Source organism: Leptosomus discolor, chromosome 5 (assembly GCF_034619465.1).
Source record: "Leptosomus discolor isolate bLepDis1 chromosome 5, bLepDis1.hap2, whole genome shotgun sequence".
Classification (NCBI taxonomy): domain Eukaryota; kingdom Metazoa; phylum Chordata; class Aves; order Leptosomiformes; family Leptosomidae; genus Leptosomus; species Leptosomus discolor.
Genome location: NC_141395.1, coordinates 59,950,732 through 60,022,035, shown reverse-complemented (window position 1 = coordinate 60,022,035; position 71,304 = coordinate 59,950,732). Strand labels below are relative to the sequence as shown.

General features: G+C 45.4%; 1 protein-coding gene across 2 annotated transcripts; it reads left to right on the top strand.

Annotated features, from left to right (window-relative positions):
* Positions 1–27,367: 27,367 nt before the first annotated feature.
* Positions 27,368–54,398, top strand: AZIN1 (antizyme inhibitor 1). 2 transcript variants are annotated; one of them, XM_086464972.1, is made up of 12 exons: positions 27,368–27,480; positions 33,277–33,414; positions 41,325–41,522; positions 43,588–43,761; positions 44,046–44,218; positions 48,033–48,167; positions 49,946–50,027; positions 51,151–51,225; positions 52,280–52,445; positions 53,002–53,120; positions 53,297–53,511; positions 54,131–54,398. In XM_086464972.1, the coding sequence occupies exons 3-12, from the start codon at positions 41,421–41,423 to the stop codon at positions 54,240–54,242; spliced, it is 1,353 nt and encodes a 450-aa protein (XP_086321098.1). In that variant the 5' UTR covers positions 27,368–27,480; positions 33,277–33,414; positions 41,325–41,420; the 3' UTR covers positions 54,243–54,398. The 2 variants fall into 2 exon arrangements, with proteins under 2 accessions (XP_086321098.1, XP_086321099.1); XM_086464973.1 differs by having other exon boundaries at positions 27,380–27,400.
* The last annotated feature ends 16,906 nt before the right edge of the window (positions 54,399–71,304 follow it).

Below are 71,304 nucleotides of genomic sequence, written 5' to 3'. Positions count from 1 at the left end.
CAATGTTAGTACATCTCATCTTCTGCTTCCTGGTTCTGCCCTCGTTTCTCACAGTCTACTAACGATGGTATGTCTAGCTCTCCACAGACGTGCAGCAAAGCTAATTATTTCACTGAAAGTTCCGGGGAGCTGAAGTCTCATTTTTCCCAGCATACCTCCAAGGCAACCACATGGACTGTGTGACACATATCACTGCCTGTTTATTTTTAATTTGGCAAAAGGGCAGTGATTTACCTGCTGGTAAATTTACATCTTTAAGTATATTCCCCAAGTGACAGTGGAAATGCTTCCCTCTCTTCTCACAGTGTTTTTTTTTACCAGTGGGCACATGGACTAAAGAAGTGCTAAAATACAAGCAGTATATTGGAAATTCTCGATATGGACAACACAGGGAGAATGAGCAAGTTGAAACTAGCCAAGCTTCTGTCCAAAGCACAACTAAATTTTCATTAGATTTGATGACCTGTGGCTTCTTTTGCTCATCTTTGCATTATTCGGGATTTCTTAATCCTGTTTAGTAAAAGAAGCAATCTACAGGAAAAAACTCAGGGAAGACTGGCCTCTGGGTAATGTGTGGGTGCAGGTAGGGTCTTTGGTAAAAGATTAACAAAAACTGCTTTTGTCTAGTCTTTCTTGAGCTTGGAACTGATATTTCCAGCCCTGGAAAAAGCAGGAATCATCAAAACTTTGAAGAGTTTTGTAGCAGTGTTATGGTCTCCAAAGATGCAGCTAAGTCCTCCATCTCACACTTGCTTTCTCATGGGATGCTTTTTCTGACTTCACTGTCACTGGGAAGGAGAGTTCAGGGGATTTATTCACAAAAACAGAAACACAAGCCTCCATGTTTTCCAATCTTACATAAGCTGCAGGTGAACATAGCAGTTGTTAGGTTGCTCATTAATGAAAGTGCCCTTGCATAATAGGTATGAGGCTCTGCATGAGGAACTGAACAATGACAAGGTTCATCTAGGTTGGAGGAGACACCAAGGTTAAATCAGCCTATGCCCTACGTCAAAAGTGCTTCCATAAAGAAAAAAAGATGGTTCATTGTCATAGGAGACTCCCTCCTGAGGGGAACAGAAGGCACAACATGCAGACCAGACCCACTTCTTAGGGAAGTCTGCTGCCTCCCTGGGGCCCGGGTTAAAGGTATGAAGAGAAAGCTTCCTACCCTGCTACGGCCCTTAGATTATTCTCTGTTATTGATTTTTCAGGTAGGTAGCGATAAAGTGGCAACAAGAAGTCAGAGCAACCAAGAGAGACTTCAGGGCCTTGGGACGACTGGGGAAGGAATCAGGAGCACAAGTCAAGACAATAGTCTCCTCTATTCTTCCAGTTGCAGGGAATGATGAGGGAAGAAACAGCAAGAGCCAGCAGATCAATACCTGGCTCCAAGCCTGGTGTCACCAGCAGAATTTTTTGGTTTTTGATAATGGGTTGGTTTACACAACCCCAGGCCTACTGGTGACAGATGGGGTACACCTGTTGCAAAGGGGGAAGGAGACCTTTGCACAGGAGTTAGCAGAGCTCATTGAAAGAGCTTTAAACTAGATTTGAAAGGGACAAAAACCAGGTTCACTAGAGGTAAGCCTGGGAGCAGCACACCAATGTTTGAGGGATGGTGTGCTAAGGAGATAATGGTTGGACCTGATGATCTTAAAGGTCTTTTTCAACCAAAATGATTCTATGATTCCATCTCAGTGGAGGTAGGGGATGGAGATCCATACAGCAGCAAAGACGCAAGATTTATTGAGATGTTAGAAGCCATGGAAGCACCTGAGTGCGGGAGCTGCGTGAGGACACTGGCACGATCAATGTCATCTAACAAGTGAACCCTTATTTCCGTGTTTCCAGTGCAATTTATAGCCCTCGACCACACCCAATAAATACTGATTGGCTTCATCACAAATAACAGCCCATAGTCCAACCTGATGGGCCACATTGCGAGTCATGTTCAAGTCACGTTCACAAATGTTCACACCCATCTTCTTCAAGAAATTAAAACTGCGTCATTAATGGCGGCTGTCTCTTCTCCTGCACCTGTAAGATGTTCATGCCCCCTGCACCAGAAGTTGTTTATGCTTTCACCAGTTCCGGTACGTCCCAGCTCAGATTCTCTGGAAAGGCTGGATTGTTCACATGTCCCTTATTTCATAAATGTCCTCCCACACCTGAGAATGGTTGTGTAGGTATTAGGGCTTCTACCCCTGCAAAAAGGTGGCAGGATCAATAGCCCAACTGAAGTGCATCTACACCAGTGCATACAGCATGGACAACAAACAGGAGCAGCTGGAAGCCATTGTGCAGCCAGAAAACTATGACATAGTTGCCATCACAGAAACATGGCGGGATGACTTGCACAACTGGAGTGCTGCAATGGATGGCTCTAAACTCTTCAGAAGGGATAGGCAAGGAAGGAGAGGTGGAGGGGTAGCCCTGTATGTTAGGGGGTGTTTGGACTGTCTAAAGCATAATAATGGTGATGACAGGGTTAAGTGTCTATGGGTAAGAATCGGGGGGAAGGCCAACAAGGCAGCTCATGGTGAGAGTCTGTTATAGACCACACAACCAGGATGAAGAAGCAGATGAAATATTCTATAAGGAGCTGGGAGAAGTCTCACTATCCCTAGCCCTTGTTCTCCTGGGGGCCTTCAACTTACCAGGTGTCTGCTGGAAATACAATACAGTGGACAGGAAACAGTCCAGGAGGTTCCTGGAGTGTCAGGACAACTTCCTGACATAGTTGGTGAGTAAGCCAACTAGGGAAGGTGTCCTACTGGACCTGTTCTTTGCAAACAGAGAAGGACTTGTGGGTGGTGTGATGGTTGGAGGCCATCTTGGGCAGAATGATCATGAAATGACAGAGTTTTCAACTCTTGGAGAAGTAAGGAGGGGGGTCAGCAGAACTGTTACCTTGAACTTCTGGAGGGCAGACTTTGGCCTGTTTCAGAGAACGATTGACAGAGTCCCTTGGGAGGCAGTCCTGAAGGGCAAAGGAGTCCAGGAAGGCTGGGCATTCTTCAAGAAGGAAATCTTCAAGGCACAGGAGTAGGTTGTCCCCATGTGCCAAAAGACGAGGGGAAGAAGACTGGCCTGGCTGAACAGAGAGCTGGAACTCAAGGGAAAAAAAGAGAGTTTATGGCCTTTGGAAGAAGGGGAAGGCCGTTCAGGAGAACTACAAGGATGTCATGAGGTTATGCGGGGAGAAAATTAGAAGGGCCAAAGTCCAACTAGAACTTAATCTGGCTACTGCCATAAAAGAGAAAAAAAGTTTCTATAAATACATTAGCAACAAAGGGAGGGCCAAGGAGAATCTCCACCCTTTATTGGATGCAGGGGGAAACACAGTCACAAAGGATGAGGAAAAGGCTGAGGTACTTAACGCCTTCTTTGCCTCAGTCCTTAATAGTAAGACCAGTTGTTCTCTGGGTACTCAGCCCTGAGCTGGCAGACAGGGACAGGGAGCAGAATGAAGCCCCCATAATCCAAGGGGAAGTGGTTAGTGACCTGCTACACCACTTAGACACACACAAGTCTATGGGGCTGGATGGGATCCACCCAAGGGTACTGAAGGAGCTGATAGAAGTGCTCACTAAGCCACTTTCCATCATTTACCAGCAGTTCTGGCTAACTGGGGAGGTTCCAGTTGACTGGAAGTTAGCAAATGTGATGCCTGTCTACAAGAAGGGCCAGAAGAAGGATCCATGGTACTATAGACCTGTCAGTCTGACCTCAGTGCCAGAGAAGGTTATGGAGCAGATTATCTTGAGTGTCATCACACAGCACGTACAGGACAACCAGGTGACCAGGCCCAGTCAGCATAGGTTTATGAAACACAGGTCCTGCTTGACTAACCTGATCTCCTTCACAAGATGATCTGCTTAGTGGATGAGAGGAAGGCTGTAGATGTTGTTTATCTGGACTTTAGTAAAGCCTTTGACACTGTTGCCCACAGCATTCTCCTGGAGAAACTGGCTGCTCATGGCTTGAACACGTGTACTCTTCACTGGGTAAAAAACTGGCTTGATGGCTGGGCCCAAAGAGTGGTGATGGATGGAGTTCAATCCAGTTGGTGGCAGGCCACAAGGGGTGTTCCCCAGGGCTCAGTATTGAGGCCAGTTCTGTTTAATATCCCAATCAGTGATCTGGATGAGGGGATCAAGTGCACCCTCAGTAAGTCTGTAGACAACACCAAGTTGGGTGGGAGTGTTGATCTGCTTGAGGGTAGGAAGGCTCTGCAGAGGGGTCTGAACAGGCTGGATTGATGGGCTGAGGCCGGTTGTATGAGGTGCAACAAGGCCAAGTGCTCGGTCCTTGCCTTGGGTCACAAAAACCCCATGCAGCGCTAGAGGCTTGGGGAAGAGTAGCTGGAAAGCTGCCTGGTGGAAAAAGGTCTGGGGGTGTTTGTTCATCAACCGCCAGCTGAATGCGAGCCAGCAGTGTGTCCAGGTGGCCAAGAGAGCCAACAGTGTCCTGGCTTGCATCAGAAATAGCATGGCCAGCAGGACGAGGGGAGTGATTATTCCCCTGTACTTGGCACTGGTGAGGCCGCACCTCAAATACTGTGTTCATTTTTAGGCCACTCACTACAAGAAGGACATTGAGGTGTTGGAGCGAGTCCAAAGAAGGTCAATGAAGCTGGTGAAGGGTCTAGAGCACAAATCTTATGAGGAGTGGCTGAGGGAACTGAAGAAAAGGAGGCTGAGGGGAGACCTTATCTCTCTCTACAACTACCTGAAAGGAGGTTGTAGTGAGGTGGGGGTCGGTCTGTTCTCCTAAGTAACAAGTGACAGGACAAGAGGAAATGGCCTTATGTTGCACCAGGGGAGGTTTAGATTGGACATTAGGAAACCCTTCACAGAAAGTATTATCAAGTATTGGAAGAGGCTGCCCAGGGAAGTGGTGGAGTCACCATCCCTGGAGGTATTTAAAAGACATGTAGATGTGGTGCTTAGGTTTAGTGGGACTTGGCAATGTTAGGTTTATGGTTGGATTAAATGATCATAAGGGTCTTTTCCAACATAAATAATGCTGTTAAAATGCCTTGGTTTTAAGGTGATGTTCAAATGAAAAGGCTGCTTGGTCTAATGACTTTTCTTAAGTACTTGTATGGTCTTCATCAGTATAACACTCGAATCCTGGGAGTTTTCTCATGGCTGTTGAGGTTTCTCTAACTTAGGGTTAAGGTTAAGGCGATAAGTGTACTCTGAAAAGAGCAGTAGTTAAGTCTTAGACATGGAAACAAAGCCTGGCTTTGAAAATGGTGGTTGAGTCTAGGAGAAGCCTGTTGGCTTTGCTGTGTTTGAAGAAATATAAAATTAAATCTTGCCAGACTAACTCAGCTGCAGAGTTTCCATTGAATGTATAGAATAGGATTACACCCTGGGGATAGAATTTAAGCATATTAAAATTGCAATCTGTGTATGTGCAGGAGGTGAATCTTAACAGCAAGGTCCAGATAAACATTCTTACATCCAACCTGCTCACAGTCACAAGCCATGTCATCTCAGACCTGACTTTTTACTCATTGTGCAGCTACTTGTTGTGTAGCTACTTATTGTGTAGCACTATATTAATTTTTACTATGAAAAGAAGACCTGAAACACAGCCAGGTTAGTGGTTTAGCATTGTGTATTAGCCAAAGTGAGGTAAAAAGGTTGTTTTAAGGGTGAGTTATTGTGTGTTCATAGAGTTTGGAAGTCCGGACAGGCCGTTTGCTCCCAGTAAAACATTGCAGTGAAATTACCTCACAGGAGGCACCGGAGTTTGTTGTAGCACTTATTTACAAGGATAAGTGAACACCCAGCAGTGGCATTTTGGATATTTTATCTTTGAGTCTATTCTACAAGTGTATTCCAAAGTTTAGACAAGGAGTATGGTTTATTCTCTCTCATACCTGCAACACAGAAACACAATAAACATCTTTCAGTTAATTCCATCACCATCCTTTGTATCATTTTGGCCTTTGTTTATTCTGCAGCTGAAAATATTCAAGGTCTCTCTTTTTACTGGGCTCTTCTGGACTTGGGTTAAATAACATATTAGATTCTTACTAAGTCAGACTCCTTTGAATCACATTTATTCTGCTTAGGTGAATTAATAACTGGATCGACTATGTTTCAATTAAGCAATGAAGATAGATAAGAACTTGCACCGAATTCCCTGGATTTGGAGAATACAATATGAAACATGACCTTCTTAAGATAAGGCATGCATCAAGAACAAGAGAGAGAGCTGGAAGAACTGTTGACACTTGTTAAATGAATTTGAGGCAGCCATAAGATAAGGAGGCACCTTTTCTTGCCTAAAACACAACACGCACGGCAAAAAACCAAATTTGGTAGATGCAGTTCCAAGTTTTATGTGAGGTAATGCCTAACAAATTGCAGGTGAGAAAGGAGATATAAAAGTGTGAATAATAATAAATAATAATAGCAGCAGCAACAATATTTCTTTAATACCACTTTCACTCAGAAGTCTCAAAGTGATATATGTCACTCATATATCTTTGTTTTACGGATGAGGAGAATTAAGCATTAGGAAGGGACCTGACTTGCTCCAGTTAAGCAGTGTTAGAGCAAAGATTGAACCCTGGGCTTCAGCCCCTAGCCGAGGGTGAGAATGGCCCCACTGTGGGAATGGCTACCTTCTCCAGGCTGTCTTTTCTCGTCGTCATCAGAAATCTAAATTTGCATTTGAAATGCAGCTCTACTAGTAGGACTGCTGGTTCCTACCCTGCAAAGGCTGGGTGAAAGGATGCACTTCCCAGTCAAGATAGGAAGAAAGTGAGCACAGGAGAGCTTCAAAAAGGACAGTAATTTTACGGTTCAACTTGGCATCATTATATTTTAAACCAACCGTCTAAATGCTCTTACTACCTGTGTTTCAGGTAAAAATGTGCTCAGGAAGTGCATAATTGCCAGTGGGAAAGAAATGGCCTTCTCTTTGGCCGTGTTGGAGGGGAAAGTCATCTAGACCTAGCTGGACTGTAACTTTATGGAAATCTTTGGTTCTTGACATCTTAAAAAAAAAAAGAAAAAAAAAAAGAGATGTTTTGGCAGACAGTGCTTCTGGCAATGCAGAGCCTGTATTGCTCACAAAAGTGCTCCCTTCCTCTGCAACTGAACAAGGTCCCTATGCTAACTGCAGCAATTGCTTATAAAGCAAACTACTATTAGGAAAGCAACTATTTTTTCCTTTCTTTAATGGTGTTTTGTGTGTTTTATTTCTTCTTTGAGCAAGTTAATTGCTCATGACTTCTTTCCTCTGCTTTTCTTCTTCTCAATATGTTTTTCCTATTTATAGATTCTTCCTCACACGTTGCACATCGATCTGCTTCTCTCCTCCATGAGCTGTCCAGGGCAATGCTGTCCTATGAGTGAGGGACCACTGTTTGCTGTGCTGTGGTAGCCCTGATTTGGAGATGGTCTTTGAGTTTCTTTCACCCATCCTCTTAAATAACAACAGTTCCTGCGAGCTTTTGGCCCAGAGGCTCACAGGTTTCCAGGGTACCAGGAGCAAGAGTTCAGCTTATCCTGATCTGACCCTCTAGTTGCATCACTGGGTTTGGAGGAGTTACAAACATCTGGAATTATATTTATACAGCAGCTTCACCTATACCGAGGGAGGGAACTGGAGCCCTGTGGCCCTCCAGCTTTCTGCGAACAGCGCAGATCAGTTGCAAAGTGCCACCGTAACAAACACAGCAAGAGTGCTTGGGGCTCAGTGCCTTTCATCCAGGGGCCTCACACACAAATAAGCCTGTTTAATAGAAACAGTCTTTTTATAGACATGGTAGAGATAGGGAACATGAGGCCTTGTCTGAACTACTGAAGTTGCAAAAATCTCACTCTTAAAATCTCACATTTTAAAATTGATCTAGTTAAAGTAGGGCAGTTTTTCCATTATAGGCATGCCCTAGGGCATGGAGGGATTAACATCACACTTCTCAATGTCTGGAGCATTCACGGCTTGCATTAATTTCATTTAGGAATGTGAATGCTTAACATTCATGAAAACCTGGCCTACAGCAATGGGCCTGAGGAGACTTATTTTTTGCAGTGAGACAGTGACAGGAATGAGAGCAGAAATTTGGAGTTCATAGCAGGGAAGGTGCCAAGGAAAACCATCAAGTGGCTCTGTAGGATGGCTCTGCTCTCCTATCTTCCTTTCCTCCACAGCCAGCCACCACTGGTCACATATAAAGCTATATCTATACCTCCCTGGGGTGATCCAGCACTGCAGTGCCCTGCTCAGAGTCATATCAGCATCAGGAAGTGTCCAGGGAGCCAGGATTGGTGCCTGGGGTACACACAGGGTATCAGCTTGCTTTGCCATGTTAGCTTATTTCTGATAAAATTAAATTATTTACATCTCCGTGGTGAGGAGGATCTCGTGTCTGTGTGAAGAACACATGGCTGAGCAAGGGCTGGCCAGGCGGAAGGAGTAGGGTGCGTTTCTGTGCTTCATCACTCCGAACCGAAATACTGATAGTAATGTGCAAACTGCAGTGTTATCAGCTCCAAAACCATCAAAATAAGTAGTTAAAAAAAACACCTTATGATTGCATTTTAGTGATATTTGCTCCTTTCTGATGCCACTAACGATCCTCACCTTTGAGTTTTTCTACACAGCCCATGATTTTTGTTCCTTTAATGAATATGCAGATCCCTTCACTGCGGCAACTGGGCAGAAAACCCATGTAGCATCACAGGCTCTCGCAATCCCCTAGCAAGCATTGTGACACTGCGGCTGGCTTGCTACATTTGTGGAGAGACCTTTTGCCTCAGTGGCTTGCACATCCCGTTGGTCTTAATGTCATGCTGCTGGCCTGATGGATTAATCCAGACTTTGTGATCTGATAGGAGCTGGTGCTTGCAGGGAAACAGAGGTATCAGAGTGAGATCTAATACTTGATATGTCCTTTGCCGAGTTGGTGATGTGCACAGACTGATGGATATTTCTGCTTGTTTGATTATTTTTTAAATTTGACTTCTTAATACTCAGAGTAGGCTATTTTTACAGAGAGTTCATATATATAAAAATAGATTTCTTAGAAGTGTCCCTTTGTGGAAAGGAAGTGTGCAGTGCTAATTGTGATTCAGAATTAGCATATATCCAAGGCCAGAACACACCTGTAATCTAAGATATTTATTTGTTTTTAAAGGGCAGTAAACAAACATTCCTGGGACCCTCCACCTTCCATCCAGTCACTGGGTAGTTTGTTCACTGGATTTGGCATTTTTTGGATTTTCACTTTCAAGTTATTCATGAATTTATATGAGAAGTAAAATACACAACTGGGTGAGAAACTGCTTAAAAGGAATGCCACTGTCACCAAGGCTATAACTATTACAAAGTCACATGATTTTTGAATGTGACATCCATGCGAATTTCATGCCAGCTGTTTTGCTGGATCAGCCGTGTGGCTCACAGTCCTATATCCTTGCCCTGTGAGTAGTCAGCAGAGGAAAGGGCAAGAAATGTCCTAATCTTGATTAGCTGAGGATTGGGGTAAGCCCTGACTGCTTTCAAAATTTCAAACTGTTGCAACTCTGAACACTCGTGTCAGTATTCATGCCCTTACTGACTCCTACAGAGTTTTTGCTGTTGGTAACATCTAGTAGCTGGGAGTCCCACAGTTGCCTAACTTCGCATCACTTCCGAATGTGTCATATATTAATTTCTTCAACTGTCCATTTCTCCTTGCATCATGAGAGAGAATGGAAATCTGTGCTACACCTTTTCTATACTGTCCTTATCTGATGCATTTCTGTTACTTGTGTTTCTGTGCTTAAGCAGACTTTTCTGTCTTCAGGCTTATCCACCCTGGAAATATGCTGTTGTCAAGTAAGTGAGAGTGTGAATTCAAAGTACAATACTATTTTGCACAAGCTTCTTTTGTGGCCACCCCTGCTCCACACTTGGAGGGCTTTTTAAAATGTGCTCCAGCTTAACTTCTACTGCACATGGAGAGCACATGGCAGAAGTCCCAGTTTACTGCCCATAGCTCAGATCTTTTCCCACCATACCTCAACAAGTGGAGCAGACATGCTGAGGTGCAACTGCACAGCAATACCATCTGGGCAGGACAACCACGTCCCACACTATTCTTGTGCAGACAGCCTCTCCAGGAGGTTGTTCATTACCTCCTCCAAAGACTCCTTTAAGACCCTCTGACTCTATAGTTCCTGAAATATGGTTAGGTAAGTGGTGCCATCGGGTGTGTAGGGATGGCTGGGCACAGTGCAAAAGGAGGGGCAGAGAACGTTGTAGAGAGATTACTTGGCTGCAATTTTACAATTTATGGGTAATATGGAAGACGAGGTTTTAAGCAAACAAAAAAGGAGACGGTAGGACAGAAGTGTCCCTTCATTTGTCATCTCTGCATTTGCTGTGCAGCCACAAACTCTTTGGCATCCTGGTTGAAGGAGAATTTTATCATATGGGTGAGTTTGGAGGGAAGCTGGGTGTAATTCCTTAGCTTTTAGAGCAATAGTATGTCCCAGGTGGGACTCTGCAGAGCTGTCAGTTTTATTTGTTGGTTGGATTTTTTTCATTTACAGATTATCTGAACACTTCAGCTATGACAAATCATTTATTCCGTAAGGACTTTCCCCTTAAAGGCAAGCTCACAGCATAAAAGGTCTTCCAGGCTCTGTGGAGGGCTGGCAGCAGTTTCTGAGTGACAGCCAAAAATATGTTCTTGCAGCAGTGTTTCCACATTGATGGCACTACAACAGAGGCCGCTCTGCTAAAGACGGAGCAGGCAAACCCACGCTTTGGCAGGATGGAGAGTTCTGCCTGCCTAGACGTAAGGGTAGCTGTCATCTTTGCAGTTTTATTTGTCTTTGCCTAAAGCAATGATAGGAATTATGATCATATGGCAAATAAAAATAGTCCTAGTAAAAATATCCCAGGTCTTTATCCTCTCACTTTTATCTTACCCAAGAGTTATCTGCATCGCTCTGGAAAGATGATACTCTCTGAACACAGCACAAGCCCTATATAGTGTTGGGTGCTGTGACTAATTACTGGGTAGTTACACGTGCCGAAAAGAGGGAAGAAGAGAAACCTCTTAAACGTTCCACTGTTTCACTCTTGCTTTAGCTGCCATGGATTTAGCACTCTTTTCAGCTGGGGCCAAGAAGAGGTTTCAAATGACTCGTGCAAACGGATAAAGTTTCAGGGTAGCACATGCCCGGGAGGACATTCTCTTCTACCTAGCTAATTCCCAAAATATAATCGGCAGGCACTGGCTGAGCCGAGGGAGCCCCTCGCATGTACAGTGCTTTACCCTGCCGGTTGACCTAGTTGTTGATGCAGGGAGTCACGCACAATGCCAAGCCTGTTAACTGACTGCAGATTTCTTCACACAAACAAGCAAACAAGAAATTAAAGAAAATCTTCAGCCGTGCTGATAAGCTTGTAGGGTCACATAGGGCTTGTTTGTTTGGTTTGGGTTTTGCTTTGGCCTTACTTTGAACCCAGTTAAGATGGAAAGCTGTAGTAAGCTTCAGTGCAGTGCACAAGGCTGGAGGAGGCTGACTCGCAGGTCCCCAGCCATTTGGGGCTTGCAAGAGCCTACACAGCATCCATCCTGCTCTGTATGTCATGTCCTCTGATGCCTTGGAAGTGCTTGCTCCACCACGCTGGTGTCTTAGTCAGAGAGACAGAGAGAAAGACTGAAACTGTGTTACAGCACACTCTAGTCAAAGGCATCACAAGGTGTCTGTGAGAAAGGCAGTGTCAGTGACGTTTCTATGCTTGCCTACCTGTGATTTCCATATCACTGAACATTAAAGACACTTTGAGGAACATTAAAGGGACCTGAATTTCAAAGGAAAAGTGTGTAGCAGTTTGTGGTCAGTTGCTCTGTGAGGACTACATCGTCCTTAAAGTATCAGCTATGAACTGACAAGTGCTGGCCTAAATCCTTTTCACTTCTGAAAGCACACAAAGACAAAAATTGTCCTGTGCTTGCAAACACAGTTTGTACTAGCTGTATGTGTTTTAGGGCCGTGCCATGTAAGTGTTTTGGGATGGCATTTAAAAATAATTTCAGTAATACTCAGAAAATTCATTTCAGTAATAAAACTTTCTTTTCGGCACCAGGCATGGTCCATGAAGTGTAGGAGCTTATGGTAATTTACGGTGATGCTGGAGAAGTGAGGCTTGCTCCTAGAGGAAGCCCTTGTTTGTAGCCTGTGACACGGATATGCAGAAACTTGTTTCATATTCTATTTTGAAAGATTATTTGTGAACAATTTAAGACCTGAGGACAGGATTTACGACACATAGAGAAGATGGTTCTTTGCTCAGCGGTATTACTGCCCAAAGAGCCAGGCAATTTACTGGGTCATTTGTTGCCCTGACCTTTTAAAGAATATTTATATCAGGCTATTTTCTTGTCTAAAATATATCTTCACTCAGAGGGAAGTGGCCCCATCATTTTATTTTATTAAAAAGAAGGCCCATGAATTTTCCTTCTCAGTTTGGCTATACCTGTGAGGTGAGTGCCATGTATGCCCTGTGGGACTGGGTAGAAAACTACAATGCATGGATAACGTCCAGGGCAGTGATGGTTTAGATGTGTAACTGCGATAAGCCAGAGGCAAATAAAGCTGATCTGCATACAAAATATTCTCTTAATGAAAAGGCAGGTGAAGGAAGGCAGATCTTGCTCTGTTACAGCTACCTTTTTCAGGATCCTAAAGAAGATCGCAGGCACTTTCCACAACATTTTTTCTGAGGCATGAGTGCCCTGGAAACCATTCTTCCTATAAAAGATGCCAGCATGGCTGGAACTGTGGAAAGAATCTCCTCGTCACAAGCAAGACAAAGGACCCACACAGAACTACTTTTTATTTGTAATATATTGCACTGCATAAACATTAATGGGCCACAGGTGCTGGAGCCAAAGCTTCTGGACCAGATCCAGTGACTGCAGGTGTTACCATGGTAGTGCCTCCACCAGCTTTGAAGCAGTCTTCTACTTGAGCAGCTCCACCGTGCTGGCTCATGTTCAGAGCCTGAGGCCTCAACTCAGTCCCACAGACCTACTTTTCCTACACAATTATTATCCTCTCGTGCCCTTGCAACACAATTGCACAACCACAGCAAAAGTTTGTGCTCTCCATGACAGTGCTGTCAACAAAAGGTCCCTTTGCATGGCTTTCGGGTCATGTTCGCAGAGATCTGTACTGGAACAAGGTCTCCAGGGAAGTGGTCATGGCCTCAAGCCTGTCGGTAGTCAAGAACCATTTGCACAACATAAGTTTTTAGATATATGGTTTATCTTTTAGGTTCTCCCTGTGTGGAGTCAGGAGTTGGATTCAGTGATCCTCATGGGTCCCTCCCAACTCAGGATATTGTGTGATTCTATGGTTCCAGTGTTTTCTACTTTTCCCACTTCCCGATATATGACTACAAGGATATAAGTGCAACAGTTTGGTGAAAACTTTAAGATCACTGGGTGCAAGAATTAAGAATATAAGGGGACTTAGGCTTTTTTTCTTAGCTTTTAATCATACAGAAAATACCAATTAATGTTGCTCATTTACTATGCAATAGAAGTATCATCTGTTAGAGCAGGACAAACAAAGAAGCTAATATGCAAACTCAAGCTGTCCTCCAGTGCATGTTAATGGCTGGTTAGATTTTTACAATCTGCCTCCTCTGCTCTTGTCACTTTATTCTGCCTTGGAAGTCTCTGGTCTGTTGCAAGTGCCCGTAACTCATCAATGACCTGCTAGAGCCTGGATGCACACCGTTTGCAGGATGAGCCCCAAAGTGCCAGCAGCAGCAACTGGCCAAGGGCCAACAGTGGGAAGAGGTGTCCCTCTGTAAAGAAAATCACAAGGCAAACCAGAGCTATTGCATCTTATGCAATGTTTTAAAAAGGGCATTTATTGTAATATGTTGTGAGTATGGGAATCCCTTTTTCTTCCCCCAATCCCAAGATGTGTGTTAAAACATATAAAAAATTTGTGGCTTGTTGTATTTTGTCATTAGCAGAGTTTATTCCTAGAGCGGGGCTTTTTACATGTGATCCTCTTTGGTACAAGATCTAGCTAGAGGGTACTTAACTCTGCACCTCCGGTGATGGAGAAAGCACCATTTGTTTTATGTGAGGAGGCAACTGCAGTGTTTAGGTTTCTTCCTAACAGTTCAGTAGCTGCACTACAAATAAGACCACCACTTATACTGCCCATATTTACATAGTGTAATTATCACCAAAGAATGTAGGCTGCAAGAATCTGGGTCTAAAAGTGTCAGAGAAGTTCTTTTATCTCACTTTTTGCAATGCATAAGCAAAGCCCAGTCATGGTAAAATGCTCTTTGCTGCAAATTACATTTTAAGCACGATTAACATTCAAGGTTCGAATGTGGAAAAGATTCAAAGAAGGATTTCTGTCCTGGGGTTCTTTGAATTAATTCTTTGGGCATCATCTGTAACCATTAGGTCCTCAGTATTGGTCTCGTATATGTATGAAGCTGTGATTGCCCCACTGTGAACCAAAGCAATGTTTTCATACAATACAGAGGATTGTGATGATAGTCATTATCACATTGGTACTGATTGTGGGTACCACTGAAATAGCTTTTATTAAATTAACCACTTCAGGAAACAGGTCATATGTCATTGGACTTATCAAAATGAGTTATTTCTTCAGGATCTGTTTGTAACCTGATGGCTTGCAAGAGGTGAAGCTGAAAAATAAGACAATTATATCTGCAATTAGCACCACACATCTGAAGTATACCTTGAACTTGGGCTTCTATTATATCTGGAGTTGTTATGACAAGTTGTGAGGCCTTTTGGGACAAATCCCATTTCAGTAATGGTGATAGTAAAATTAATGTATCTGAAGCTTCTGTAAAATTACTGTGCCGAATTTGGGCAGCTAGGATACCTGTGCTTGAGTATGAATTTTTTAGAAAATGTTTCTCTCTCTTTAGAAGCACGAATACTCCCATTGCAAACTTTTCTGGTTGATATTTTTCCCACAGTGAGCTGTAGCTTTCACCTAATTGAACGAACAGATCCCTATTTGTTTGCAGAGGTTTGCACAGCTTATACCCCATGTTTAGAACTTCTTGACCTAAATCATTGCAGAAGAGGAACTTAAATGTTTTCAGTGTCATCAATTCCAATTGTAATTTCAGGGTCCCTCTGACTTTTCCCAGCCTCCCAAGGTATACAAAACACAATGTAGTTCCTTGAAATTTGGTGTGCTTCTTTTCAAAGGGCCCACCTGGTAATGAGGGGATGTGAATGACGGTTAATGCATTCTCTGCTTCATATCTAACATTGCGAGGGTTTTATTGTTCTTATTTAAATCGTTTTGTTTTTAATAGTGTTCCACCATGTCAAATTCTAAGCACATTCCTGGCAAGGAGCCTCTGTAGTTCATAGCTCCTCCTCTCACAGCTTAGTTGCTTCTGTTGATGCTGTGACTGCCATTACAGTGACACTTTCAGAACATCACTCAAGCATATTAATGCAGCTTTAATTACTGATACGGTTACTCTGCCAATATACAAGCTCCGCTGTACCATCCAGATAATTCTTCACGGACATCTATGTTTATCTATTTACCCACGGCACGAAATCGCTTGACCTTTAGTAAAGTCTGTTGCTTTATCTCTCTGTACCATGCTCCATACAGTCCTCTCAAAATTTATTCCTCACAGTTTTAAAAGCCATCATTTCCACTGTCTTCTTATGAAAACCTGAGCTCCTGATCTGGGGTTTGGGTTGACTTTTCCCTTTTTATTTTCCCTTGCAGCTTCTTTGGAATATTAGAATTCTGATCTACCTGCAAACCCCAAGCAGTTTAATACAACTTCAGGCAATTTTTCTGCTTAAGGGCATGATTTCACATTGCTCGTTATGACAGTCTTGCAGTACCAGTTGTTATCTGGCATGGGTAGGTACATACTTTTGTATTTTCATTGGAATCTCACTCATTTGTTCTCTGTTCTGCGAGTACTGGAAGCTTAACATGTCATTAGTATTCTTTGTGGTCTTTTGAAAAATCTCAGCTGAATCATTATAACACAAGGAAAATGGGTACCTTTCAAATTTGTCTCAAGTTTTCCTCCTATTAGGGCATGCAAACTATGTGAAGACTTCGTTTTTGGCTTGAGCCAAAAGCAGTTGCACGTAGAGCTGAACATTAGTGAAAACTAATTACGCCGTCCTCAGCTTCCCGGCAGCGGAAGAAAAGAGGAGTTATCAGAGGAGGATGAGCCAAGAGAATGACCTGGTTTTCCAACGTTGCACACAGAGAGAGACATAAGCCGCGGCTGATGAGGAATGCTAATGGTATCATGCAGCTGGCATCTCGCGCTAAAGCAAGCAGCCGCAGTGACAGCTTGGGGCCGCCATCGGAAGAAATCGGCACCCGCCTTGCGGGAAGCAGAGCTGCGTGCTTTCTCATCGATGTCCTAAGGGATTTCACTGCAGCACTTTATTATTACCTTTATTTTATACTTCACTCATTGGGTCATTAAGAATGCCATGTGAACGCGTGATTGAAACCTCCCATATGGGACTCTGGTGAACAGAAACGGTACATGGGCCCCATGGCTCTGTGGTGTCACCATCCCATAGAAGGTCATCTGAGGTGTGGTAAGAAAAGACAATTTGCTCCACAGACAGCTGCAGCAATTTTTCTTTTTTCCATATTTTTCATACTGCAGAAATCCTAGCTCACCTTATCACATCCCCATCTCCCTCCTTCTCCACAGCCCCAGTTCTCCCCATGCCCATGGTAGCCCGCCAAGGGCCGGCCAGGGAGGAGGCAGTGTGTGCTGTGGCTGGTCTAAGACATTGCTGTCCGGCTAAGCAGAGCAGATGATCGCTGAGCTCCTGCTGACTCCTCATCTTGGTGCAAGCGGCCACTCTGCTGCAGAAAAAAATGATGAGCAGAATGTGAGTTTTATCCAGTGCTCTCCCACCAAAAGAAGGACTCTATGTGCTAAACAAATCTTTTTTACTTGGAAGAAAAAGCTGAAGACAAGACCTGCTGCAGATGGGACTTTTAACATGACATCCTAGAAAAAGACAGGTGCTACTCTGGAGAAATGCAGAGGCTTCGGAGTGCTAAAATCACAGAGCTGTATCCGACCGAGCTGAGGGGAAGGTATAGCAAGTATGATGGATTGCCTTTGCTGCAAGGATAGACTGCTACTATGGGCGTCTGTAGCCTTCCCGCAAACTGAAAAAGAAGCAGCTGCCTGCCGCTTCCTGGTATTTCTGTTAGAAAACTGAAGTTTAGAAGTCATGTATCATCTGTCAAAAAGCTTTATGAACCTTGCTGTGATAAATGCAGGGGTGATGAATACGTACTGTGGAGTTCTGTGGCAGAGAAGCAGAGCTTGCTGTTTCAGGTAGCCCTAGCCCAGTCATGCGGAGTTTGTTGCGGGCTCTTTTATCTAGAAGGAGAAACTCAAGGAAATGTTATCCCAGCCAAAAGGTTGGCAGGAGACAGCATGTCATCTGGATGATGGGAATATTCTTCTGATCAGAATTTAGAAACCAGATGGCTTACAGAGACAATAACAAGACAGAGCTTTAGAGTAAAGTGTACCAAACACAGCAGCGTCTTAGCTGTGATCCTGCAAGTGGGATTACCCGTGTCAAATCTCCCTGTTGCAATTGTTGTTTTTATTCAAGGTAAACAGATTTATGAACACATTGTATGGACAGCAGAATAAGATGGATGATTTGAATGCCTAGTCCATTTCTTTTTCTCCTCAGGAAAATTGCTAAGATGCCCTTACATCCCCATTTCTACGCAGCCTTAGCAGAAAGGACAATCCATCATTGCTAATTTTTAAGATATTGCTGAGAACAATATGGTATTTGGGGTGGTTTTAAGTGTTCATCATGAAACACTGGTATGTTTTCCAAGTTTGCCTTTATCCCTAGTGATCACCTTTCCTATTGTCTTCAGGGGGATTGAACTATTCAGAAGAGTCCCCTGCACAACAAGGAGCAAGAAAACATGGAGTTGAGAAAATGGGGGAAGGTACTGGGATGAGAAAAAATCCCCAAGGAATTAGGTACATAGAAGGAAGGAGAAACATTAGGGAAAAGCAGAAAAGTGTAAGATTTAGAGGTGTGCCTAGTGGGGCTGCAGCCAGGTGTGGGTGAAAGGGAAGAGAGGAAGGAGGTTTGGGAGGGCACCGGTGAGTGTGTGTGGGGTGACTGGGGCAGGGCACCCCAATGTAGGTGGCCCCAGGGCTGGCTTGTCATTATTAAGGTAACCACAGAAAGGGGAATTAAACCCCCCCTTCTGTAACCCCTCATGTTATGAAAGCAAAGAATTTTCTTTAAATAACAACCAGAATTTGCTGTGCCTGCATTATTTTGAAACCTGGAATAAAACAAATCAAGTGGGACAGACCTGTCTTTTGATGGTAGGAGAAAATCTGAATATGAGTGAAAAAGATGAAGAAACTATTTTTTTATAAAACTTACAGTTGAATTTTTTTAAGTCTCTGTGGTAATTTTGTGTTGCTTCTTTTTTTTTTTAAAGACTTGAGGCTGTCAGTGTAGTGTGGCACATTAAAAAACTCAATACTCTTTCCACTGTAACAGTTAACTCTACAGGAAAACTTTCCAGTGCCTTGGAGATCTGGTATTTTATGTGTGCCCTGCTTTTGCCACCATGGAATTTCAACATGCATCAAAATACCAAAGCCTGACATTCACAAAGCAGCTTTAATACCTTGCAGAAATAGTAAAATTTGGGCAAGTCATTTTTCCTCAAGTCCAGGCACTTAAGCTTTCAGCCAAAATATGATTTCTGGGATCAGGTGCTCTGCTGCTATTTGTTGTCAGCTTTTTGTTTTGTGAGGTATTTACATTCCTCAACTAGATTAGGTCCACATGAAGAAGGCATATGCTGAAGGAAAGGGGTGATAATGGAAATTCAGAGTGCAGAGCAGCTGAGTTAGCTCCATGGCAAGCAACATTGCAGTATAAGGGCTAACAATTCATAAGATCAAATATTCGCATTCTCAGGGACTACACTCTCTTCATCAGTTTGCAATTATTGCGTGATAAATTTCAGGAGGAAAATAAAAAGTAATAATTGTCTTGTTAACAATTAGAAGAGGCATTATGTTAGAAATGCCTCAAGAACATTTAATTTCAGACATTTTCCTTAAGATTATATATTCATTAAGTGACTGTAAATCACGAGGCAGCATAATTAAGATTTTTTTATTTATGCAATGATGGGAAATACATACAAAATTCTTACAGTTTAAGATTTCTTTGTGAAAATGATGACTTGGGCATTGACAAGGATTTATTAGATGAAATTCATTCATGGAATGACTTTTTTTCTAGACTTTAATGTCTCAATTTGAAACTTATCAGTTTGCCATGGTTTAAGATGTATTAAACTTGTTAAATGCAAGAGTATAACCATTAGCTTTGGATAATAAATGGTCTGTTGTAAGAAATAATTTAGCATATCATCAAAGCAAATAGTAGAACTAATTGCATTCCATTTATCACTGGCCGTGTCAAATCTGGTGTGGTATTTAAAAGCAAACTTTGTCTGAGAATTAAATGGAAGTCATTGACATAGATTACACTTATGATTGTATTTACATGTGATAAATCTCAGAAACATAGTCCCTAGATACTACTATAATCACTCATTTAAACTCTTCTTCTATTACAGAAAATAGTAAACATGTCTTTGGCTTCTCACAGTGAAACTAAGCCCAAAGCTCTGCTCCATAACTAGAAAAATACTGGGTTATCTCGAGTAAAGGACCATCTGGGAGGTGGTAACTTCAAATACACACTGCTTTAGGCATTTCTTTCCTGCAATGGATGACACTTGGGCAGCCATCTCTCCCTCCAGCTCCAGCAGCACCTGAGCTGATGTGGGCATCCTGCTCAGCCGTGGGACTGCAGCAGCTTCCCAGATGCTGTGCTGGGTCCCTGCCCCACGCTTCCAGGCAGTGGGGAAGAGGGGAAACAAATTCTAAATTATGCAAAGAAAGATTTAGTTGTTGGGGTTTTTTGTTTCAAGAACGAACAGCAATTATCTCCCCCTTTGGAAAAACATCTTTAACAAAAAAACCTAAATCCTAGTTTTGAAGTGCCAGGAAAAGTTAAAGGCTGAAGACAAGTTTCAGTGGTGTTTTTCATGAGCAGACGCAGGATAAGTAGGCAGGGAGCAGCCACTGCAGTATGCTTACTGGTACCAGTAATAGCTCCTCGATTAAGACTTTGGTCATCCTTGCAATGGTTGAGCTGGCAGTGGCTGGGCTATTTGCTGTCCCCTGGCCTGGGGGCTCTCTGCGAGGAGGTAAGCAGCAGAGGCATGGCCCTGGCAGGACACCATCGCTGGGAGAGGGCCGGGACCCCGAGGACTGCCTGGGGCTGAAGGGTGAGCTCAGCCTAGCCCCTCTCAGCAGCTCAGTCTTCCTGCTCCACTGCAGCCCCGTGGGGCTGCAGCTGCAACCCCCGCTGTCCTGCAGGCTTCCTGGCTGTGTGTGACCCCACTGCCCTGTACAAAGTCTTCCTTGAAGTCTTGCCTTAGGGTTTTGGAGATGTTAAAACCAGTTGAGATCTTCTGACTTAGCACTCACGTCTTCTGGTTTGAGTGTGCTCACTGGGCCGTATGTTCTTGCTGCTGAAACAGGGCATGACAAGGAGGATCAGGCACTAACCAGAAGACACTGTCCCAGCCTTGCCTGGTGCTCGCTGCATGTTCAGCTTTCACCTGCATTTTGAGCTGGTTGGATTTGAAAGGTACTTACTATTTTGACCAGCTGCAAGGAAATGGAGTGTAACAAAAATAACCCCGCCCTGGTTGCTTTGCTTTGCTAACTTCCCTCTTGCTTCTGCAAATCTGGCTGGCCGTAGCAAAGCCAGGGGATAGCATTGACACACTATCCTAAGCAGATGATGCCTGTAGCTACTGTTTCACTTCCAACAATGTTATGTCTGATCCAAGACATATCCCCACATTCTTGAGCCAATGGTGGCTAAAGTCCTAAACAAGATCAGGGATCTTAATGGCAACAAAATTAAAAAGGGATTTCCTTCCCATTTTTGAGGACTGCAGAAAGGCTGGGTCTGGAAAAAGAAATTGCAAGCTACGAATGTTAGAGTTAAGTTCCATCCCCGAAAGAGAAGGAGTGGCAGGTATAGGAACAGTTTCCTAGAAGTGAAGATCGAACTTCGTTGCATGCAGTGAGGGACTCAAAAGCACGTTGACAGACGACCTGTTTGAAGGCCCTGAGTACCAACAGCACCACTACTGCAGTGGTCTGACAACCAAGTGCACAGGTCCAGAGCCTGTTCATTCCTGTACGTATGTGACACTGATCCTGCAGATCCTTCTGTATGCTGTTAACTGTGCTAGAGGGGTAATTATTCCATGCTGGTCACTACTGCCAGATTATCACCGATGGGTTTTCTGGGTTATTAACAGGGAGAAAAAAATTTTTTTTTAAAAAAGGTCTGTCAACTTCTAAGTGAAAAATGCATGTGTTACAGAAAATTCAAATGCAGAGGGAAGCGAGTAGTGCCACGTTCTGCTCATCTTCCTCCTGCTAACATTAGCAACTCTATTCATGCAAGCAAAATAAACACGATTTACCTTAAATGGGTCAAACTTTTTTTTTTTTCAAATGTGTTGTCACTCGCTTTGAAAGCAGTGAGAGTTTGCTAGGGTTTTGTCTAAGAGTCCTGCCCCTTTTGCCCTGGCAGGAAAGGCCTCTGCCTTGACTTGTGGTTCTCTCATCCCCAAAATGTGTGAGACAACATTGTCAATGAAACTGAATGTGCAGGCGCATGTTTGGAGGCACCTCAGAAGGTGCTGGAATGCAATTTCAAGAGACTGCTTTCCTCCTTGCTGCTCTTGGATGACAAGGGGGAGTCCACCATCACCTCTTAGAGCTGGGAGGGTGATGAAAGACATCAACAAGTGGAAAGTGCTTCTCCGGGGGTTAGCTGGAAATCTTTCTCTTGAAGACTGTGAGTCTTCACTCTTGACAAAACGCCCTATCAGCCAGGGAAAGCTCAGCAAAACTGGGGGCTGCCAGGGAGCACTATGTCTAGAAATCACAAGAAGCATATGTGTGTGTTGGGAAAGCTGGAAGGTGACTGAGAAGAACTAGCGAGCCAAGAGGCCTGAAGACTCTCTTAATCCTAAGCATAGAACTAGGACTGCATCTGGGGAAGACGGCTCACACAAGAACTACAGGGCTGAGAATAAGCATCTGGGAACAAAACCTCCTTGCAAATGCAACAAACAACAACAAAGAGAGTATTCATTCTGAAAGAGTTCATAAAAAAGAATCTCCCCGTTCAGTAGGCACCCATAACAGCACATTATACGCGTATTTTTAACCTCCTTGCATGGCACACAGAACACTTTATCCTGCTTTAGTGTTTGGACTGTTGCGTTTTAAAGTTGATATAGTCTTATCACTGCTGACTAGTTCACTCTTCAGGGAACCACCGCCTCCTGTTTATCCGCAGTGGGAAACCCCATGCCTCTTCTCTCGCCTAGAGATATTTGTAATGAGAAATGATAAATTCCACAGAGGCCTAACCCTCGGCCTCTAGCTGATCCTTCAGGTTTTACTGGTGATCCATGACACATGGATAGCAGAAACTAGAATGGGTGTGATGAATACAAAACTCAATACCTATCATATGATAAGCCCAAGTAATTTCTGACCTGGGCTGGACTTGGGCACGTTTCCCAACAGTGAAAAATCCATATCCTGTTACAGATACTTAAAACTTTTGAGTTTTCTTTGCTAGTTAATGTGGACTAGACATGCAGATGGCTTATATTTGAATATTCTTTTCAATGGTCCTTATTTAGTAACTCAGGTATTTCATTCACAGTAATTTTGTTTTAGTCTCTGCCCATCCAGTCTAGATTTTTAGGAGGTGAAAACATTCTAACATTGGACTGAAAGAAGCTTATGCTATATTGCTGGGTACTCCTAAACCAAGACTGAATTTTCTCTGACTCTTTCCTTCTACCTTTGGTATTGTAAAACAGTCCTAATTTAATTCCTTGTGATATCCTATATAGTGCTTTGAGCTGCTGTTTCCGTTAACTTTGTGTAAACAACTTAGCAGGAGCATGAGATCTATTCTGTAACTATTCTCTACAGAAATTCCACTTAAACTCACTCTTCTTCTGAAACCAAACTGAACCATACTAGAAAGCTGAGACCTTGTTTCTGCCCCAGTTGTTTTTATCCAGTAGACCATTCAGTCAATATAGGTGAGAGGTGACTGCTCCGTGTGAGTTAAGGCAGAGATGTCTTTCCTCCCACCACCTCTGGGCTTTTAATAATTATGAATCATTCCTCCAGCTGATTATCAGTATTTCTGTCAACCGGACAGGAACAGTGATAGCTCCAAAGTATGCAGCAATGAAAAAGGTCTGAAGATCAGAGTATCAATTGATATTACTTCCACAAGGTCTTATTTATACAGGTTGTTTTACTAAAAAGAGGGACTACTGGAGCTCTAGTATTTCTACAGCAGTGTAGGCACAAGGGATTCAGAGCTGTCACAGCCTTCATTTTCCTTTTCTCATGCCTCTGCCTTGTGCATGAGCATTCCTGCCCCAAGCAGCTCGAACAAAAATGCTATTTGGACTGATTCTTTCCTCCCACCACAACGGCTGGGTGCTCTGGCTGGATGGCTACAGATTGTTAACTATACCCGGCACCGAGTGCCTCTGCGTGTAAGAGGAGCCACAACAGGGACCATATTGTCAAGTTCAAACATTCAGAAATTGAAGCAACCTTTTCCTTACATCCAAAGGTGGATTGCTATTTGTCTTCTGTGGTGCTGAGTTTTCAGTAGCTAGGAATATTTTACTCTTAATGGAAGGTGAAATTCCTATGTAATCACATAATTCCTGCACCTGAGGCTTTAAGAAAAAACACCGACTGCTGCAGGAGTTGGCAGCAGTGGGGGAAGAGGAAGAGGAGATGGAGGAGGAAATAATCTCATTCTCTCACTGCAGGAGCGGAATCCAACCCCACTGCTGATGCCTGGTGATAGAGGGTGCATCAGAGAGGGAGAGGAAATGGGAGAACCAGAGGAGAGAAGAGGTAGCCCATAGGAAGACATAAAGAGAAGGAAATACTTGGGATTAGCTGGGAAGGTCATCGGGCTATGCAGCCTTCAGACATCTGTCCAAACCAATTTGAAGCTCCTGATGGCTGGGTTGCCTCACCAGTGAGTATGTTTTGCACTCCAAAAGACAAGGTGAGGAAGGGTGTCTTTCCTGCTCCCGTTTATCTGCGTCATAGGGGTAACACCTGATTTTGTCTACATCCAACTGTGAACCATGCTGAAAACAAAACGTGGAGGCAAAAAGAAGGAAATATGGTAGGACTGCTTCACAGTTGGAAGTAAGGGGAAGTCAGGGCTGGACATGTATTTTGTGCTCTGCTGCATTTTTATCTTTGGAGAACGAAATGTGGATTGTTACTCTAGTAATTATGAAATGTGCCTATGGAGCCATACAAGTTAGGAATCCAAGTACTAAAACTGAGCATAGAGAAATGTTAATCAGACAGAAGGAAGTTTTATGTTAGCTTTTTTACATTTTGCCTCTCCAGACAAAACAGGACTGCTGCTTTGTGTAGCACTATGCTCAAAATATACATCCACTGAGCTGCGGCATCAGTTTTCTAGTGCTACATTAATATCAGCAGTGGTAGTGGAAACACTGTATAAAGCATTCATCCATCAATTTTTTCCCATTTTGTATACAGTGACTACAAAGTTCACTCTCGTGCTCTCCCAAACAGTGCGCCACTTTTTTTTTTTTTCCAGTAGATTTGAGAGGATGAATTTTATGTTTCTGTTTTCATGTGCTGCTTCCTCCATATGAGCAGGAAATCCTCCCTCCCTATGTACGTTTTTAGAATAGCTGACAGTGCCCCCCATTAATTGCATATCAAATTGAACTTCTTTTTCCTGTCCTACGTGACTGTCCTCCCCTCTTAAATAGTCCATCTGTTTTGGTACTCCTGGTAAGAATATTAAAAACATCCCCTACCTACCAAAACAAAAACTCTTCCGGGAAGATGAATTAGATGAGGTGGCAGTAACCGATGTGCCAGTTACATCACTCATATATCGCTGGGGTATCTTTGGAGATTACCATCAGGAGATGCCTAAGAACATAGACAAAACACATAGTTCTACATAGAACTAGTATTGACTTATTCTTTGCTTTTCCCTACTGGATCACTTTTTGGCTGAACCTAAACACCTCCAAACTAGTCAAGTCCTTTTCCTAGTTTAAATCCCTCCCAAAAATGCGTTTTAAAAAAATCTGCCTTCCCAAGGAACACAGCTTTCTGGGTTGCTCTTCTGTGTCTATCACTATAACCTTTGTCCTCCCCTCTAACCTTTCCTCCTTTCTTTGACTGTTAATGATTCACATTTATTGTGCCGTGTACAAGCTCTGCCCAAATCTCTCTTCCTAGGTCTCTATAGCTTTTTTGGTTTGGGTTCTGGTTTATTTTCTTTTTTTTTTTTTAATACACTCTGATTCCTCCTCCTGCACTTGCATTCTGGAATAGGAACCCAAACGAACAGATAAGTCACGGATGAAGGGTGCAATACAGAACATACCTGAGAAAACAGCTGTGTAAACCACTCCATTTGCAGGGTTGTCAATGCAGAGTTTGTTGCAAATGTATGTGAGAGGTCTTCTGACTTTCTAATCAATATGCCTGCTTTTACTGACTTCATCCATAACCTACTAGTGCTGTTATCAGGAAAGATGAGACACTGTAATGAGACTGCATATATTTGTCAGTTCACTTCCTCCTCATTTAAAAAGCTTTGCAGAAGAGAAGGTGACAACAGATGAAAACAGTAAACAAACTCAGTCCCTGCATGCTGTGGAACCTCAGTCTCATTTTGTTTCTGAGGAGGTGACAAGTGTGTATCTATTCACCGCTTTTCTAAATTCTCTCTGCTATAAAACCAAACTTGCTTTGGAAAAAAAAATATCCAAACTGTACTAACATATCTCTTCAGAAAGAAAATGAGTGTGCCCTGAGATGAACAAGTATATCTTTTGGTGGGTCTTGGTGAACTGCATGACTACGTGTTTTAGTGTCCAGAAAGAATTCTGACTGCTGGAATGAGTTTTTAAAAAATTAGCTCTGTGTGGTTTAGTAAAGTTGACATGGCAGCCTGGGGCTGGCAGATCAGGGTTCATCCTCAGGTCCACCATGGCAGAGTTTTGTGACCTTTAACTGAGGCACCTGATCTCCAAGTGGCTCTTTTCCACTAGCAGCTGAGCCGTGCTTTCTTGCAAGGGTGTTAGGAAAGCACTACGGGCTGTGTGATGTGCTGGAGATGCCCCAGTGCTTCTGTGAAACACACACGGGTCAGACAAATCCTTCATGTATTTACTTAGGGGAGTCTTGAAGGCCTGAAATTCATGAAAGGCTGAGGCTGCCAGGCATGCAGTGTCATCGGTCTCCTCCAGCGAGCGTTATTAACAGCTTATCGATGCTCAGCGAACCGGTGCGAGTTATTAGGCTGTCGTTAACTCGGCGGACGAGGCTCCTGACTGGCCGTTAAGCCCTGCTTGCTCTCCGCACCCGCTCAAAGCTGCAGGGACACAGGACGGGTCTCGGGTTTGCGGAAGCCATTGCTGAAGCACAGCTCCAAGTTGCCATACGAACTGACGCGTTGGTAACCGCCTGCCCGCGGTCCTGCGGGACGCCTTCAGCCCAGCCCTGCGCGGCCCCCGCCCTGCCTTCTGTCAGGGACCGCCCCGGCCTCTCCTGCGGCACCCCCGGCGCCAGCCGGGGAGGGCGGCCCGCCGGGGACACCGGCCCCGCCAGGCAGGTCGCGTCCCCCGCGCCCGGCCCCGCCCCGCCCGCACCTGCGCCCGGCCCCGGCAGCAGCCCGCCGCCCGCCTCCGTCGTGGGGCCCCGGGCGCCGGTAGCGGTGCCCTCCTGCCCGCCGGCGGCGCTCGGCGCATGCCCGTCCGCCGCCTCTCGCGCCCCGGCCCGCCGCGGGGGGGTGGCGGGGGGTGGCTTCGGCGGCGCCTCCCGCCCCACGGTGCGGTGACGCGCGGCGCCGGGCCCTCCCCGCCAGCCCGCCCGCCCTATAAAACCGCTGCCGGCGGCGGCCCCTTCTCCTCGCCTCGCCGCTCGCCTCGCAGCCCGGTGGCCGCGCTCCCGCCTCCGCCCCCAGCCGCCGCAGCCCCGCGCCCCCGGCCCGCTCCGGCTCTGTCTCTCTCTGCCTGTGCCCTCTCATCCGAGCGCTGCGCTGCGCTTCCCTCGCCGGTCGCCCCCGCAGCCTATGGCCCTGGAAGGCGCCGCTGCCGCCGCCTGTATTTCTGCTGTAGGTTCCCACATCCCTCTTTAAAAATTCCGCCTAAAAAGAGAAGACGATTTACCAAATCTTTCGGGCCGTTATCTCACGTGAGTACTGGAGCCGGGGGTCGCGGCGCCCCCGGCCTCCCCGCCGGGCCGGGGCTCGCGCCGCGGTGGAGGCGGCGGGAGGGAGGGAGGTGGCGACGCCCACCCTGAGCTCTGGAGCGGGCCGGGGCGTCCTTTGACACCGGCGGCGGGAGGGAGTGAAGGAGCTCGCCCTCCCCGGGGCCTTGTTCCCCCCAGTGCAAGGAGGGGAAAGGGAGCGGTGGCCGCGGCACCCCGGAAGGGCGGAGGGGCGCCCGGCGATCAGCACCGCCGCCAGCCGCCGTGGCGGTGCCGGTCGAGGAGGGGGATGGGGATGGGGCCGGTTCCTCCCGCTGCCTTTTCTCCGCCCGGCGGCGTGGGGCGAGACCGGCTGCCACCGGCGGCGGCAGATGGAGAGCGGCGGGATGAGTCAGAGCCGAGGCTCCCCCTCTTCCCCGGCGCGCAACGAGGCGCCGGGCGATGTGGGGCCGCCGCCTGGGGGGGGAGGGGGGGACAGCGGGCGGGCGCCGGGGCCCCCCGCGCCCCGGAGGGCGGCAGTCGCAGCGGGCGGAGGGGGTCAGCGGCCGCCACGCTAACATGGCGGACAGCCCTGCGTGTGAGAGGCGGCGAGGCGGGAGGGGGAGGCCGGGGACCGGGGCGAGGGCTGCGCCGCGGCCGCCGTTCCCCCTTCTCCACCAGCCCCGCAGGGCGCGGGAGGGCGGCGGGGCTGCCGGCTCTGCGGGGAGCGGGAGCGGGGGCTCGGCGGCCGCCCTAACATGGCGGATTCGTGCGGAGGGGGGCTGTGTGGTGTCTTCCCCCTCAGCAGCCGGGGCAGTGCCCCGCCGCGGGAGACCCGTTCCCGCCGGGCGTTGCAGCCTCTCGCGGTGCGCCTCTTCCTGGGGAGGGGGCAAGGGGCGTCCTTGCCTGGATCCCTCAAGGAGAGGGGCTGCCTCGGCCCCCGGCGCGCCGTCCCCTCGCCCTGTGACAGCTGCCCGGGCTCGGGAGCACCGACTGCCGTGCAGGTCTCGGCGGATCCCTTCCCCTCGGGTGCACCTGCACGCAGGGAGCTCCCTCAGGCCCGGGGAGGGGGGGCAGCTGTGTGACAGGCTTTGAGGATGGCCTGGCTGACGGGGTCAGAGAGGCTGAAGAGGAGCTGGTGGCATGGCCGTGGCGTCGCTCCTTGCCTGCTTCTCAGAGGCCATGTTGTGCGTCTGTAACGGTGACTATCCATCCGGGCTCCTGCTGTCACGCTCCTTTTTCCCCCTCACCTGAGCTGCAACTATGGGCACCTGCATGAAGCCTCGCCCTGACCCCTCGGCATGGTGGACATGCCAGGGAGCAGGGTGGCAGTGCAGACTGTCAGGGCACAAGACAAGTGATAAGGGCATTGCTCAAGTGACGCTTTCCAGGACGAGCGCTGGGATGATGGGGCAAATTGCCTCCACACAGAGGGGCCAGGGGGTCCTCCAGCATAAGGGAAGTGGAGCCCTTCCCTCCTGTTAGCAGTCTCTTCCCTTTGCCAGGGGTATTTGCTCATCATCTCAAGGACGGATGTTTTCCCCCTCTCCTTGGTCAGTCTGTTAGTGTAGCAGTAGCAGGTTTGGTGCTGCCAGCCCTTCTGGAAGTCTCTTGGTTGAGCCTCAACCAGCTTGGCTGTTTCTGCTCGTACTTGTGGTCCGGTTGGCCACTGCTGTACCGGTGGCTTTTGGAAAGTATGGAGAAGAGGGTCCCATCACTGCTTAGCTGTGGGCTCTGTATGTGTGTAAAGTCTGTGCACAGGGTATTCTGAGTGTGTGCTTGTTTGCTGTGGTGCCATTCCCTGTTTGGTGAGAGGTCAGCAGAGGTGCCTGTTACTTGCTTGTTACTGGCTGTGGAGGAGCTGGAAGTATGGTGCGGGTGTGGGGGGGTTGTGCATGTGTAAGGGGGGTGGCGCAAGCATAGGACAGCTGGTGTGGCTGAGGAGGATGCTGTTATGGCTCCTTACTAGACAGCACTGCAGGTCTTTCCCAGTCAGCAGTCTGAGCTTGTTCGGAGCCCAAGAAGGTGAGTGTCTGTGCTGGGGGGACCCCAGTTGTGGTGAAGAGGGAAGAAAGTGAGCTTAAATCTTCTTTTGAGCCTTTCTGAAGTGCATCTCCTGCAGTGCAAAATCCTGCACAGCCAACATGTGCCAGTAGGCAGGAGAAGCACTGTGTTTTAGACCTCTGCAGCAGTCCCCGGTGACAGAGCAGGATTTGATTGTGTAGTCCCAGTCAAATATATCTGCCCTGAATGAAGGCGCTGTGTGGTGCCCAATAAAGCGGGTTAGACCTACCTGCCCTCCCAGCCAGACGCATGGCTGGGTCTTCTGCTTGGCTATGAGGGGGAATGCTGCCCTACTTCTACCCTCGCCCCAGCTGCTGGATTTTTGGCTCTGAGGATACTGCACTTGCCCACTGTTCTTCCATGGATAAATGCAGGAGGCAGCAGTGCTGGGGGGGGGGGGGAGGTGGGGGTTGTGAATAATGGTGATGGTAGGAGGGGTTTGTTCCAGTCTGGACTGGTCCAGTCTAGTTCTTTCCTTCCTGTCACCGTGTGAACAATGCTGCTGCCGCCGTGGCTGATGCTTGCGACACGGCAGCCCCCTCCCCATGTGCTTCAGGCTGTGGTGAGCTCCCTTCCCTGCCTGCTCTGCCTGCCGCAGGCTGAGCCCCCGGCAGCCGGCCGGCCTGCTGCCGCCCCCCCGTCCCTCCTGCCGGGCCTTGAGCTCTGGGGGAAGGTTGTTAAACCCCAGAAAAAGACGGGTCTTTACAAGACTTTGGGAGGAGGAGGGTGTTGTTTCGGGGTAAACGGCAATGGGAATGTTTCTTCCTGTAGGGACGATTTTACTGGAGACAAGAGGCAGGCTCACGGCCTTTCAGCACTGCAGCCTGCCCCCAGGCAAGCAGCTTGTGCCTCTTGCTGCTCCCTGTGCTGGAAGGCTGGTGCAGGTGTGTGTTTGCAGCAATGCTGGGCTGTATGGTCTGGGAATTATTCCATCTCTCTAATTAAAGGAGAGAGAGAGAGCACTCTGGATGGGGAATTAAGACCGTCCCTTCCTGAAAGGGATGCTTAATTGTGTAATGGACTAATTTTGGTATAATGGCAAATTTCGTTTTAAAATACTGTTGATGTAGTGCAGGAGCAAGAGTGTGGTTCATGGGAGAATTCCTTAGGGATCTATGTTCCCTTCAGGACCTCCTTTTCCCTGGGGACTGCCTTGCCACAATGCTCTGGCCCTGATCTGGAAAACCCTATTGTAACAGAAGAATAGCTGGTTTTTGGGGGGACTGGAGTAACTTTGTTGTCTCAGAGTCTGTCAGTTGGTGTAAATGTGCAAGGTCACCGTATTGATAGATTTCTAGGGTTTGGTTCATGGATATTTCAGCTCAGGTGACTGAAGGGTCTCACTTCAGAAATGAAGAGATTAAGTGGATCACTTTTTTTAAAGAAAATGAACCGGTTCCTGGTTTTGTAGGCCTGTCAGTATCAGATATGGTGAGCTGGAAACAGCCTGGCTCACAGGGCTTGCTGTGGTGATGCAGTTGTTCTGGCAAATCTATGTGATGTGGATGTCCAGGGGGTAATTCTGTTCCTCAGGTGAGTGTTACTGTTCAGGTACAAAGTTCAGCATTGATTGAGCTGCAGTCAAACTTGAGGCACCTGCTAGTAGAGAATACTAACAGATGATACATGAATACATGCATATGGTGTCACTTCAGCATTAAAAGGCAAAGCTGCCTTGTCGATTATTCCCACAGCTCAAAGTGTGCTGTTTAGCAAAGAATGCTTTTATACCTACTTTAAGACCCTTAAGCAATGAATGCTTCATTGTGGCTTGATCACTTCTGCAATTTTTCTAAAACTGAGTTTGTCCATATGGGTTATGGACATCTATTACACTTCTGCTGCTTAAAATGGTAGTCCTGCTCTGCCACGGTACAGCAAACTAACTCTTCATGCTGGTTAAAGCAGTGTAAAATTACTATGATTTGAAAGGCTCAAATCATCTCATTTTTCTCTCTGAATATTTAATATTGGCAAACCTGCGATATTAAGGGTGGTCAGACTATTTTCTGTACATTTATGTTGATCCTTCAGATAAATAATTCTCATTTAAGGGAAATTCTGAAGGGCAATTGGAACTCAGCAAGCTCATAGATGACTTGCTACAGAAAAAGATCACTTTTCATTCCAGCTCCATGGGAACTTTCACTGCACACTTCCTTCTTGGGACATGTGAGAATATTTATTGGAATAGTACTGCAGGTAATACTTATTTGAAGCATGGCTTTTTAAGTTTTGCCCTAAAGATTGTGTGCTCTCCCTAGAAGTACCTATTTTTAGTGACTTGTTTTGCTGAGAAGGTAAAAATCAATTTGTAATCACTGGAAAAATTGTATGTGTTCTTGGGTATAATCAGAACAGCACTAGTTAATTTTACAAAAGGAAAGTGTTTTCAGCTTTTAAAACTGTTGTGTGCATACTCTGAGAACTAAATATTACTGGCTCCTTGCTTTAGTGGAAGAAATGGCTAAGATTAAATACACTGCATATACATTAATTCTAGCTGGCAAAATTCCTTAATAGCTCAATTTTGAAGTGCTGAGGTTTATTTTCAATGTTACATACTACTGAATGCTAATTTATATGGTAAAGCTGAAGAGATTGCTCTGTGGAATTGCTGAAACAATTACCTTCAAGTTGCGTTCACTCTGATTCAGTACTCTCTATACTAGTTTAGTTTTTCTGATAGCAAGAGTAAGTGGAAAAATATACTTCAGCAGTTTGCTCAACTGTAATGTGGCTGAAAAGACGATCGTTTGGGTTAGGTGATTCTCAGAAGCCAGGTTTTTGTAGTCAGCACATGTAGTCTCATTTAAATGATGAGAGTAGCAGAGATTTATTTCTACAGTAGGTTGGTACATTCCATGTTTCATGCCATAGACCACAGTGAATTTGTAGAAACTTTGTTGTATGTTAGGGTTTACACGTGACCAGTCTGTACCATATTTAATTACATGAAAATGACAATTCCTTTTAGAAGGAATGACTTCTCAGCAGGGCTGGTTAGTGTTTCCTTGGCTGCTTTTTATGGTCATTGTGCTGTTTTGTGTGATGGTTTTACCTTAATTTGAGTAAGCTAGCCTTGTACTTCAAAGTGCTGCCTTGGTGTTGTGTGTAATAGCCTTTAAGGGCCAGCTGAAATGTTTCCTCATTCCTGAAGGCAAGCATAAGTTTCTTTCTTTTTACAGTCTTGCTCATTTCTGGGTTTGTCTGTATGGTGTTCAGTTTCACTATATAAAGCACTATTTTTTTCACCCACATAGCTTTTTCACCCACATGCTGTGTTCATTCACAGCAGAGGAAGAAAGAACATGGCAAGGGAATTCTAAAATAGGAAGGAAGTGGGGAGGGGAAGAATCACAGTGGGTACAGGGTTAAAAACACTTCTGGGAGGGTAGTCCAGTATTAAGGCATACTGCCCTAAAGCAGGATCATGGAGAGCTCTCTGCTTTTAGTTTTGAAAGTCTCTGAGACTACGAAAGATAAGTACAAACAAGCAGTTTCATGTGCCTAGTTCATGCGTTTTAGCAGTTCTTCATATGTCTGACTTGATCTGGCTCAGAGTTTACATTCATTCTTGAAAACTGGGCATTTTGTGTGATTATAAACTTTCATGGTGGAGTGTTGCAAGCCTCCTTAAAGGCACTACTGAAAAGGCATTTGTTACATGTTTTAAGATAAAGCTTTTATTTTGTTCTGGCTATGAAATTTAATTTTTTATACATTTTTCTCCCACAGGGCAAAATCTCTGATCAAGTTTACAACTATCCAGAGGGCTTAGGAGAAGTGCTTTATAGAGAACAGTTCGACTTCAACGCTGAGCCACCTTGGGAACCTAGCTGATGATAGTAGGGTTCCATCTCCTAACTTGTCCATGTAAGTCTCTTTTCCTTCTCTTTTCATCTGTATGCAGGGCGATAAGCACTTCCAAAAATACAAACAGCATGTATTGGCTTTTCCATAAGCAAGGTAACTGTCTTCATGTAAAACATCAAAATTTGAAAATAGTGGCGTGCGTATTACATAGGACTTTCTTTCAAGGGGAGACCGTAATTTTTACTCACCTAATTCTGTTGAGAAAAGTATTATCTGATGAATTTCTGAGAGACTTGAATACGTGTGAGTAAACTTTGTAAATAGATTTGCTTTTCTGGATTAGGGCTATTGGCTGCAGAAGTCCTAAAATAAAATTCTGTAACCTCAGTCTCTCAGTAGTAATTCTGAAGTCAAGCATTGGCACTGCATGACTGTTAACACCAAGTCATGATTTGCTGAGTATTGTGTGATTTCTTAGGGTATTTTGTACTGAACTAGTTAAAATTTGCTGTTGTAAACAGTAACTAATGCTGATCATGAAGGGTGTGCCTTCCCAAATGCCTGTCTCCATTATTTGTTAATTACTATCCACTTCCACAAATAGTTGTAGTTGAGCTACAGTAGAATGTGGAATTCTGTGTTGGATGGAAATCGTGAAGCAGTTATAAATGCCTTTACATTTTTAAGAGGCAAATAGTTATTAAAAGAAAAAGAAGAACCATGATAACAGAAAACAACTGAATGCACATAGCTGATCTTAAGAAGCACAGAAAACTGTGGAATGTGTGTGGTTATCCTGTTCCGTTAACATAAAAAAGAGCTTTATGGGGTTTTAACAATAGCCTTAAATGCATTTGTAATATCTGAGTTAAGCTGACTTTATGCAGCATTACTTTTTTTCCTGTCTAGCTGAAGGCATTTTCGTTTGGCTTAGTACCTATAAATTATATAATGCTTTTTAATGTAAAACTTGAGAATGGTTAAGTGCCTCTGAGCCAGGTACTTTTTAAAGACCACAAAGAGTCCAAATGCCAGTTGTGTTAGTCTGTCTCCTAATAAGGTACTTAATGTGGATGACTGTTCTTTGAAAAACCCGCAGTAAGGGAGGCACAGGGTGAGCTTGGTTTGTTGTGATTTCTGACTTTGTCTCCAGAGGTGATGTTCTTTTTGTTTGAAACTTCTTGAAGTAACTGCGTGTATCTGGTTCTATGTAGATGACTGCTCTATTGAAGTGAATACAGTTAACACTGAAAAGTCTCTGAATATCACTGCTATTTTGCAGGTGTCACATGATTTTTATAAGCAAAAGATGTGAGAAAATTGTTTATGTTGTTCGGTTTCCGAGTTTCGGCTCACTCTTGTATGTGGGTAGAACTCTTGCATAACGTCTTGCACGTCAGTGTTTTGCACTTCAACAGGAATAAAGTAAAGTAGTAAAGAGATAAGAAAGGCAGAAGAATTGTTAGGAGGAAGGAGTGACTGAAGTATAAAATCTTAAGGAACTATAAATGCATTTTAATTTCTAAAACTGTCTGGCTTTGACAGTTTTTCTCTTTGAGGATAAAGCTGTTCTGGTACCTTCATTGCCAGGAAAGGTTGGACCAGATGATCCTTGAGGTTCTTTCCAGCCTGATAGTCTGCAATTCTTCTTTCTCTAACTGGTAGACTCATGTGCTGTGACAAACTGTGGAAGTTATAGCTTGTGCTAGAATGGAAATGTCACTGTATTTGTAGCTGAATGTTCAGATGGTCTGTGTGGTTACTTTGAGCTTGGATCTCTTATGTGTTCAGTGATGGTATACTGTACACAAAGATAAGTAGTTCAGTATTGAACGTAGCAGTGATGTAGGTAGCAGTAGTCTGCAATGTTTGCCAGTAAATCTGTACCTGTTTTGGTGTGCTGAAGGACAGGTAATTGCCTCAAACACAGCTAAGATGCGAGTTAGCCTCTACTTGTCCTGTAGTGTAGTTTGCATAGTTTGTCCTGTTCATCTTGCAGAGTGATTAAATGGGGAAAATGTCAATTGAGCTTTTAAATGTAATTATTAATACTATGTTCCAGTGGAACTCAAGTAAAAATCTTGTGTCTGAAGGTGTACTTGCATTTGCATTAAACTTGCATACTTTTTGTAATTCTCTCCCTCCTGCTTATGTCCCTGTATTACCCTGGCCAAGGAAGAAATTGTGATTTAATTCTGTCTTGCTCTTCAAGCTCTGACTTCCCGAGCAGTCTGGCAACTGTGGCCTGAAGTTTTGCTCCTTTTGAAATCTGTTCTATTTGTTCACACAACTGGTTGATCAGAAATGGAGGGAATTAGTGATGGAAATCTCATCACCTAAGGAGTCCTGTCTATGCTAAGTGGAAGCAGTGGTTATCTGGACTGGCTAGCCTTTAAAGCTCTCTTGACTTTGTCTAAACAGGACTGGGTGGCAATTGGGGAACAGGAGGGCTGGGAGTTTGGAGGATTGGGGGGCAGTGGGGAGGCCAAATACTAATATTGACTGAGCAATTCAGAGGGTAGGATAGGGAACTAACTGCTTATGCTGTCATGAAGGAGAAGTGGCGGTATGGTATCACAGAATTATATGTCCACTTACAAGAGCACTCATTTTTGTAAGCTTTGCCAGCTTACTGGCTTTGAATAATGCGTTCAGACTTCAAGAAAACAGAAGGAGGTTCTTGAAAGCATGATTCTTGTAGATGATGTCAGACAGGGCATTATTTTATAGTATCTACCCACTCTGCCTGCTTGCTTCAGCAGAGATGCTCTTCTTACATTGCTCACTTAACTGTGTGGAATGCTCCCGAGGGCATGGTAGGATGCAACTAACCTAAGCTGTACAGGTACTCTATCACCTTCAGTGGATTTCTACTGAGAGGCAATTTGGGTAATGCAAAATGTCCACTGCCATTGTAAACAGACACTTGCTTCAGCATTTCCATCGGTTGGTTAGTGGCTGCGTTCAGCTAACGGAATGGTAAGGGTGGAAGTTGGTGGAACGGCATCTTGGAATATTTTTAAGATGCTCCCGTTATAGATAGGCATTTCCTACACTGAAAGCAGAGAACTCGTGTTTCTGGTTTTGTAGGATACATCTTCTGTGCTTTATTGCCAATGTTAGTGACAAAATGCTTCTACTGTTTTTTAATCTGTTACCCCTGAAGAACCAGTACTGTAAGGAATGAGATATGAATGTGGTTTATGTCTTTGTGATTTTTACATCAGCATAAATGTTAATCTTGTAAATATTTATTTTCCTTAATAAGACTTGTAATTGAAAGGCACTATTGGGAGCCAGTTTGGTTTGCAGAGACTTTGCTCTTTATAGAGGAAGTTTTTAATGAAAGAACTAAACCTCAGGGTTTGGTGGTTTTTTTAGGCCAAACAACATGTAGTTCTGACAATGTAAAGAAAAAAATTGGAAATTATATGTTACGGATGCTTGCATGTGGCAAACATGTTTAGTTAGGCACTGTCCAGAGCATTTTAATTTTCTTTTGTTTCAGATGTCTGCAATAATTGCAGTGTTTAAATATGTAAACTTTTATCTTAAAGTTCTTCATCTGGGAAGTCATTGTGTTAAACCCTAAAGAGCCTGAGGATGTAACTGCTTACTTCAAAGAATGCAATTGCATGCCTATTTAGAAGTCTCATACCACTTGACAGCTTTTGTTTGCCCTAAAATGTATGTCCTGGAGCATTGTGCAGTCTAACATTTCAGGTGGTAAAATGGGTGGTGTTACCACACTAAGTCTGTCAAATCATGACTTGCAGCAAGTCAGCACTTCCGGCAAGGACTGCAGTCTGCGCTATCATGAATTCTGATTCCTTACAGACATAGAAGACTTACACCATCCTCTCGATGTCCTGTGTGTATCTGTTTGATCTTTCATGAATTTTATCATTGATTCTCTTCTGCCCTCAGGAGGAGGGCCAGTCAGAACAGAGTAAGATTGTAGCACAATCCCAAATCCTACTGCAGATATTAACCCCCTAAAGAAACTTTTCTGAAGTGTTTACTGTTTTGTGGTGGTGCTGTAGCAGTGCTGGTAGGAATTTCAGCTTTTGCTCTGTAGAGTATTCTCAACAAGACTGAAGAAATGTAATTTCTTCCGGAGCAGGAGAAATTGGAGCGGAGAAGAATGGGCTGTGACTCTGAGGACAGAAGTTGGTACACTAATGTTAGCTTTTTTTTAACTCTGAATTTTGCTAAATGGAAAAGCTCAGATGTCATGGACATGCTTAGAAAAAGCAATTGCTGTTTAGCAGCCTGGGAGAGGTTATACTAGGTGGTTTATGATTTGCTGCCAGCTATTTTACTAAGTCTGTACTAGTATGGGTTCCTTTTTGTCCCTGCTTCTTGGCCATAAGATGCTTTTGGATACATGAACTACAAGAGACAATGTCCATTTTGGAAAATTACCTTCATTGAAGCTAACTCACCAAATAAGTGTTCTTTTTGTTGTTGTTGCTTTGGGGGAGGTAGTGGTAAAGAGGCTTCCTCCCCTCCATGCTTTACTTAAACCAGTTCACCCCTCTTCCCCCACAGGATCTCCTCAAAAGTAAAAGGGCAGCTTTTGGAGGAAAATACTCTTTTTACACCATCTTTCTGAAAGCTATAGACACCACAGTCATTAACTATGAAAAACCTTTCTTCTAAGAGTACTACAAAATTGGCTTGTATCTACTCCAGTGTAACTCAGATTGAACACAAAGACTCAAAGAAAAAAAGCTAGCTTAGACTGAGCTGCTTCAGCTGAAATAGGGTACACAAACGATTAGCATGCAGGGTCTGTGTGTCTGCCTGGTGAGTCTAAAGATCTCTTTGGTGCTGTGACTGGTGCCACTGGGTGTGCTGAGTCCTCCCAGCAGGGCAGATCATCGGGGCTGCGCGTTTGTTCGGTGGAAGGGACTCTCGACCATCTGCGCGCTTTAGAGTGTAGGAAGTGGCAAGTGGCTTGTAGTACTAAGAAGAAAAACCACTGAAACTTTAAAAACTAGATAAGTAGTACCCTTTATGCAGTAAATCTGTAAAATGCTTTTGTTTTGCCTTTAGGGTTTTTGACAGGTTTATGCAATATGTCAGGGGATTGTGAGCTTATGATCAGAAACACAGAATTTGTCCAACTTGAATGAAGAATAAAAAGAAGCTCAGATATGAGGCTTCTGGCAGCCCAGTCGCTTCTCTCATGCATTCAGTTGCAGGTAGTCTACACTATTTACTGGCTGTGAATGGGGAGGGCAAAAGAGGAACTGGGATCGTGGAAGCTCATCTTCCACAGAGTTACTGTGTCAAAGTGTTGCCACTGAGTTTTGTTGGACTTTTTCTGAAGTCATAGGACAGATTAGATTTATCCAAAGAGATGTAACAGATTTAGATGCAGCACAAAATGTATTTGAAAATTTTCCTGTCACAAAAAAAATTAAACTTGTGGTTTTTGAACACTTAACAGATCTGCTACATTTGAATAATCTGCTGAAAATGGAAATTGCCTTGTTCTTGCATGTGTTCGTTTACTTACTCTTCTCTTTGGGTATTAATTTTCTTGCAAGATAACAAAAGACCTATTATTGTAGAAGAAAAGTTTAATGTGTTTATTACTCAACCAGCAATTCCCGAGGATACAAAAAGTACTTTAAAACCTAATCAAACATTAGGCTGTTTAAGTTGTAGTATAGAGAAATAACGCTAAAAGAATTAAACTCTGCTGTGAACTTTTTCTTCTTTTAATCTTCATGTATTGAATACTCCAGAACTATGTCAGATTTTCAGTAAAATGCTGACACCAGCTTTTCTTTTCGGAGCAGGGGGGAAACCCAAACCCTTCTTGGTAGTCTGCTCCTGGAAATCATGGATATTTTATGGAGGTGAATGTGTTGAGGACTTTGTGCTAATCAGCCAGCAAATCAAGGATACTGATGAAGTACCTGTTCAGAGGGTGACAGTAGCTGCATAAATATGCTTGTGGTGTTCATCTTTGTTTCACTGATTCTAAGTCAAGCTTAGTTCACAAGCTTCTTTTTGTTTGTTTGTGTGGTGGTGGTGGTGGTTTTTTAAAAAAGTTTTAGCTGTTACTCACAAACTTAAACTGAGATGTGACTGACTGAAGTTTTTCCTGGCTATTATAGTGTCTACTTACCTAGTCATTGTTTATATAATTGTAATTTACTTAAATCCTTACATCAGTGCAATAATTATCTCTCTCTTTCGTGATTGTTTTGGATCTTGAGAATTCACTTAAATAAGCATGACTCATCGTATGTGAGAGACAAGTGTGTTCTTACCCAGCATACTTATCTTTGTCATTCAGCTTCTGAAAAAAACTGAAAATTCTTGCTATCACAGTGTTAAATTCACCTGGCAGTAAATACTTCTCTTAAGAAACATAGGTGGCATACTTGAGTTACGCAGGAAGCATATAAAACTGCTGGCTCTCTTCCCCATCATTTGGTGTAATGACAAGCAGGAGTGACTGATGCTTAGTTTTTTTAGGATTAGCCTGAGCAAAAGTAACTTTGTTCGTATTAGTAACAATGTTAACCAAACTTATGTTGCAAATTGTGGCTTCTTTTTCTCCAGAAACAGGAGACAGAGTTAATACCATGGCCTTGGGACCATTTGATGCCAAAATTATCATCTTAGCTTGTAAAGTTTTAGTGAAGCATTTTTTTATGTTCAGCTGTAATATTTCTAGTTTCTATCAACACTTTTAATTAGAAAAATAATTTTGTTATTTTAAAGCCAAGTACAAGTGGCTTTAGAAAACAATTTTTTTTTTTTTTTAAATACTATGCAACTTCTCTTGAGGGGTTAAAGTCTTGGATGTTCATGTAAAGAAGGAATCTAGTTGGCTGGCTGGTCTTGATCAGTCTTGTGTTAGTCAAAGATGACAGCTGAAACAAAAAATTTGGTCAGTCAGTTGCAATAAACTAATAAACTGCTTTTAAACAAGACCTGCAACTAATGGAATGTAAGCTGCTGATTGTTGTGTTCATCAGGTAAGGCTGATGAAGGTGTATAATCAGCTGTTGGTAGTTTTCTGCTGTCTGCTGGTTTTTACTTGAGACTATTTAATCCATATTCTAAAACTGTGTATATTTAACCATGTTTTCTGTCTTTGGACTTTGATTCAGATTGTCTTTTGGAAAACATTGCTCGTAAACAGCATCTAATTTGCAGTGAAGGTTTGAGGATAAACAGGATGCCAATAAAGCTAGGCTATAACTGTTACTTTCTTTTAGTACCAGTTTGGCTTAACTAAGATTGTCATTTTTAATACTACTTCTAGCTAGTGGCTTCTTTCTGTTAACCTCTATTGAACTGAAGATTAAGTGCTGTAAGTAATCTTATGGACAGAGCAACAAAATAAAGGTCTAGTAAATACAATGTGTGAAGGCAATAGTTATAAATTAACATCTAAACAAAAAACAGAATGTTAACACAAATATGTGAGTAGTATCAGTGCTAACATTTAATTGATCAACTACAAGTTTTCTTTAACAAATTCAGAAATGTATTAGACAGACTTCCAGTTGCATACTTGAATATTAATGTCACTTAAGATGCTATACTTAACAACAGCTGAGCTGAGGTGTTTGTACAAGTATGCTGCACTTGCAGTATTTTCATAGTTTGCATAAGCTCAACACTGATCAGCGTGCATACAGTCTGGGGCTCTTCTCACAAACAGCCTTGCATCAGTGGTTTCTTACTTGTCTTTAAGTTAGTATCAGATTTAAAGTAAACAGCTTCTGGTTTATTCTTGGCTTCAGTGTAATTGTTCTGTCCTTATCCCTGGCAAATGGAGGGAGAACAAATTAAAAAAAAAAAAAAAAATCCTTGATTTTTGTAGGTGGTGGTGGTTTGTTTTTAGTACATCAGATGTAGAAAGCTCTTTCTAATTTTTAAATAGTGGGATAGTATGCTTTGTGCCTCTTTTCCCACTGATTTATGTTTTCTTTGTACAGTTTGTTGCATAATTTAAGGACCCGGATATAAGGCTTGGAAGCCCATCCCTTGTGTTTCTTGGTTTATGACTGTCGGCTTTGTGGAATACGGCTGAGATGAAAGGATTTCTTGAGGATGCAAATTACTCCATTGGTCTGTTGGATGAAGGAGCAACTCTTGCAGATGTTATTGACAACTGTATTTATGAACATACTCATGTAAGTTTTTTGCAAGTTTTCCAAATCTTCTGGTTTAGTTATCTTAAGTCTTCAAACTAGGTCAAGGTATTTAGCACTGAGCTGACAGCGACAGAGGAACAGTTGGCTAAAACTCACCTTAAAGTAGTTTCCTCTTCTAGTTCTACTTCTTTGCTGTTTGTTTGCCTTGGGCTGAATTCTATTGGGGAAATGTGGGCAACAGTTGTTACCTCCCTGAGTGTGGCTAGCAGGAAAGTAGTCTTGCTGATGTAATTAAATACAGGTTCACATCTCATTGTTTCAAGAGGTTTTGTTATCAGAGGGGTTTAGACCAGGAACCTGAAATTGGGCAAGTGGATATTGCTGAGTTAAAACACTTTTTTGCTCTTTCCCTAAAAATATGCCAAGTTTCAGACAAAAATGTATGCTGAGCCAGTTTAAAGCCATGTCTAAAATTTGTGGTCACTCACAGCTGTATGGTGTTACATCTTCCCATGACTGTTCTCTCTGTTGGAAACATGGGTACAAGCGCATTGTGAGGTGCTACCCTTTTTCTTTCAAGGAAATAAACTGATCTAAAAGCTATTAAGGTTTAGCAATCTACTAGAAAGAAACTTAAATGATTCTCTGTATACAGTAGTAGTTTTACTGAATTAAGGCTTCACTTGCTTCTTAGGAGGCAGCAAGATGTTGTAGCCTTTGTTTTATAGACAAGGTTGTAGAAAGAGTGAGCTTAAAAAAAGTTTCATTAATATGCCATACCTATGAGTTGCTCGCTTTTCCCTTGGTTTATCAGAACTAATGTTCAAATGCAAGTGCTCAACTATAGTACAGCAAATAACTAAATCCCATGGCCTTCTGAACTCAGGTGTAGGATTCCCAAATCCTGATTCCTAATATTCTTTTTCTGTCTAGCAAATAAATAGGTAAACTACTGGCAACATGTCATGTCTCCAACCACTGGCTGGCTCACAGAGGATAGCTGCCTCCTGCTGCTTTCATTTACTCCTTTAGCTCAAGGGGTAGAGGCCTGTGCCATGGATCTAAAGCTCCAGATCCCATTCCTGCTGGTGACCCGTACAGGGGGTCAGTATGTTTCCACCCGATGGAATTTCTATTTGTGTTTTTTAAACAGAAATAAAGGCATTGTATACAATAAGCCACCACACAGTTTCATATATGTGAAAGTCAAGTGCTAGAATTAACATTTGTTAGTTAACATGTACAGTCTTAATTCAGATCGATCATGTACTTTCTGATGGTCTTTAACTGGTGTACAGTAGGTTGTTCGTTTACAGGAGTTCTACTGAGTATACATTACAAGCAAATATAGAATGATCTATTTGGATTTTGATCTACTACATGCACATCATGAATTGATATTGAGAAAGACTATGGTAACAGATGCACAAGAGGGACTGTTAACAGTTTCCAGAAAAGTGTCTGTGCATTTTCTTAACTATTACGTGCTTGACTCTGCAACCTTAACACACTGAGTTTAGTTCTTCAAATTCTGTTTGAACTTTGTGCTTCACAAGATGTGGAGGGACAGTCTCAAACTTGACTTCCTGAATTAAAATACTATCAAACAAGTTTTCAGTAAAATGAGCTATTAGCTAGATGTTGAAGTAATGGTAGTGCATTAGATTTTATTCATTGTACAATAAGCTATAAATTGTTGAGACTGTGGAAGCTTTTGTCCCAGTGGATTTTCTTCCTCCAAAAAGTTGCAGACTACTGAAAATAGAAAGTTTGAAGAGATTTGTAACCTATTCTGTATTTTTAGATAAAATCAGCATTTGGTGTTTAAGTATTTTCTGTTGTTCAGGAACCTCAGAATATTGACTAAATAGCATTCATAATATCTCTGAAGTGGTAGGTATTCCCTTTGCTGGTTTTTTTTTTTTAAGTAGTCCAAATTGCTAAGTGAAAGTAAAAAGCATTGTTCAAGGTCATAACTAAAAGTTAGTAGCAGGGTGAAAAAAGTACCTGATTTTTTTTAGACTTTGTTTCATGGGTTGTTGGTGTTTTGACACCAAACCCGCAGTTTCAGACGCTTTATTTTCCTATTCTTCCTTTTTTTTAGGCTGGAAAAAGAGCATTTTATGTTGGTGATCTTGGAAAGCTTGTAAAGAAGAACATACAATGGCAGAATGTGATGGCACCAATAAAACCATTTTATCCTGTAAGATGCAATTCCACTCCAGGTGTACTTGAAATTTTGGGAACCCTTGGCATTGGATTTGCATGTTCCAGTAAAGTAAGTTGTTGGGTTTTTTCCTATGTATCTGTACCTTATTTTCTTCCATATGTCTGCTGTTTTAAAATACTCTTTGGTATTGAGTGCCATGGTTATAAATAATACAAATTAAATTGTGAACTCCCGTGTAACTGGCTGTTGAAAATCTAAATTCTACCGAAGGAGCGGATAGTTTTCTCTTTAGTGTATTTGACTATGTAGTCCGGTGCGAGAGCACATCTAATAAATTCAGTAAAGATAGTGTACTGGACTGTGTCAGACTCTGGTATGCTCCTGTTTTTCAGTCTGAAATGGCGTTGGTACAAGACCTGGGCATTTCTCCTGAAAACATTATATATACAAATCCTTGCAAGCAAGCTTCTCAGATAAAGTATGCAGCGAAAGCTGGGATAAACATCATGACTTGTGACAGTGATATTGAGCTGAAGAAAATTGCACGTAACCATCCAAATGCCAAGTAAGTGTTAAAATTCTGGTTTGCCCTTTTTTGTGGGGGTAGACTTAATTTTTCTTGTATCCTGGTCTGTTTGAGTTGCCAGCAAGGTAGATGCCATGAATACAATCACTTGTACCTATTTTTGTCTTCTCTTTGTCTCCTTCGAAGGTAGCTTTTTTGCAGCTTTTCCCTGCTGGGTCTCAGCTTCCTAATACGGTAGTAAGGCCCTTGTTTTTGGGAGAAATCTTGCATTTTGATTCTGTAGGGCAATCTTCATGTAAAGGTTTTGGTGGTTAAAATTCAGAAGTCTGGCACCTCATCATTTGCAAGTACATCTTCCTCCTGCTCTGTTGTGGCTTTAGGTGTTTTCTTTCAGGGTATTCTGTTAGGGTATTACTGGCTTCAGCTGAAGTCAGGGCTGAGACTTGCCAGAAAATGAGCATGCGCATCGGGTCCCATCTAGAGTTTGGGCATGCTCTGCAGTCTATTAAATACACCTACAGGTATTTCCCCGCTATTAAAACAGTGAGAAATTTGATTCCAGTTCTATTTTTAGTCACTTCAGTATTGGCCCAGATGCTTTCTGTAGAGAAGTGATCAAAGCTGATGTTCTGGTTAAGTAGGAGGATTTTATTGCTGCCAACTTACTGTAATCTCTTTTTATACTGATAGGTGCTCATGTCATTAAGTGTCATGTCCCTCACATAGTAATACTTTGGCTGTGGGCCCTACTTTTAAGAAATTTGGAGTAAGAGCCTAAATGAATGTTACAGTGTTTTCCTGTGAGTAACGGAGTATGGCTTCCCACAAATGCGATCAGAGTGCCCTGAGAAACTGAATTCCCAACATCCTTTACAAAGCCCTTGGTTCTAGAAAGTCCTTGTTAAAGTGTCATGTCTTCTCCCCAAACTGACGCTGGCTGTGGAATTGGGAGGACTTTACCAAGTTCAGTTTTTGGAGACTGTTCATCCCACCTAGTTATTATTTTTTTAGACTACCTTGAGAGTTAATGCTGCCATTGCTAGTGATTACACTTAGTCCTTGTGGAAGCCTGTCAGTGCTTTGCATACTGGAGAGTATTTCCTATGCAGAGGATGTTATGTATGATAAATAATTTTGTGTATAAGATGCTGGCCTTGGCATACCCTGCGCATTTGAAAGCCTTAACCATACTGAAGCTGTCTCTTAATGTCATTAGTGTTTTACTAGTTATCACTGGTGGTTTTAGTGTTTTGTTAGTTTTCACATTGATTTATTTCCTGGAGTGTAACAACCTCTTTTAGAAGATGTTGTCTATAGTAACATCCACAGCAACAGGAGTTTGGATCATGAATTTTCTTGAGCCAGAGAAACTGTAGAGTGAGGAGACAGAATGATGGAGTTTTCATGAGCTAGAGAAAACAACATAAACTCTACTTTTCAAAGATCCGTAGTCTAATATTTGAAAAAGTTACTGTTTACCAAGGACAGAAAACTCAATTTCTACAGAACTGAAATTTGCCATCTAAATTTTCTAGAAACCTGATCTCTATCTCCCCTACTTGAGTAGAGATTTGTTTGCTTGTTTTGTTAGAATTCTCTTATTCAGGTCATTAAAACTTTGATGCTGAAGTGACAAATTGAGTTTTCTTCTTTCTCCTCCTTGGCGTAGTTTCAAAAAGTCAAAGTTTTTATATAGCCTTGTTCTTCCTACGTGCAGTTGTTACAGCTAAGTTGTCTTTTTGTAGATGAAGCTAATTATGCTTTGGCTGAGGATATCGTAGCATCACAGAATGGTTTGGGTTGGAAGGGACCTTAAAGACCATCTAGTTCCAGCCCCCCTGCCATGGCAGGGACACCTTCCACCAGACCAGGTTGCTCAAAGCCCCATCCAGCCTGGCCTTGAACACTGCCAGGGAGGGGGCAGCCACAGCTTCTCTGGGCAACCTGCTCCAGTGTCTCACCACCCTCACAGTGGAGAACTTCTTCCTAATAGCTAATCTAAATCTTCCCTAAATTCTGCTTAAAAGTCTGTAGTTCTCCTTCTGATTTTCTGAAAACTTGTAATTTTCTGCCCTGAACTCAGTAATAGGTGGGTCTCTTTTTATGATTGATGTTTCTGCCTTTGGAAGTCTTAGTAGTAACTCAAATGATTGCAATTTTCTTTTCTAAGAAAGAGAAGTGTCAGAAAGGAGTGCTTAGTCTTTCATTTCTTTATTCCTTTGGATTTTTCCAGGCAAAATCTAACTGCTAAGGTTGCTGGTGTCCTAAGAGATCCAGTAGAGGCGTGGTTGCTATAAGTATCAAAGCTTCCTTAAATAAACGAAAAACCCGAGCACAATTGCCCTCTAGCCTTGCTTTAACTGACTGAAACCCAGGAGAATTCTGATAGATTTCTAGAAATCAGATTTTTTTTTGAGTGGTGTGCACTAGAAAAATGTCTTGACTCACTTTGTAATTCTGTCATAACAGTTCATCAGAAATAATTAGCATTTGATGTCTTTAAGATTAGACAAAACTGTTTCTTAATGTTACAAACCATAGTAGTAGATTTGAAATTGTTTTACATTTTGTTAGTTTAACTTTTGACCATTTGTTATATCTAGCCCTTTTTCCAAATGCTTCACAAAATATTGTTTGACTACAGATTTCTTGAACAGGATTATCTATGCTAGTGGGGAAGCAGGAAGTGAGAAGCTAGTCCCAGTTTCCCAAGATGAAATGTTATAAATGAAAATTAACAAGGATTGCTGGACAACCTGTGTGGGAACTTAGGACTTTTTTGCTCTTTACAAAATGCATTTTACACACATCATGAGACACTTGGAAAGGGCTTTTAGAAGTCAAGCTAGCTGTTAGGCCAACAGCTGTTTTGTAGTGGCGGGGCCAAGTTTTGCTTGTTGCATGTCTTTCACTTTAGGTGCAGAGCTTCTACCACTTGTTTGCACTCTCCATACTGGTTACCTGTAACATGCTCTGTGCTGTCTGCACGTGTGTCATGATGCAACTTCTGATTAGTTTACCACTTGGCTAATTAATTGATCTTTACTGGGGGAGGGGGAGGAGTGACGGAGTGACTTTCTTAGTGGAAAGCAGTTTGGATTTGTAAATTTTGGGGGTATATCTCCAGAGGTTTTGAAGTGAGCATGCCTTTGCCACTAAAGTGTGACTTCAATGTAGAAAACTGTCAACACTGGTACTGCAGTTTGCCAAACCTACCCAGAATGAGGCTTTGACTGGAGGGAGGGAGCTGTCTCACTGCATCAGACTCTGAGAGGCAATACTTGCTGCCTCCCTGCCCCACAAGGGGCCTGGGAGAAGGGGCAGGGAAAGGACTGACATGCCCACCCATCCTCAGTCCCTGTGCTCAGCCAGGAGGGGAGGTGGAGGGATGTATTCGGGGTGTACTTTCAACCTGTCAGCCTGGTGTTCTCCAGATGCTGGCTGTAACCAGGTCTGATACCTGGCTGACAAGGGGAATCTCCACACTCTCCTCTTGGCTAGAAAGGAGGACAGAGATGGGAAAACCATGTTGCAGCCATAATGGTTTTATGAGGAAGTAAACTTTGTTAGAAGGTAACGTTCTCTTCTATTCCAGCACTCAACAGACTCTTGCTGCTACAAAAGAGTCTTAGTTGCTGCATTTCGAAATCCCTTATCCTTGTTGGCTCCATGTTTTAGCCCCTAATTGCTAGTTTTTTCTCTGTACAGGATTGTTTTTATTAGGTTCACTTGACTCATCCATCGATGGAGCTGGAGTACTGACAACATAATCAACACACTTCTGACAGTCTTCAGGCTTCACATGTGCTGATGATGTAAACCAACTGCCCCAATCATCTTCCCCTTCTCTTAGGCTCTTACTGCACATTGCCACAGAAGACATTACTGCTGATGAGGAGATGAATATGAAGTTTGGCACCACCCTGAAGAACTGTAGGCACCTCATGGAATGTGCTAAGGAGTTGGGAGTCCAAATAGTTGGTGTAAAGTGAGTAACTTTATTGTTCTCTGCTGGCTGAGCAGATGTTTGTGTGATGTACTCAAGACATAGAATACAAAAGAATTTTTTTTCCCCCTTTGGCACTATTTTACAGGGGTTAAAAAATAAAACAAAACAAAACTTTCATATCATGAGTTTTTTCTTGCAAGCAAAGCACTAATATACAAGAGAAAATGAGTATGAAACAGAGTAACTATTGCAGATGTGAAAGCAGTTTGAAATAGAGTATCGGAAATCCTATCAGCATAAAAGCAAGGTTTAGAAGCCTCTCCTATTTTCTAGCTGATCTTCTGTGGTAACTCGATTTGTATTTTCCCAGCAATAAACAGCATAACAGGTAGGACTAGTACAGCATGGAATAGTTTGGACAGACTGTCAACAAGATGAACATGGGGTTGGATTTTCTAAGAGTTAGGTCCTATGTCACTCTTTGATCATACCAAGACAAAATACTCAAATAAGTTTTTTGACTTGCAGATGGCAGGAATGAATCCTAGTGTTCTGAGAGCTTCCAAATGATCTGTGGTATTTTAACTTGAAGTTTGACAAAGATTTTACTGTATGGGGGAGAAATGCACGCACAAGTCTTTGTTCTGTCTACTTTCAGCTGCTAATGTATCGCATGCCCATCAATGTTTTAAGAAGGCAACCAAACAAGTAAGAGGGTGGGTCATCAAGACAGTAAAAAAAATGTTTGAAATGAAAGCCAAGTTTTGGGGATTTAAACCACAGTTGCTTTGATGTAAATCTGTTCGGAATTGATGCTAAATTAAAGCATAAACATACTAAAATCGTTACAAATTACAAATGTATTAAATTAGATGATACTACTGAGAAAATTTACCTCTTATATAAAGTCTAACTTTAACAAAAATCACATGGCTTTTGTGCATTTTCTTTATTAAGAAAAAAAATCCACATGTGGATTCATGCAAGTAAGTTTAAAAAGTGGCATTTGCCTCAAAATGGCATTCCTTAAAGGAGAAGGCTTGTAGTAGAGAGTGTTGCGGCTGAGACGGGTGTGTATGGTCTGTCCAGAACCAGCAGACCATACGAGTCTTCAGGAAGCCCATAGGAATGAATGTTGGTGCCTGTTTTAGCACCCCAATTGTTACCACTGTTACAGAAGTACTTAAACCTTTTGGTCAAGGAACCAGAAGGGATTCAGGAGCCTGTGGGAGGCATCAGTACCTCTCTGCTTCTGATGCCCTGCTCACCAGCCTGTTTGGCCTTGCTGTGAAAGTAGAATTTGGCCTGGGGTGAAGTGGATTCAGAACCAGGTGGCAATGGGACAGGCCTCTTCTCACCCTCTCCCAGATGTTGGGAAGAGTAGGTAGCGTGGGTGGTACAGCCCTAGCTTTGAGAAGAAAACTGGATGGCCCTGGAGAGAGGCAAGGCAGTGCAAAGTAGGTGGAGAGGGGAGACTGTACAAGTAGTGTGTTAGCATTGGCACCCACTGAAGAACAAATTTTAACCACTTTGGTAGTGAAGACTGAAAGGGTCAGTAAATCTGTTTGTTTTTAAAGATGAGAATGTTGTAGGACATTCTCGGCTTAAGAGCCTGACAGGCCTCAAGTACAAATCCAATGGGATAGAAGGCAAACATCTTCTGAGCCTCCTCTCTGCAGTTACTGTATTCTTATGCAAGCTTGTCTTGAGCCGTTTGGGAATGAATGGTTTCCACTGCTGTGTTAGACGGTGAAACAGTTTGGTGGGTCTGAAAGCTGTGTGGTTCAGTGTGTTAACTGTGGTTTTGTTTCTTTCAGATTTCATGTTTCAGGCTCTTGCAAGGAACTGCAAATGTACATTCATGCTATATCTGATGCTCGGTGTGTGTTTGACATGGCTGTAAGTAGATATATATGTATATATACACCTATATACACCCCCAGACAATTGCTACAGTAGAGGGTCCATTCTATTCTAATCATGCTAACAAGCCAACTATGTTATTTCCAAAATAGTGATGTAGGAAATGGAGCTTTTAGTAAGGGACTAAACACTCCATTGTGAGATGTGTAGTAGGGGTAAAACAAACTTTGTAATCCTAATTGTGGACAAAGGTTAATGAATACTGTTCCCCTGACAGGCAGTAGCCTCGTATGCTATTGTCAAACAGCAAAAAATCGGTTTCCCACTTCTAGTAAAGGATTTTTTGAAATACAAATCCTAGTCCCACAAATACACATTTGACATTAAGTTATGTTAAAACATCAGGCGTTTATACAGTGACATTCATTGTGATAGAACCACTGATTTGGTGCATATGGTCTCTGAGATTAATCACTAAGCATCACAAGAAATAGAGGTGTCACATTGCAGGGGGCAATACTCAAATTTGGATGAAGAGGAAAGGATTTGTTGGGTGCTTCAGATGACTTGTGTCTTAATGTTCTATGTGTATTTTTCATATTGCAAAATTTGAAAATCCCTTCTCTGAACACCTGTCTCCCTGTAAATGAGAAGCTGGTAAACTATATAGAGAAGACTGCGAGTCTTGCTCTTACTGCTGCAGTCAGTGCCTTACCTGTGACTGGTAACACAGAGGGCAACAGAACCGAAGTTCTCACTGATCTTTGGGCCAGTTCATTGTAGCAGTCTTGTTACGTAAGCACTGTCCAAAAGAATTGCGTTATAAGTATTTGTAAATTCCTAAAACCTTCCTTGGTCAGAGTGTGCCACCCCGTTCAGGAAATGCTGTCTGGATATAACAAATGCCACAAGACGGGAGCCGACGTTGCTGTGGGACTTCTGCTTGAGGCTTGTATAACCAGCCTCTGTCGGCATCCCAGGGCTCTTACTGCTCGGTTTGATGGAGCTGTGCTAACTGTTACGATGCCGTTACTCCCTCGCTAGACACGTTCTGCCAAATATGCTCAGAAGTATATAGAAAACTACCACAGCAAGGAGCAACAAAAACTATTTTTACAGTTAGTTGTCTGTGTACTTATGTTCTGCCTATGTATTTTAGGAAGAATTTGGCTTTAAGATGAACATGTTGGATATTGGTGGGGGCTTCACAGGTTCAGAACTTCAGCTGGAAGAGGTATGCAATGCATTGAAAGTTGAAACTCTTAACTTTAAGGAACCTGAAGCATTTAGCCTTCAAACTAACATTGATAGCCGACACCTGATCTAAATTCCATGTTAGATTGTAATTCTTAAGATCCAAATAATTGGTTTTATATCTTTACCATGGGTAATGTACTCAGTCCTTGGAGGTGATCATTACTTCTCTTTAATCCTGTTCATATTGGGTGAATGCTGACTTAAGTGTGTCACAGCTTAATTTACTATCCTAAGCCATCTTGACAGTCGTAATTGACTTTTTTTGGCAGTTGACTGTTGTCCATCTGATCACTCTATTGCATGGTTTGGGCCAGGATTGCTTAGCATGCTTTGGATCACAAACTCTATTGCTGCTATATGAAAGTTCCTGGTACTTTGCTTTAGAACTGAAGACTGAAGGTCTTGCTTTTATCTTTGCTTTGGCTAGGCATTGATTTGGCCTACATGAGATCTTTAGTATGCAGTGGCGTGTGAAACCTGTTCACACCGTTACGTCGTCTTAAAGACAAACTCCTTGAATGTAGATAGTGACAGGTTCAGTGAAAGGTTACTAACAGCAGTCAGGGCTTTTCTCTTTTTAGTTCTAACTGTTCTAATATCACCAAAATACTCGTTGATCTTCATGTATCAGGCTTAAGATTTGACCATCAGTATCAATAGTTCGTTCTGTTTCTATTAGGACAGTATTCAGAACTGAACACAAAAAGGCCCTTTCCTTGTTCCTCTGGATTCATACATAGTTTCACATTGTCTGTTGTGCTGGGCAAACTTTGAAATGGCTTGTGCAGTCTTGAGTGTGCCACAACTTGAACTCTGGCTGGGAGGAGAGACTGCATGGTACTCAGTCTTCAGTGTTTACCAGAATGACCTATTTTCTTAAACCCCTCTGAATTTTGGACCTCTGGTGAGGCCACTTGTCAGAGAACAGAGTAAGCTTTTGGTGTGCTTACTAGAACTGTTGCTGACTGAAAGCGTGTGTATCTGACATATGCATAAGCTGAGTTTCATTGGTCTTACCTCTGACTTCCTAGGTTAATCACGTCATCAGGCCATTGCTGGATGTCTACTTTCCTAAGGACTCTGGTGTTAATGTGATTGCAGAGCCTGGGTGTTACTACGTTTCATCTGCATTTACACTAGCAGTTAACATCATTGCAAAGAAGACTGCTGAGTATGATAAACTTCTTCCTTCTGGAGGTGAGGGTCGTGGTTCTCTTGCGTGTTGGGCATCGGTGCAGATAAATGCCGGCTTTTAGTCACGGTGGGCTAGCTTGCCTCGGCACATGTTTAATGCGTTCCCTTACGCTTGCATTGCAGCCTCTTGAGAGACTGACCGTGTCTTACCTGTGTATCTCACTGTGTTACGTTCAGGTGGCACTTCTTGTTCTAGGTTTGACTTCTCCGTGGTTAAACCTATATTGGGTGCTTTACTGAAGGTGTGTTAGGAGGTTCTGTGGTAGAAGAACATAGAAAAACATAGCCCAGAGCGAGCTGCTTCTCTGCTGACGTAGAAATCGGGTTTATATTCTTAAGAGTGATTATTGTTGAAAGTATTAATTTTATTAAGCCTCACAGTTAAGGTTACAACTGAACTTACAATCTGGTCTCATACAGATTACTCTGCTCGTAATTCTCCCATTCCAGTATATATGGAAGCCCCTTGTCAGGAGAAAGCAGTTGACTTGCAGTTAGATTGCAGAAGGACTACTTATGACAAAAAATGCATGCAAGACAGCTTCTTTTTTACTTCCAGTGGAGCAAACCAGGAATGATGATGAACCGGTATTTACGTACTACATAAATGATGGTGTTTATGGTTCTTTTGCAAGTAAATTGTCTGAGAAACTGAATACTATCCCAGAGGTTCACAAGGTGAGTCCTTCTATATTTTTCAGAGCTAGTCCTTATTACCCTTATATTTTTAATATATATTTAACACTTCATATGTGTGTATATATATATTATTTATAGAATTATCCTTATGTATATTTGAAAATTTTCTTACTTAATAATCTGAAGCCTGAATTACCTGGATCATTTCCATCTAGAAATACAAGGAAGATGAGCCTCTGTTCGCAAGCAGCCTTTGGGGTCCATCCTGTGACGAGCTTGATCAAGTTGTGGAAAACTGTCTTCTTCCAGAGTTGAGCGTTGGAGATTGGCTGATCTTTGACAATATGGGTTCTGGTACCTTAGGGGAACAGTCTGCCTTCAACGACTATCAGAGGCCGCTGATTTACTACATGATGTCTTTCAGTGACTGGTAAGAAAACTCTCCTGATAGCAGCAAGATTGTTTTCACTTCCTTCAAGAGTGTACACTTGCAGCCCAATATGAATTACATTTTATGGCAAACGTGAGAAGATGAAACCGAGCGCGAGAATGTGCATTTTTAGTTCGTGGGTTTTCTTTTACTATTGTCTGACTTTGCTAAGACTAAGGTGAGAGCTGTGGAAAAGCCAGCTTTGCTTTAAGGTTGACAAAGGAAATCAAAATCCCTGATGTCAGCCGTGAGTTTAGTGGTAGCTGTAAAGCCTTTTACTGTCCGACACCAGCCTTTGAGCTTTCCTAATGCCGGTAACCGCAACTCACTCACACAGGACCCTCCTCATAGGCAGGAATGGCAGGGATGCTGTGGTGGGGATGGTGGGAGCTGGGCAACTCCAGTACCCGGGTAATCGAGGCCCCACGCCTCTGCCAGTGGAGGGTCACGGCCTTCCTGTGTCTGCTGCGCCTGCGTGGCGGCTGATGCTCCCTTCTACCGAGACCGGGGCCAACCTGTCCCACACCAGTGGCTTTACGTGCTGTAGTCGGGGCTGGTTTCTGGTGTGAAATCGTACGTGAAAACAGCTCGTTACAACTCCCGTCCTTTCCTGCTGCAGGGATGAGATGCAAGATGCTGGAATTGCTTCAGACACATTGATGAAGAACTTCTTCTTTGTGCCTTCTTGCATTCAGCTGAGCCCAGAAGACCGCTTTTCCACTGCAGCTTAAACAGGCATTAACGCTTCATTTAGACCTGCAGTTGCAAGTCTGTAGTTTGTCTGGTCAACATTCCAGTATGGGAGAAATGGAACAATCTTGAATTCAATTCATTCTCTTCAAAACTTGAAAAAATAGTAATAGCTAATGGGGACCAGGCAAAACAAGCTACAGCTACAATTCATGGGGGGGTGGGAGGGTTAGATAATGGCGTCCAAATTTAAAATCAAGTTCATTCAACCCCTGAGCGTTTAAATATGCAACAAAATGGATGACTTAGTGGAGATGGAAACCCATCACTTGGGTTCTTCAACAGTTTACATACAAGTACACAGTTTTTATACTAAGGATTCCTGTTAGAAAAGTCTTGTAAAGTTATTGTCTTTCGCCCAGATATATCAAATGTCAGTGGGAGACCAGTGTGACTTCATTAGATGTTTAGTGTATTTAGAATGTGTAAATTTGTGCTTTGAACTGTAGTTTAATAAATGTAAAATTGCATCATAGTATTTGTTGTATTTGACCCTTGATGTATCCCTTGTATGATTGCAATAAAACTTTGTGTAGATTTTACTGTTTTCCAGGTTAACTTTGGGGCGGGCTAGGCAGGAGCGGTAGCTGTAAAACAGATGTATGCCGGGTTGTTCTGAGAAGCCTTCTTTTCTCTAGCCTGTCATTTCAGCTTTGTGTTAAACCATAAAAAAAAAAAATTAAGATCGATAAACCTGTATGAAATGAAAGTCATGGAAGTTCCTGGAAGGCTAAAAGGCAATTTGTGGTGTCATCTTAGAGCGTGACCTTAGATTTGGTTCCCAACACCAAACGGCAGCCCTGTGTTAGGCATGGACGTGCCCCGAAGAGGTGGTCTGGTGGCTGGCGGGCACATGTGGGTTAGTCCAGCTCTGCAAGTTGTTGCAGACCCTTTAGCTCTCAGGTGTTTTTAATGGTGTTTATTGAAGAGTCCAACTTGTGGCGTCAGCGAGTTCCATGTGGTGCGGACCCTTAAGAGCAGGGCCCCACGAGCCCCCAGCAGCCTGGTGCTCTTGGGCACTGGGCTTTGTTTACAGCCACAGAGTAAAGGTAAAGTGGGCCCTGTGTGCCGGCTGCATCAAGTAACTGGAACTGCTGAGGATTCCTTTGTTCTGTTACTGGAGCCCCTTGATTTTTCTCAAGATCCTTTTCCTACTTTCTCATCTTAATTTCACTGACTTGAAAATGTGGGGAAGGAGGCAGAGGGGTGTCCACGCTTTGAAATGGGGTGTTAAGTTCTGGATTCTACAGTTGAAGGGGATTTCTTTAACCCTTTAGGTGGAGGTAAAATTTCTGCCTTTTGGTTCCAAGTGTGTTTTACGTGAGTGCCAGCTGGTACAAAATCTTACCTTCTGGCTCTGTAAAGCAATTGTTCCATAAAACTTGATGAACTTTTACTTGAAAGTAGTGAAAACCCTCAGTTTGGTCCCAAGTTGGCAGAAGTTTCACAGGCCAGCTAGAAGAGGTACAGAATACCTTATGCTTTGAATATATGATCTAAGAAATGTTTCTTACTGGGATTAAATGTGGAAGTAGGAAAGGGAGTAAATAATGATAGTGGGAAAGCTGTACTGGTTTGGTTTTTTTAAACCTAAAGTTACTAGCCGTACCAGTGTTTCAAGAAGTGACACATGCTTCCATCTACCAGTTGGGGTCTTTCTCTAGACAGAGCAGACTGCTGTGTGGTTTTTGACTAAATACACAGTACAGTTGCCTCAAGTGATTTGACAGGATTCTGTTATGCAGCTTTGAGGTGTGTACGTTGGCGTACAGATCAGCTGAAGTAAGTTCCTCTATAAATGACACAGTGGTCAGAGCAGAAATACTCACTGTACTTGAAGAGTTTGCCACTAAAGTACCTGGAGTTTGAACACAGGGTCTATTTAAATTAGATTTGCAAAGTGTCACTATTTCTATTGTAACTGCCACTCAGAATTTCACTCAAAATACAAAAGCCGAACGGTTTCTATACAGTCACTACTTGGAACTGCAGGAGCTCTCTCATGCTCGATGTGGGTCTGCGCCTCCCCTCGTTGACTGAGGCCACTGCCCTTGCGGCCCTGCCGGGGCTGGAGCGCCTTTGGTGCTGGTACGTGCGGACAGGGTTGTGGTGTGTAGCACGCGGACTCAGCTGCACCCGCTTTGGCCTGAAGTACTGCCCTGGTGCAGCCCTCCCCCCTGCCCCCCATTGCCCGAGGAAGGGCCAGGGCCGCAACCTGAGACAGAGCCGCGTTACTGGTGGTGCCAGTGACTCCTCGGGAAGGGGGAAAAAACGATTCTGCCTTTTCCTTGTGTGTCCAAGCAGCTGCACAACGGGCTTATGTTGGCACAAAATGAAAGTGGGTGCCCTGGATCCAGCAGTGCTCGCTCTGCATTGCTGCTCTTTGGGAGGGGTGGAGGAGCAGTCTGTGGTGTGTTTTGTAGTAAGTTCACACAGGTTTGAGCCCTGTTTTAAAAACAAAAGAATCTAAACAGCGGTAGCTGCTTTAAAAGATAGAGGGTGCAGTGAAAAATCAGGTTTGTTGTGCTCCTTACCTCTTGGGGGGGGGGGGGAAACCCCCACACTTTGTCCCTGACAGCTGGGTGAGGGCCATGCTCTGGTCTAGCTGGGTCTTGCGGATCAGCTTTGCTTTGCTTTCCAGCTCCCCCGGGGCCCACACCTTTGGCCTCCCCCTGCGTGAGGAGCAGTGGTGGTGCTCTGGGGGCTTGCAGGGCCTTGGGCAGCAGCTGAGAAATGAACCCAGCCCTGAAGAGGCACCTCACCCGCAGCTGCTCAAAGGGGAGGTGTGTGGTGCTCTGCCCATCCCAGGGGCAGCCCTGGGGCCTGGCTCGGCTGAACCCCACAAGGAGCCCGGAGAAGCAGTGGGGTATGCACCGCAGATGGCTTGTCCTGACTGGTCTGGCCCTGACTGAGGGAGACAGTCATTCCATGACTGCCACAGCCCTCCGGTTTGTGTGCTGCACAAAGGTGTTCAATGATACACATTTAATTTTTCTCTATGATGGCAACTGTGCTGACTGTGGGCTTCTTGCTCCTTCTCTGAACTCTTATTTCCTTCCCATTTATGAAAATTCAAAATTTCAAATAAGTAGTGGCATGTAATTCATTACTAACGTGATGGCAGTCACACACCTCAAGCACTTGCCCCGAGGGCTGGAGGAGAGCACGCTGTTCTGGCCTGCAGCTGGGCTGGGCGCTGCTGACCTCGGTGGGCCTGCTCGCAGGGCTGGTGCTGCGGCTCCAGGGGAGGCAGGTGAACATCTTCTTAATCCAGGACTGCGGGGCTGGTCCCTGAGAGCCTGACAAACACGGGAGCCTGTCTGCTCTGCAGACCTGGGAGAGGGGGTGGGAGCGGTAAGCGTGCAGGTTGTGTGGACGCCCCTTATGAAAGTCTCTGTCCAGGGAATGACAAACTTTCTCCCGCTTTCATCCTTTTGCAACTGCATAGTCTCTGGTCTGAATTAGGGGCATTACCAGGATTACCCCGTCAGCTACATAGAACAAAGCTAATTGCACTCGTCAGCGTGATTCAGGAAAGGAGCTGTCGGGGAGGTGGCAGCTGGAGGTGGTTCCCTCTGCCTGCGGCCTGCCCTGCTGCTTCCCGTCATCTCTGCATGGAGAGCCAGCGGCCTCCCGTTACAGGTAGGTCTTTCTCCAAAGGCTATATGCTGCCATTCCCCTAAGCTCTGTTGAATATAATGCTTTAACGTTTTTTGACTGAAATGCTGCCGTTGGCAGTAGTGCAGACCACAGCCTCTGTCAAATGTGTATCATGTAATGACACGTGTCCTACTATGCTACATCAAAATAGGGCAGATACTTGGTATCAGTCAAAAACGGGAGGGAAAACTATTTCAGGCCCACGAATTTATAGTGTGATACAGTGAGTATCTGCGTGATTTTAGATGCTCATTGTCTATTTTGCTCAACTACATGGTCTCTGAACATGACCCTTCTTCATGCCACTTAAGAAAATCACTCAGAAATTTGTGTCACAGGTTTATTACACTTCTGACGTGGAAAGACCTGCTGTTAAGGTGGTGACAGCAGAGGGGAGCTGATGTTCCAGGTCTCAGCAGCAGCAATACAGCCTGTTCAGCAGAAGCGATGGACTCCAGCACAGCGGTCCGACACCCTCCTCCCGGTCAACTCCCTTCAAAAGCAACAGAAACCCCCGGCGAGCCCTGCTGCGGGTGTTGCTGCTCGGAAGCAGCACCTGAAACAGCGGCGCTGGGGTACCAGGGCCGGCTGCCTGGGCCGCGCCCGCTGTTCCAGCCCGACGAGGGCGCTGGCAGCCGCGGCCGGGTCCCCGCCGCCGCCGGGAGCTCCGCCCGCCCCGGGAGACGCTGAGGCCGCGCCGGGACGGGCCGCCGGGGCCGAAGGGGCAGCCTACCGCCTCGCAGCCCCCCCCCGGGCTGCCCTTCCCGCCAGCTCTCCGTGCCTCCTCGGCTCCCCGTCCGCTCCCGGCCCCGGCGGCGGCTTCGCAGAGGCGCTCGGGGCCGCGCAGGGCGGCGACCGGCCCGGCCAGCGGAGCCACGGGTGCGGCTGTGGGACTCCGGGACCGCGCCGGAGGGTCACAGCCCCCGGGTTACGCCGGCTGCGACCTCCGCGTAACATTTCAACCCGCTCCTTAAATGCCCCGGGCGATGCCGAGGGGGGAGCGGTCCGGGGTGTCCGGCCAGGCCGCCGCTCCCCGGCCCCGCGGGCCGCTCCAGCCCCGGCGGGATGCAGCCCTGGGCAGCCTGGTCTGAGCCGGCGGCCGCACCGGAGACCTCCCAGGGCCTCCGCCCCGCGGAGTCACCTGTGATCCTGCTCGGGCTGTGCCGCCGCCCCGCCCGATCGGTGCCGGCCCCCCCCCGGCTGGCGCCGCGCTAGCAGGCGGCGTGGGCAGGGCGGGCGGGAAAAGCCATTTCTCTTCCGAGGTGCCTGAGGGTCCAAAACCTTCCTGTTCCGCGTAGGGGTGGGGACTGACCGTCCCATGCTGGTACCAGCTGGAGGGCGGAGGTGGGAGACAGACTCCGGGACACAGGACCAGGGGACTTGGCCTGCCAACACGCGCATGGACATTCCCTTTAAAAGTTTCGGTTTCAACACATTACTACTATTTGCCGACGACGAAGGCCTCAATGGCAAGTTTCCAACCAGCTGTAGGTCCCGAAGCGAGCAGCCCTGGGGCACCAGCATCGAGGAGAAGGCCGAGGAGCAAAGACGTCCCCTCCTCCAGCTGCCCCGGACCCCGAGGCACTCACGGCCGCCGCTCCCCCGCCGCAGCCGCAGCCGCAGCCGCCGCCTCGCAGGCCGCCCGGCCCCAGGCCCGCTGCCCTGGCGCCGTTTCAAGGCTGTCGCTCGAGGCCTGTGCCGGCAGCAGGGCCGCGCCGGCGACACGCTTCGTGTGGCTCCTGCGGGACGGGGACTGGGGCCCGCCAGGCACCGCACCCGCCGTCCCTGCCCCTGCCCCCCTCCGCGGGCTGCACCGAGGCGCGTGGCCGCAGCCGGGGGACAGTGGGGACAAGAAGGAAAGGCATCCCTGGGCATCCGCATAGCCGGGGACCTGTTTTTCCCAGGTTGGGAGGTAGGACGAAGGCAGCGGCTGCCGTGCCGGTCGAAGCCCCCCCCGCTCCCCCCGGGTTCAGGTTGCCTTTCTCTCCCCTCCGGAGCTGCCGGCTGGTGTCACAGGCAGCTGCTGCCAGACCCGGCCCTGCCCGCGTGGCAGGCACGGGCGCGCGGAGCCATGGAGCCATCCCATCCCTCCCTGCCCAGGAGCCAGCGCCAGCCGGGCCTCACCTCCCTTAACCCCGCCAGCCTAAATCAGTTCAGCTGAAATTTTCCACTTGAGACGCATGTGAGACCAGAATAGATTTCCAGGGCGGGTTTTTGGTTGGTTTTTTTTTTTTTTTTTTTTTTTTCCCCCACTAGCGAGAGGAAGGCCAGACAATGCTTTGCAATGTTTGCTTTTAAATACCCTCCAGGCGGCTTTAGGGAGTCCCCATTGCGCAGGCAGCCCTGCAGGGGAGAGCCCCTCGGGCTCCAGTGTGCCAGGCTCGGGGTGCCAGCTCGGCCGCTGCTCCTTTGGAGTCCCAGCCCTTCATCCCTCGGGGCCGGCGAGCCGAGTCCCGCCGAGCCAGGCTGCAGTTTTTCCACGGTGCTGCTGCAGCGGCTGCGATCCTGCGAGAGCGTGGGCAGGCGGGGAGGGCTGGGCTGCCACAGCCAGGGGGGGAAGGCAGGAACAGAAGAGGGATCCCCAGCTTCAGCTCAGCTCCCAGAGCGGCATTTTATTTGGTGGCTTGTGAAAAAATATCCACAGAGCAAAGCCGGTTTAGCTTAGCGCGTTTTGGCACGCTGTTTCTCTGCTCCTGCCAAATCCATTTTGCAATCTTCCTGGAGCGGAGGCTCTCCCGTCGCCTGTGCTGCTGAAGGGCTGGACCCTTGCTCCAGCGGTGGCAACCAGCCCACAGCCCTGGCCCCGCTGTGCCCATGGCACACACCATCCACACCTGCCTCCACAAGCCACTGCTTCTCCGCCTGCACGGCCGGGGTGCAGCTGCTGCCCCCTGAGCCCAAGGCCTTGGAGGATGCCACCTGCTCAGGCATTTCTGTGGGGTTCAGCCAGCTCAAAGAAGGCTGTTGACAAGCTAAGAGGAGCCGTCCGCAGCCCCGCTATGAAAGGGCAGGCACACAGAGCCCAACGGCTCCCTTGCTGCCCGCTGCCCGTGCACAGGTCTGGCTCTGGACCTCCGTGCTCAGGACTGGACTTGCCGGTGCTGCTCACCTGGCCACAAGCACACGAGGCTGCAGCTCCAGGGATCAGCCCTGCACAGCCACGCAAAGCCAGTCCTGGCCCAAGCAGTCACAGTCAGCCATGAGGCAACCCTCCTGCCCCCAGAGCGGGGGAGTTTCTTGGACATCAAACCTCTGTTAAACCTGCAGACCAGTTATGTTGAAGGCAGCTCACGCAGGAACAGACTCCTGCAAAACCCTGGAGGACACCAGAGCTACGGAAGTTTCAGAGGAGGGAACTCCGTCTCACCTGCCAAGTGCCCTCATGTGCACTCACAAGACTAAAGCACCCATGAGGGGATGGTGTCCGCAAGCCCCCTCGTGCAGGAATGCCGACAGTCTGCACCGCAGCCACGGCCAAGCAGTGGGCCCAGCTGCTGAAGCTCAGGGGTCCTCCGCACCCACCAGCCAGGGCCATGTGCTCGCCAGGACGGGGCTCAGCACTGCAGGAGACCACTCTGGTCGTGCCAGGGGCAGTGGGCAGAGGAGAGAGGGGACTTGGTGCCGCTGTGCTCCCCGCCACGCCGAAGCCGCCCGGAGTCCATGAGCGCATCTTCCCCCCCTGCAGCACCCGGTGTTCCCGGAGCCGGTGCAGGCTCCCTGTGCTGTGGGCTGAGCCCCTCTGCCCTGCGGGCCCCCGCAGCACAGGTGCGAAGAGCGGGCGGCTGGGCCGCCTCTGCTGCCTGCTCCTGTACGCTCACATTTTCTTTCTGTGTGTGAAGATTTTTTGCCTTTCCAGTGACTCCTTAAGATCCCCTGACCTTGGATTGACATTGTCCCTTTGAGCTTCTGGCATCTGTCTCATACCCCAACAACAACTTCATTTTTCTTGCAAGCTCTCTGTTCACACCTACGTTTTACACACACACGTAATGCTGGGCTTTGGGACACTTCTGTGGCACGTCCCCATGATAGACACTCAATTAACGGGTCATTTCTTTACCCAGTACAGTTCCCAGCTTCCCACTGATTATGCACTCAAATAAGATCTAAGGTTACTTTTTTCATTTTTAATTTTGAGCGAAGACCGCAAGTCCCAGGAGCAGGGTTTCAGACAAGGGCTGCAATGGAAGGGTGAAGTTGAGGACATGCGCCATGACATATAAAGCAGCCCAGCCTGGAATAAGCTAAGCTCAAACTAGCTGAAGGCCCTGACAGCAAGTCAGAAGGCATTGTTTCACCATCAAGCACATCATTGTTAATTTTTTTCAAAAAGAAGTTCAGCTTCTGCACTAGGCTCTCTTGCCCAGCTGAGCAAACTGATAAAAGCAAGCAGCAGAACCATAATGCTCCAGACGAAGACAGAGTGTTTGGCTCAGTACTCGTTCATAATTCATGTAAAGTTTCTATGCTGTCTGCAAATGGCAGGACAGGGGGAGCAGAGACAGGCCTATTAAGTGATTCGAGCTTTTGTGGGGTTTTTTAAAATCGGTGATCGTGGGGTTTCACAATAGACTTCCAACAGGCCCTTTTGCCGTGGTTCACAGGCTGTCCTGTGCCTGCGGAGAAACAGCAGAGGAGGAGGGTGACGTGGTGGTTTGCTGGTCTCCCTGAGGCCTCTCCGGACCTGGCACCGAGTTGTGGATGAGTAACCCCGTGCTGTGATTTAACCCCAGCCGGCAACTAAGCACCACGCAGCCGCTTGCTCACCTGCCCCACCCCCGGTGGGATGGGGAGGAGAATTGGGGAAAAAAAGTAAAACTCATGGGGTGAGATAAGAACAGTTTAATAATTGAAATAAAGTATAAGAATAATGCTAATTATAATGATAAGAATTATGCTAATTGTAATTAAAAGGCAGATAACAAAAAGAGAGAGAAATAAACCCCCACGACAGACAAGTGATGCACAGTGCAATTGCTCACCACTGGCTGACGGATGCCCAGCCAGTCCTTGTGCAGCGCTCTGCCCCTCCCGGCCAGCTCCCCCCAGTTTACATACTGGGCATGATGTCCTATGGTATGGAATATCCCTTTGGCTTGTTCGGGTCAGCTGTCCTGGCCATGCTCCCTCACAGCTTCTTGAATGACAGAGCAGGGGATACTGAAGAGTCCTTGACTTAGGATAAGCGCTACTTAGGAACAACTAAAATATCAATGTGTTATCAACATTATTCTTACACTAACTCCAAAACACAGCACTGAACCAGCTACTAGGAAGAAAATTAGCTCTGTCCCAGCCGAAACCAGGACACTGTGTCTGCAGGTGCTCCTGAAGGATGATGGACGCAGCCACCGAGCCGTCACCCGCGCCCTGTGCCTGCTGTTGGTGCCTTCAGCCCACAGCAGAGACTTCTCCCACCCGGAGCAGAGCTGCCAGACACTCCCCATTGCCCTGGCAGAACACAGGGCTGCTCTTGCAGCGGGCAGCGAGGGAGCAGGGCCTTGGGGAAGGGGCTGACGCCTCCAGCCTGCTCTACGGCTGCTCCTGAGTCAAACCAGAGCGTGTTTGGGAGCGTGCAAAGGGAGCATGTCCTCAGCTGAGTGGAGCAGGTCCTGCGGAGGGGCTTACACCCACGGCAGGTACCACAGATGTCTGGGACAGCCACAGGCTCCTCCCTTGAGTGTGACTGGGGCGACGTGCTAGGCCACAATTTACAAAAAAGGGCTGTAGGATGTGAGTGTAGAAGGTGCGGGTGCTCCGGTGGCTGGTACTCCATGTGAGCGCTCAGCTCTTCCCATCGCAGGGGCAGCTGTGGGGCACATGGGCCTTCCAGGGCTTGGAGCCTGACTTGTCAGCTCTTGTTCTTGAAGCCAGAGAGGAAACGGGGGGGGGGGGGGGGGGGGAAGCACCTTTGATAAACTGCTGGGGACAAATGGTCTTGGAGCATTTTCATTAACAAAACACCTGCACCATTCCCAGCACTTGCAAGCAAAACAAAATCTAAGGTCCATGGCATGTCAACGCTCACAGGGGAGGCAAAGTACTGTTTAAAAACCTGTTTAAACCCTTCCATTCACATCTGCCTTCACCCTAAACCAGAGGTCAAACCCGGTATTAAAAGAGTGGCCACAGGATCCAAGTCAGGTCTGAGGATGGGCTTGTCTTCCCCACACTTGGGCTTGCTCCAGCGTACTGTAGTCCCTGGCTCACCTCCTCCATCACCCAGGCAGCTCAGAAAGGCAACGCTGACTCTGCCCAAAACCGCGCTGTGCAGCCCAGCTAACAGAGCGAGGAGGCTGGTGTGTGTCCCCCGGCCACAGCCGCTTCCACATGGGGGACAACCAGAGAGAAGACATGCAGAGAAGCCCCTCTCTTGCACCGGCCTCCCCGAGGTGGGGGCCTGCAGCTCCTCCAAGTGTCAAGCAGCACCTTGCCAGACGCGGGGATCAGCGTAAGGAGCCGCCTTGGGCAGCAGCGCGGAGACAGGCTGTGCTTTCCTCTTCCTGCCCGAACAGAACCGCCTGGGCAACGCGAGCGCTTCCCGCTCGGGACCCACGTCAGCACACGCAGCCCTGCGGCCTTTCGCCTACTAAGCTCTGTTTACATATTTCACTCCTCACTCCTCTCCCCGCGCTGCAAACCGCTGTGTGTGGGTGGGGGGGTGGGTGGGGGGGTGTGTGTAGGGCCATATGGTGTTTTCCTGACATACATTTGAGGCCAGATACATCATTGTACTGCTGAGAGATTTAAGATGAGAAAACGTTTCCAGCACATTTAAGCTGTAGAAATAATCACATAAAGGCCTTTATAAATCTGTATGTCTAGTTCTGACAAGCTCATTGCTACCCTACTCAATACGAAATACAGACACACTGTGACTTAAGGACTTCCTCAGTAAACAAAACAGCAAATGAGTAAGATAAATGGGTATGTCTAGAGAAACAAATGCTTCTTAAAATTCCATTTAAACACATTTTTATTTTTATTTTATGGCATCAAGAAAGGAGTACTTAGAAATTATTTTAACAGGGAAAAGGTCTTGCCCCGATGTACTAAAATAAGCAAAGAATTATGGCTGAGATTTTCAAATCTGCCTAAGAGATTCAAGTCTCCAACTAAACCAAACAAAGTGAGCATCCAAATCCTTTAAGCAGCCTCGAAAATCCTTCTATCTGTGTGCACAGGGCCTTGCATATAAAACTATACAGAGTTGCATGAGTAAAAGACTTGGTATTTCTTTCACCAAAGCATTTATTTCCAGGGATTCTGAGCATATAAACACATAAAAATGAACTCCAATGAGCTGCGGTATTTGAAAGAGTGTCGGTAGGTCTGTCATATGATCTAATCAATACTCATTGTTTATTTAACAAGAGTAAATTTGACCCAAATGTTTCTAAAGCCTCGAGACCTCCAACACCCAGTGCCAGCAGGATTATTTAAGGGCATTCACCCAGAGTTGCCAAATAGCCCTGCAGTAACCAAACAGATCCACACACTATTTGAGTTTGGGCTGGCCAGACCCCGTGCTATTAATAGTCATCCCAAAGAGGGGACAGGGGGTCTGTGCATATAGAGCCACACATAGATCTACTCCTAAAAACCATAGCTTCGCTGTGCCATCCTGATTTGGGTCCATAAAGCTTCCTCCAGCATGGGTTGCTGTGCTGTGTTTCCTTAGTTTAACAGATGCTTTCCAGACATGGTCTTATTTTACATATACATACGTTAGTGTCTCAGCTCTGCCTTCCACAGGTATGCTGACCAGGATGGTATATCACGGATTTCACTATGACTGCAAGCATTCACAATGCCTCTCATTGCTCTTATACGAAATCTGAACCTTCAATTCACTGAATGTAAGGAAACAGATCCAAACTGTGACAGACTGACGATACGTGACAACGCAGCTCACATAGGGCAGAAAATACTGGAGTGGAGAAGGGGGTGTCACAGCAGCTTTAAGGAGTTCCCAGGACTTCTCCAGAAGTGAGAAGTCCTGGCAACCTGAAGGCCTTTGCCTGACCAGGGAGCAAGCAAAGCTTTCTGGAGAGTTGTTACAGATGCTACCTGCTCCAGAGAACTGTACATTACCGCTTATAACGTACACGGTTTCATGAGGTTGACCTGGATTCGAGGTTAACATCAAAGCTTCCTGAGGACAAAGAAAGCCAAAGGGTTCCCATCTTTCTCCTTTTGTCTGTACTCACATTCCAGCACTGGTGCCAGCCAGTGCTCACTGATTGTGAACAGGACCCACGAGGATGGCAGCCACTGCCTGTGCATCCAGGTTCACGCAGCAGAAGGCTGAACACACAAGCAGAACAAAAGTGTGGAAAATATGACCCACCTTATCTGACAAAGCCGTCTGTGGGAGCAAGAACCCCCTGACCCTCACTCCCTGCTTTCTCTTCCACCCACACTCACACCGATGCTGGAAGTCCTTTTTTGGAAGGGCTCTGAAGATGGTTCCTGGTAAGCGCATGATCCTGACCGCGCAGAGTAGGATGGAGCTGTTTTCTGATAGTCAAAAATGTTCCAGATGCAAAACAAACACATGTACACACACAGACGTTACAACATCAGTGTTTCTTTGACAACTAGTGCCATCAAATAAATGAAGACAGTCTTCAGGAGTCCTCCTTGAAACAAACAACTGGATGCAAGCTTTCTTCTGGTAGAGAACTCTCTTTCACACTCCGCCTTTCAGTCCTTGCTCAGAACAGTTCACTGCACTGGGATCAACAACTGCAGAATCACACACTTTCTTCCTGCCCAATATCTGCATTTTCAGTCCCTAAACAAAGGGCGATGAAATAGTATTTTGCAAGAATCATTTCATCCTGCCACCACTGCAAACCAGGCAATTCCTTTTCAACAGCACCTGTGAAAAGGCTGGATGGAAGTTCATGCTGAAAACAAACATGTCAGTCAAGCTTCAGCCATTCCTCTTGGGGTAGAAATAGAGCTTAATTGCAAAACCCACCTAAAGTTAACTCGGCAACGTGAAAATACTAGAAAAATGTTCAAAGTGAAAGAAAAAAATATTTCACAATACCAAACATTTCTGTAAGTAGTGAGAAATGAATGTCAATTCTCTCCTGGGAGAAGGGAGCTAGTTATATGCAAACCTTCTCCTGACTTTTTTTGTGTTATTTTTAAATAGAAGCTGTGCTTCTCAATCAGCTCTGACAACCACAGTGATCACAAAGCCTTTGACCCAAGTCTTACAGCTACACTCAAAGAGACAGACCAAGGGGCCTGAGAAGAGATTCACAATGGACAAGTACGCTTCTAAAAACCCAGCAGAACAGAGCCACTGCCCCTCAGCAGAGCCACCTCCAAGAGGTGTCACTGTCAGCTGCCACACTGCATACCACATCGAGGGGCAAGAGGGGAAAATGGAAGCTTCTGATACAGGATAGAGGAACCATGCTGTTCCCTGGGCAGCAGCTCTGGGAGAGCCCAGTTCCCTATAGAGTTAGTGACTGTTCTCTATGTGGCCCATCTCAATAGCTACAGCATCCCTTCTCCACTTCCTTGGTCCCACTGCAAGATCCTCAGGCTTCCTCAACTTCCAGACTTTAGTCCCCAGCATCCCCATCACAGTATCTCCTCACTCTGCCCACAGTTTTTACCCAAGCCTCTCAGCAGCAAAGGGCAGTCTGTGCTGTGTCCGAGTTGCAGCCACGCACGTGAGCGCCTGCGTGCCAAGCAGCCGGCAAACCGGCAGGCCCGAGCTCGCCGGGTCCTCCCTCCACAAAACTCTCCATGCCCAGCCGATGGTTCTCATTGGCCTTGTAGGCAGTCATGGTGGGATCCACCTCACCTGCTTTGCAGGTTCACCACCTGTGGTAGCTGCCCAGGCTTCCACTGTCGGAGCAGGAGATGGAGCCAACAGAGCTCAGAGTGCAATTCATGGAAAAATGAAACAGGCCCGAACCCTGTGGTTTATATTTACCAGCACTCCACTGACTATAAAAACAGCTATAAAACCAGATGCTTGTATTAATCTTAATTGTAGCATCAACCTAATCTTAGATGAACTCCACCCATAGTGACTCTGGGTACATTTATATTCACTTTGATGTTTGAACCCAAGAACAACCTTGGGCCCAGGGTCAAACCGTGCAAACCGGCTTGCTTCCCAGCTGCTCACAGCAAGGGTTCTTTGGAGCAGATCATTTGTACCCACTGAAAAGAGGAGTGGGAGCATGCCAGTGCACTTCCCGCTCCCCAGGCCTCCCGTGCCAGCGCACTCACTAGCACCGGCCACACTCCACAGCCCTCCATGGCTGTTTTGCAACAGACATGTGCCTACACATCTACACCCTTCCAGGCATTGACCTCATCCACCATCCCTCCTTCCCCTCGTGGAGAGGAGACTTTGGACCAGGGAGACAGCAGTCACAGGCGGGTTCAGATTGATGAGGACTTCACAAGGCTGCCTGCCAGCCCTTTAACTCCAGCACATCACTCACTGGGTGCCCATCTCAACAGACCGGAGAATCGCCACCACCGTTTGGAGGCCGGCAATCGACTGCAGAGTCGTGGTTACCATAACCAGCTACACAGATCCCATTGGTAAAGCACGCCCTGTCTACTACGGACAAGCCAGTGCCCCCTTCTTCTAGAAGAACTTCCATGGGGTCAGGGTGCCACTCTGCACATCATCTCAAACAGGGCCTGCAAGGTCCTTCTCCTTGTTACTGCGGCTCCTGCAGAGTGAACGTCTGTGGGACCAAGACACAGCGTGTCTCCAAGGACAAGCTGTGGGACAGAGGTGACACTCTCCAACTATGAGATGCAAGATCAAAGTACATATCTCCCACGGGAAGCTGCGGGAATGAGGTGTATGTCCCCCAAATTGAGCTGCAAGAGCAAAGTGAGCCACACAGAGGAGAATTCAGGGAGCGGTGAGATGCCAGCACTGTGCTGCCACACAGGTGGTTGGGATGGGTTGCACGTTGCATAACTTGCACGATCTTCAGGTAAACCGCTCCACAGGGATCTGCAAAGTCCAGGGCCCTGGGACACCTGATGAAAATCTTTGGGCAAGTTTTTCTGGTCATGAGGGCAATGCCACCAATGGGGGTTCCCTCCCTGTGGTCTCTGACAAAGCCAAAAACATCTCTGCACGTTGTGCATTTGGAGAGTAAACAGGGATCCCCTCTGCAGCCCCTCCTGTAGATCTGAGATCGCAGTGGAGATACTTGCACCGACCAGCACCAAAGCTAGCTTTGACATAGGCTCTTGTTTTAAAAATTTAAAGTAGTATTGCTCAATCCTTATATTGCTGCCAAGAGACTATCTGAGCAGCAAAGCCGTGACTCTTATGATGTCTCTTTAAACGAAACACAACGCCTTGATCTTCACAGGTCCCTCAAGTATGCCCTCTGCCCTCAGTTCCTCTGACATCTTAAGGAAAAAAAAAAAATTTAAATCAATTACTAATAGTGAGTAGATTGCTTAACAGCACGCCAGTGGTGTGTTTTGTACCGTGATGCCAAGGGCGTGGTATGTGAGCCAGGCATTTGGCAAGAGACAGCAGCGGGATAGGGGAGAGCTCAAGGCCTGCCGACACACAGGGCAGGAGCGTATTGGGTGCAGGGAGCCAAACTGGATGCAGTTCAGTCTGTGTTGTACATAGGACATGCTACCTGCGTATTTGCACCTGCATCTGCCTATCCAGAGACTATTCGCTTGCTTGAATATAAAGTAACAGGTATGCAGTGGGTGTGGGACCAAGTATGAGCGTCAACAAACTAACACTGCAGGAGCTGCTGACATCCCTATCTCATCTGTCATATGGGGCTGCAACTAGTCAATAGTTCAAAAATTATTAAAGATAGGTAGGTTTAAAGAAAAGAAGGACCTAGGTTCACATGACTTCTATCAAAACACCTACAATGGGATGTGCAGAAATGCTGTTACCTGTGTTAGGAGGAAAGGCAAAGCTGTCCCTGCTGACTTCTCTTCCATACTGTTAGGTCACATGAGATGCCCTGGCCACACCACCATCTCATCTTCACAGCTTCAGCATTTAGCCCATCAGAGGAACTCTTGAAATGCAGCAGCCATTAAGTCACTGTGTAACAAGTAAATTCTGCTCTGGCATGAAAAAGCACACAAACATGTTTCAAACACTTCCATCGGGAAAGGCATTTATCTGATCGTAGCACGCACAGGTGGCTTTGTTAGCTACACAAGCTCATTCTACCATGCTTAGAGGCTGTCTCCTTCTCATCTTACTGGCTGACAGTTCAGCTTCTGATTTTGTTAGCAGAAATTCAAATTGATCAGGTTTTATACTAAATGGTTAAATAAATCACGACACTGGGAAACCCCTGAATATAATAAATACACTGTTCAAAGTGGTGGAACACACAGACCCGTATGTCATCCTTGCAAGCAGAAAAGGTTCTCAGTTGTGTTTTCTGGTATTTTCCAAGCTCTGCCTGCAAACAAACTGTGCCACTTTGCCATATGCTTCCACAGCTCTCCAAAGGTACCCATGCTCTTGTGAAGCGGCGTACCTCCACATCACGCATAGGACACAACAATGTTGTCCTTTACTGGAGGTATCAACAAAACCACTGGCATCCCACAAGTGAAGAAAGACCAGAGACGATACTAAACAAAAATAAACACACAGTCACACCATGTGAAATGAAATAGGAAGCATGATCTACATGGAAAGAATCAACAAATCATTCCAATATGAACTCCTGATTTCCACCACAAAGAATTCCCAGGATTTCTTGGACCCATACATGCAGTGAGTATGTGACTTGGCTGGTTTGAGCTGACCAGACACCCATTCTGCCTGACCTTTCAAAAAGATAGGTGGGAAACAGGGCTGTAGCTGGTGGCATTGTCCTGTCCAGTGTCCTGAGAAGAAACACAGTTCTTGTGATAGCCACAGGACCTGAGGAAAGTTCTGGTTGGCGTACAACCTGATCCTGCACCGAAGGAACTGCATATAAAACCTCTCACAATCTTTAGTGATACTGAAGCAACCATTTGCTCACCTAGGTTCTTTCTGCTGTGACTAAAATAACCATCTACCCCACAGTTTTCTGTGAAACAGGTGTACATCTAGCATCAGAGGTTAAAAATACCATTTGATGTCCCATCACAAGAAGCAGGAAATGGCTCTTGCTTATTAGTATGTAGAAGCCGAGAGTTTAGCATCAAGGAGCAATCTAAAAAACTTCTTAATTCTGCATGCCAAAGCCGAGATAAGCCACAGATAACAGAGCTGTATTTCTTAAGAGCAGGGTGATATTCAGGAGACTGGAGTTTCGCCTGGGTTCGCCTGACTTAGCCTCAGTCCCTCGACTGCTTGTCAGGACCGCAGTTACACAGCTGGCCAGTGATTTA

Excerpts from the sequence above, each read along its gene's own strand:
- AZIN1 (XM_086464972.1), top strand. The coding sequence starts at position 41,421 with ATGAAAGGATTTCTTGAGGATGCAAATTACTCCATTGGTCTGTTGGAT. Across the intron at positions 43,762-44,045 it reads GATTTGCATGTTCCAGTAAA|TCTGAAATGGCGTTGGTACA; the intron begins GTAAGTTGTTGG and ends CCTGTTTTTCAG. Across the intron at positions 53,512-54,130 it reads ATGATGTCTTTCAGTGACTG|GGATGAGATGCAAGATGCTG; the intron begins GTAAGAAAACTC and ends TTCCTGCTGCAG.